Here is a 70,001-nt window from a genome sequence, read left to right on the forward strand (position 1 = left end):
ACACAAATAAAATAAAGCTAGCTAGTTTCACTTTATTTTCAGAGTTTAGATAATATCTCCCAGGAGGTTAGGCACGAGAGCCTTTTTGAGGGGGAGGAAGGAAAAGTCATCAGGGCCAGAGAGGAAAGACGGGATTACAGAGAGAAGCCTGGACCAGGCGGGTCTCACAGCCCCGCAGCACTTCCCGTGCCCCCCACCCCCCTTTTCCCTCCAGGGGGCTCCTGGGTTGTTACTTATTCGCCTTCTTTGGGAAGATAAAGAAATAAAGTCAGAAAATGGAGTCAAGTGGAATAATGAACAGTCTTTTTAAAAATGTGTAGCCTAGGGGCGCCTGGGTGGCGCAGTCGGTTAAGCGTCCGACTTCAGCCAGGTCACGATCTCGCGGTCCGTGAGTTCGAGCCCCGCGTCAGGCTCTGGGCTGATGGCTCGGAGCCTGGAGCCTGTTTCCGATTCTGTGTCTCCCTCTCTCTCTGCCCCTCCCCCATTCATGCTCTGTCTCTCTCTGTCCCAAAAAAAATAAATAAAAAAAAAAAAAAAAAAAAAAAAAAACGTTGAAAAATGTGTAGCCTAGAGAAGTTATGTCTCACCCCATATCCCCACGTAAACACACACACATGCACACACACACACAAACACACTCACATGTACACATGTGCACACACATTCACACTCGAACACAATCACATGCACATACAAGCACATGCACACACGTATACACACAAACGCACTCACATGCACACATGTGCACACACATGAACACACACGAACACACGAGCACACACACACACATCTCTCCCACGAATACACAATCACATGCACATACATGCACATGCACACATACACAGGAGCATACATGCACACAAACATTCCCACATGCACACACACGAATACACAATCACATGCACACATGCATATGCACACACACATGCACACACGAACACACTCACATGTGCACGCACACACACGTGAACACAACCACGTGCACACACATTCCCACGTGCACACACACGAATACACAATCACATGCACACACGAGTACACACACGCGTTTCCTTCTTTAAACGCGGACATCCAATTGCTCTCTGTCCTGGTCCCTTGGGAGAGCTCTGCGTCGCGGCTCCCCCTGCTCTGGTGACCTCCATAAAAGAGAAATTTGCCATGCACCCAGAGCCATCCCCCGGACAGACTCCTTCCATGTGTTTTTATGTTCAAGATATCATCAGAGTTTTAACAGACAAGTTTGATGGCAAGTTTAGTCCTTAAAACACTGAAGATCAAACCTATATGTTTATTTCGGTAGGTGTTCAGGACTTAAGTAAAAATTTCAACGAATGAATTGAAAGTTTTCTGAAGGACATTTTAAAATGTTTATATGGTCTTAATTTAAGATCTGCCAGAGCTCAAAAGTGTCGTGTGGCAGACAGACCATAATTTCTAATTATAAAGTATTCGGGACGATAAATTCACATGACCTTTTCAGGAAAGTTTATGGCCAGGCCACAATGGGGCAGGGACTTTATGAGGGGTCAGGGCATGTGCGGTCACCAAAAGCTCCCCTGCACATTATTTAGGCAGATTAAGGAAAATCACACTCCCCAAGGCTTGGAAGCGCCCCCCACCCTTTCTAAAACACCGCTAAATATCGGAGTGTGGCACGTAGCTTAAGTTCCCAAACAGATTTCAGTTTCTAGACGTCGTTATGTTAAGGAAACCTTGAGAATCATTCACCCAACCCATTTTTTTTTCACAAGAGGGGAAACTGAGTCCCATGGAGAGGAAAGGGTGCCATCCCCTGGTCGTGGACAGAAAGCAGAATCCTAACTCCTCTCCATCCCGCTCTGTTTCTGCCCTTCTGCCCAGCCTGGTTGTGGTTGAGTTTTTACTTTTTTTCCTTACATGATAAAGTAGTTTATCACGATAAACTTGGGCCAGAGAGGAAAGACGGGATTATAGAGAGTTCGTGTGTGTGTGCATGAGTGTGAATGTGTGTGCACATGTGTAGATGTGAGTGTGTTCGTGTGTGTGTATGTGTGTGTGTTTATCGTTCCTAACACGATAAAGTTTAGATTCCAGTTTTTAACGAGTGTATCTCAAAACAGAAGCATAATTATAGACAGCAAGAGGAGAAATGGGTGTATGGAACCTCCCTGCTTAATTCCAAACCTAATTTGGGGGGATTCAGAATCATGGTGACAGAAGTCAAATCCTGCAGCTTCTCCCTCTTAAACCCTCCTTTGCCCTGCCCCTGCCCCACCTCGGCCCTGACCTTCTTCACTTTCTCAGTTCCCTGGTTCTGTGGTTCCGTGGTTCCCTATTTCCCGGGTTTTATGGTTCTGTGGTTCCATGTTTCCATGGATCCCTAGTTCTGTGGTTCTGTGGCTCCCTTGTTCCCTGGTCCTACGGTCTATGGTTCCCTAGTTTCCCAGGTCTGTGGTTCTATGGTTCGCTGGTTCCTGTTTTCCCAGTTCCATGGTTCTGTGGTTCCCTGGTTCCTCTGTTCATTGGTAGGCTGGCTGGGCTTTTGCAACAGCCTCTTAGTCGGCTGTTATCTTTCAGCTGTTCCCATAATAAAAGCTGGTCATGACGTCTTTCCTTAGACCCCTCCTTTGGTTCGCATTGCCTCCACAAGGAAATCCAAACTCAGTAGCTGGTCCTATGAGACCCTTGAGAGCTTGGCCTCACTCAAGCTTCCTCTGTGGTGCCTCTGCACACCACAGCGGACTCCCCTTGTTTGTGGGTCCCTCGTCTCTCCCAGTGGGAACTCCCCCACCCACAGGGGCCCCCAACCTGCCCTTCTGGTCCCATCCCATCATGACAGCAAGCATACAACCCAGCTGGTTTATCAGGTCTCCCAGGCCCCAGGACACATGGGGAAAGCCCAGCCAGTCAGGGTCCCGTGCCCGACTTCTCTGCTGGAACAAGAGGGAAGATTATATTTAATAAGCATTGCTGTTCCTGGAGGATATGACCCTACGTGCCCCCGTCATCTTGGGGCACAAAGGACGACCCCTCTTGTACCAAGAGAGAGCGAGCTTCACACAGAGGGAAGCAGAGCTGAAGGACAGAAGGAGAAGAGACACAACAGCATTGAAACTCCTGGATCCAGCTAAGCCTGAAGCCAGCCTGAGCCTGAGCTTCCTCAGTAGTGAACCAACAGATTCCTTTTTTGTTAAGCAGGTTTGGGGTATATTTTTATCACCTGCGGCCAAGGAGTACTGGCCACTGAGCCCCTGAGCTCTCAGCCACAGGGACATCCCCACTGCAGGGACACCACCGCGCTTCACCCCTCTGGGTCTTGACACATTTTTATCTCTTTGTCTGAACGCACTTCTCTCTCCTCTCATGGCCAACTTACTCCACCTCTGCTGATGTCTTTCCCGGCTCCCCACGCCCACCTGTCCCACTCGCCCAGGCTTCTCCGCAGTCTGGTTCATTCTCTTCTACGCCCCTCACGGGGCTGCACTCTGCATGCACTCTCTGTTTACGTGGCTCCTACTGCACTTCTTAGCACCCTATTAAACACAGAGTGAGACTTAATTTAAAGGCACTGAATAAATAATCTCCTGTATTTTGTTAATTTCTTCCTCCAGTGCACCACGAGGTGTATGCTCTTACTAGGGAGTAACCAGAGTACAGGGGTGAGGGGAGCCGTCCCCCACGAGTCCTACTTTCTGTCCATCCATCAGTCAACAGCCTCTGCTGGTCTCCGTCTGAAAGTGCGAGGTTTGGGGAGGAGAGGCTGGGGCCAGGGTGGGCGAGGGAGAAGGGAAGGCAGAAGATGTGAACGACAAATTTGAAGGTTAAAAACAAACAGGGCGGGACGGTGAGAACTTAACTACTTGAGCAAACTTCTATTCACATGATATTAAACCACGGAGATGAGGTCTCCATTCGGATAATCAGGACTTGCATTTCTTAGTTGCATTTCTTGCAAGGGAGTTGGGGGGTGGACAGCATGCCTTCCTGATTCGTGAATTAAAGTTAAGTGAAATTAAATCCAGCCTCCGCTAGAACAACAGTGGGTGGTAACCTCAAAATCCATGCAGTTGCAAGGCTTCTGGCAGGACCTGGAGGCAGGCCTGGGTGGGGGCAGAGGGTACCCAGCACCACTGGGCACACGAGTGCCTGTCGGTGGAATAGAATGGGGGAGGGAGGGGCTGGCTTTCACAGCCTGGGTCGCTAGGTGGGGTTTCGCTTCTGGCCCCAGCCTGCTGCATGTCACCGGGTCTCCTATCCTGAAGGGATCGGCAGGGAATAGTTGCCGATCAGAGCTGTGGAGGCCGAGGGACCCAGGGCAACCTGGCTACCAAGGCCCCCTGGAACCCTGCAAGGTGTGCAGGAAGAGGGCCAAGCTTCCTGCCTCCTGCTCTCTGCACCTGCATTTTAGCTCCTAAACAATGATCTCAAGCAATTTCCAACTGAAAACAACAGCTTGCGCATATTATTTCTGGTTTCTCCTTAAATCCCTATAAATTGGGCTAAAGGAACAGAAAAGGCGAAAACCCAGATTGCAAAGAAAACAGGAGAGGAGTCCACAGCGGGCTTGTCTGGGCAGGTGGAAGGAGGAGTGTCGACTGACTCAGTGGACCACAGAGACCAGAGCCCAGGTGGAGGGCACAGCCCGGAGAGCGAGCTGGCTGAGCCCCCCTCAGAAGCATCCCCACCTCTCAGCCAATGTCAAGAGCAGATGTGTCTGCTGGATTCTCCCCCCCCCCCCCCACCGCCAGCCCTTCCTGAGAGGCCAGGGCAGGCCTTCTCCCCAACCCTGGAGGGAGCTGGATGTGACCCTGGAGAATCGAAGGCAGACAGGGCTCAGATGGGGGTGCCAGGCGGTGCTGAGAGGAGAGGAAGTGGGAGGGTCTGCACTGAAAACAGGCAAATGTGTGAAAATCCACATTCTGAATGGCCGGAGCTCAGCCTGGGCCTTTTCCCTTCCTGCACACCAGGGCCCTGGAGCCCAGGCCGAGGCTCTAGGGCAGGAGGTAGAAGAATGCTTCTCTGGAGAGAAAGGAAACAGTGACGAATACCGGGGCCCCCCAGATGTGACTGGGCCCCCAGCTGATTGTCCTAGAGTCAGTCTAGGAGCGAGAACAGGCTCCTTGACCAGCACGCACACACACGCACCTGCACAGGGCCTCACCTACACACACACACACGCACACACATACAGGCATGCATACAGGCACATACACACATACACACACAGGCATGCACACACACACACACACACACACACACACCTGCACAGGGCCCCACCTACACACAGACACACAGAGGCACACACACACGCACACACACACACAGAGCTGCCAATCAACTTTTCAGTCAAACTCTTGAATCTGGGCTTGGCCGTGTAATTGACATTAGCTCAGGGGCAGATCGGCAAATTCCATAGAGGCAAAGGCTGGAGAACGCTGTGGGTGAGTCCCGAGGACACAGTGAGAATGGGTGGGAGCCACCTGCTGTGGAAGCCACCTGGAGAGAGCAGAGTTGACGGCCTCTCAAGCGGATCTGTGACCAAAAGCGTCTCAGGCAAGGGGCACGAGGGGACCCCAGGCAGGGCTGACAAAACCCACCCAGCCGAACACAGTGCGCTCTGCCAGCCGGCTCAGGTGGGGCGAAGGCAAGGGGCGGCATGTTCAGTTGCTAAGTTCGTGCACGGTTCACCATGTGACAGTAGAAACGATGCCGCCTTGAAGGCTGTGAGGAAGCCAGCCAGGTGGCCGTCCCGGGGCGGACAGTTCCAGGTAGGCTCACGCAAGAGTCCAGGTGCTGTGTGGGGACAGGGGTGGAGTGAGCCCGAGCCCCAGGACAGGATATCAGGGCGGTGACAGGGCATTATCACTGTCACGCTGACCAGCCTTCCGGATCGCGGTAACCACAGGCTTTTACAAAAAGTGAGACAGGCCCTTTTGGGGTTCTGAGAACAGGAGCGTCAGACCGGACTGCATCTGTGTGACACCATTTAACCTGTCCCAGGAGCCTGCGCTGGATTCCTGGGCACTGGCCGCCGAGTCCGGAGGCTGGAGATTTGGTAGGAATCCCTCATGTTGGTTGGCATGGATGAGGTTTGCAAACTGATGATGTAATAATCCTACTGTTCCACCCTCATTTATTATCTGGGGGACATCTGAAGGACTTTGCTCATCAGCTTTTGTTACTCTGAAGTGTGATTTGGTAAGAAAGCCTGGCTAGGTGCTGCCTCTTTTCCTTCACTCCCCAGTTTCCAGAATCATGACTGCATTTCCCATCACCGGCCAAAGATGGCCAGTAAGTCTTTTATTTGACTAACATTATACACGCATGGATTTTTACCATTTGCTGTGTTTCTGCCCGTCACAGTTTTTGCTCTCACCGATGCCTACCCGGCACTATCTTTGGCCAATGGAGGCCTCTTTCGACGCATTCCCGAGTCCTGCCGTGACCGCTTCCGTGTTTTCTGGCACAGGAAGATACCCTCCGCTCATCTCGCACATGTTTCCCCCACACCTGAAGTCAGCCATTTCTTCCAGGAGAGAACACTATCTGAGCCCTCGTGGCTCTCGTTGCCACCAGATGGATCAACCTTTCTAGGTCTTTCCAGTGGTCAGGGTCAGGAAATGCACTGTTTCAGAGATAACACATCACGAGTTCATACTGATACTCCAACATGGGACACTCTTGCCTAATTTGTTTCATTTCATATTTGTATCTCTTTTCTTTTAGGCTGGAGATCTTGATTCCCACAGACGGAAACATACCAGGTGACGGGCGTTAGCTCACGGGTTCAGAATGACAACAGCAATATTGTCACCAGAAACATGAACGCTGAGGACACCTGAAGTCCTTTTTGCCTTTGCAGTGTATGCCGTTAGGGCTACAGAGTCAACTCCCGTGTTTACGGCCACCTTCAGTGATTCCTGTGCCCCGGGGGAGCCCCAGAGATGATACAAAATCGTCTACATTGTCTGATTCTGCTTTCGACTTTTAGGGTTTTTTAAAAAATATTTTTCATTCTGATTTAATTTTTTTATAACTATGTAAAACATCCGTATGATGCCAAAGTCAAATTTATAAACCAAAGTTTATGCGGAAGAACGTGGCTTGTGTCCCAGACCCCGACACCCTGTTCTCTCTCTCCCATTCTATTTATGCCATTTATTTCCACTGTGGCGTTTTATTGAAACGTGGTGTATATCCCAAGACAAAAAACTCATAAGGTGAGTTTGTTGCAAGAACAACTTTGATTTGATCTTAAAGGCACACAGGTGTGTCAAAGGACAACGTTGGCCCACATTACAAGTGAACGTTAACGCTGTCAAGAACCCGCACGTCCTGGGGAGGGCCCTAGTGCACCCCTTCCAGACCCCAGTCCAGAGGTGGGGGGGTGGGGGCTCGGGCAGGGCTCCTTTGTAGAGAATGGCCCCGCCTGCACTGGCTGGTCCACGCGGGAAGTGACTTATCAGAAGCCACGCTAAACCTGCCAGGGAGCTGAGTAAGCAGGCTCGGGGCAGAGCTCGAGCTCACTTCCAGATCGTGCCGCAGCACTGGGGCTCCTGCCTTACTGCACCCGGAAAACAGTGGCTCTAGAACCACCCTGGAATCCGGGGTCTGCTGCCCTGGCAGGGCCACGCCTGCTGTGCTCCCTCCTGAAAACTGATGCTCACACCCAAACTCTAGGCATCCAGGGGACCACACACTGTGCTGCCCAGCAAAGCCAAACACATCCAGCACCAGACTACAGGACTGGGCAGAGTGGACGGCCCTCCTCCCCCTACACATGCCACCAGAGTGCTCCTGCAGCCCAGGGCCTGCCAAGGTCGGAGGAAGGTCATCTTGGCCTGCCATGCCCCGCAGTTTGAGAAGCAACAGAAGAACGATGGAAGGAGAGTGGGCACCCAGCTGCCACATGCACGGGGAGGAAGTGTTGAAATGGTAGAAACAGAACGTTGAAATGGTAGAAACAGAATGACCACCAACACTGGTCAGAGGCGCTTCTGAGTGATGTCTCAGGGGGATGTTCTTAAGGCCATTTTTGAAACGAGACTCTTGCCTATACGGGATGTGTGGCGTGGACGTTAGGTTTCAGCCCTTTGTCAGTGTGCCTCTAGCCTGCCTGGGTTACCGCTGCGATGTAGGCAGATGACTGACTCTTAGACCTGACTTCTAGAAGGTGTCCTGCTGCGGATCACCAGGAGGAGACACAGAGATGGGGGCGGGGGGCGGGGCAGACTCCAAGGTCAGGATCTGCCGTCTCCAGCTTGGGAAGCCTCCAGCGTGGGGAGTCTGTCACGGGGCTGATTTAAGCTGGGCCAACACGGGGGCCTGGGTCTTTGGCCTCCCCAGACGTAGGGACACATGGAGTTGGAAAAGGGCAGCAGATCGCTGAGGTCCTGCGGTGAGCCAGGCAGAGGGTCCAAGGCGAGTCTGGGAAGGAGCAGCAAGCCCTGGAAAGCCTGTGCCTCGCGCCGGCAGGACGGGTGGGAAGCAGGCTTCCCTCTTGGCCTCTCTGGTTCCTCACATTTACTTTCTAAGTTTAGAGAACGATACAGAAAGCCAGATCAACTGCGGGCCTTCCCAGAGCAGGGGAAGGGGCGGTCTGGCGGGGTGGGGCTGCGCGAGCCGACTGGGCAGGACCCTTCAGTCACAGGATCATGAAGCCAGCGGGTGGGTCAGAAACTGCCAACGGCCACCTCTGTGCGAGGGCCTGAACTTCCCAGGCCTCTGCTCCGCTCACTGCTAGGGAAATGATCCCTTGAGCGGCCCGCGGGTTTCCTAACGCGGTGGTCGCGGCCCGCCCGGCGGCCCAGGAGCCGCGGAGGCCCAGCGCTCCGCCGCCCCGAGTTCAACTTCAATAAAAGGGCCCAGCCCGCCCTTGATCACGCGGCTTGCCTGACAGCCCGGCTCAGGCCCGGGCCTAATTGAGCCCGGGTCACCTGGGAATAGGTTCAAAGGCATCAAAGCCGTAAACCACCTCCAGGCCCCGAGCCAGAGCGGCCTGGCGAACAAAGAGCCCCCCGGACCACTTCAAACGCGCCCGCGCGCGGCGTCCAGATGGCGCGGGGCCGGGGTCCGCGGTGTCGCCCGCCGAGGCCGGGCCCCGCGCTCCCGCCGCCCCGCGCCCTCCTGGCCGCAGGCGCCCGGCGCAGGGAAGGCGGCGCAGCTCCCCACACTGCCCTCCGTCCCCACGCCGGCGCGCGAAGCAGAAGGGGAGCGCAGAGGCTGGGACCCCGCGCGAGGGGCCTGAAGATCGCCCCCGCCCCGCACCCGGCATCGCGGGCAGGGCCGAGCAGGTGGGCGCGGTGGGCACCGGGCGCTCCCGCAGAGGCTCGCGGCTGCGGCGCTCCAGTGAGAAAGCACTTAGAAGGAGGGTCTGCAAAGGGCGTCGGGGCCGGGGATCCCCAGAAAGTCAGGGTGGGAAACCACAGCGGACACAAAGCCTGGGCAGAGCCGGCGCGCGTGGCCTGATTCCCGCGGCGCGCGCGAGGCCAGCGGCATCTCCGCGGGCTCCCGGGTGTCCGCACGCCCGTAGTCCGGGCGCCGGGACCCTTGGCCGCGCACGTCCTCCACCCCGGGCTGAGGGTGAGGGTCGCCGCGCGGGCTCGCGGCGCGCCCGGGGGCGGGGGTTGGGCAGCCAAGGAGCGCACAGGCCGGGGCACCCCCGGGGGCTCCCCGCCTGGTCCTCACCTCCTGGGAGCGGCCTCTAGGGTAGGACTCGGCTCCCGCGCCCCTCGCGCCCTCGCGCCCCCGCGCCCTCGCGCCCCCGGGAGATCCCGCAGCCTCGGCGGAGCCGGATCTGCACGTTAAGCGGCAGACAAAGCGGGTCCGCGATGCCCAGGGCGCCGGGCGGCCGGAGGGTGGTCGGATCCCGGGGTGGGGGCGCGCGCGGCGCGCGAGAGGGCCCGGCCTCCGGGGTGCCCGCCGCGGCCGGGGCCGAAGGGGGAGGCAAAACTGAAAGTGCCGCGCCGGGGGGCGGGGGCGGCCGGCGAAGGCCCCAGAGCTCGTCCTGCCCCCGGCCGCCGCGGCCAATCAGCGCGCCGCCCTCGCTCCTGACAACTATTTAGCAACCCAGCCCGGCTAGAGTTTCCAAAAAAGTTAGAATAACTTCCTCTCCCGGAGACCTCGGTTTTGCACGAGCCGGCCTTGAAATCAGAGCCTTTCCAGCAGCTCCGGGAGCGTGTGCTCGGCGACCGCGGGCTTGGCCAGCGGCGCGCGCTCGGCGCCCGGCGCCCCCCCCCCCGCCCCCCGCCCCGCGCCCCCCGCCCCCAGCCCCAAGCGCGCCGGGCGGGCGCCATGGAGGAGGGCTCCAGCTCGCCCGTGTCCCCCGTGGACAGCCTGGGCACCAGCGAGGAGGAGCTCGAGAGGCAGCCCAAGCGCTTCGGCCGGAAGCGGCGCTACAGCAAGAAGTCGAGCGAAGATGGCAGTCCGACCCCGGGCAAGCGCGGCAGGAAGGGCAGCCCGAGCGCGCAGTCCTTCGAGGAGCTGCAGAGCCAGCGCATCCTGGCCAACGTGCGCGAGCGCCAGCGCACCCAGTCGCTGAACGAGGCCTTCGCGGCGCTGCGCAAGATCATCCCCACGCTGCCCTCGGACAAGCTCAGCAAGATCCAGACGCTCAAGCTGGCCGCCAGGTACATAGACTTCCTCTACCAGGTCCTGCAGAGCGACGAGATGGACAATAAGATGGCCAGCTGCAGCTACGTGGCCCACGAGCGCCTCAGCTACGCCTTCTCCGTGTGGCGCATGGAGGGCGCGTGGTCCATGTCGGCCTCCCACTAGCGCCGCGCCACCCACGTCCGGACCCGCGCGCCAGGGTAGGTGCTGCGCGCGACCGGCGCCCTCCGCGGCGGGGGGGGGGTGGGGTGGGGGGGTGGGGGTGGGGCGGGAAGGGGGTGTGGGGGGGCGGGCGGCCCGTGCCGCCCTCCTCGGGGAGGCCCCGCGGCCCGCGGCCGCGTGCTCGGGGTGCGTGTTGACTCGCGGCGGCAGATGGGGGTCGGCCGGGAAGCTCCCGGGTCCCAGGGGCACCCTTGCGGCCTCTTGCAGACTTCCCCGCCGGGTGTCAGTCGGCGGTGGGGTGGGGTGGCGGCCGGTGACAGGCGTCCTTCCCCATCCTTGGCGCCTGTGGGTGACTGTCGGGGGAGAGGGCATCGGAGGAGCCGCGGGCGGGCGGCCGGCAGGGGCGGAGGGACGGGAAGCCTCTGCCCGGTGCGCCCTGCGGGGCCGAGGCCGCGCGGGAGGCTGCCGGAGCCGGGCTGCGCCGGGCGGCGGCTTCGCCCTCTGCCCGCGGAGCCGCGGGGCGCGTTCGTGGTGCGGACGCGCGGCTCTCGCGGACTTCGGGAGCCCGGCCGGCCGGGAGGGGCGCAGAGCCGCGGGCCGGCGGCCAGGCTGTCCCGGGGAGGGCGGGAGGACGCTGTCCTGCGCCGGCGGCTCCGGGGCCGCTGCGGCGGGACAGCCCGGGGCGGCCCTGCCCGGGAGCGCGGGGGACAGGGCCGGGACCGGGGCGCCGAGACCGCAGCGCCTGGGCCGGGGGCGGCCCTGGACGAGGCGGTGGCGGGCGGGGGGCCGGGGGGGGGGTCGGAACCCCGTGGCCCGCAGGCAGGTGGAGCCGGGAGCCTCTGGTTCCAGCCTTGAACCTGGAGAGTCCGGGACGGGGCTCTGCCCGCGCTGCGTCCCGGCCTCGCAGCGTCGCGCGACGGGGCCGGGCTGGGAAGCGGGGTTGCGGGAAGGGACAGGCGGGGCGGGCCAGGCCCCGCGCGGGAGGAGGCGGAGGGGACGCAGCCGCCCAGAGCCTTGGAAATTCTGGTTTGCTCCGGAAGAGCGCTCAGGGCGCCCTGCACCGGCTCCCTTTCAGGAGACACCTTGGAAGTCCCTTTAGACCAGCTTAACTCCGGAGGCGCCGTCCTTTCCAGAAGGCTCGGTGAGGCCGGTGGGCATCTCCCTTCCAAAGGACCCTCTTGGGCAATGGGAGGGTGCAAGATATATTGGGGGAGGGGAGGGTAGAAATCCTCACTACCTCGTATGCTTCGGTTTCGTGTTCATTGTTCATCTCGCAGTGTTTTTCTAAGTCTCTGCTTCACACAGAAGGAATTTAGATTAATCCTGAGCGTGCCCCCGCCCGTGCTCCCAAACATATCTATTTCTTTTTTTATGTGGGTCTCTAATATCTCCAAATGTTTTTGCTGTGGCCACGCAAGGCCCATCCAGCACAGGTGGATTTTTAAAAAGTTCTTATTTCTGTGCCACTGAAAATTCTTTTGCTGAAACAGCCCCCTAAGATAACGATTGTTTTATAGGTTTTTTAAAAAAGGATTTTTAGTGGAGAATAACACGGGCATCGTCTCGTATCTTTGTCAAAAACAGATGGAAAGTTTCTCAATCACATATTTTTCTAGGGAAGAAAGTTTGGATTGGCTGAGCAGTAAAATGCTACAGGGGGTTAATACATTAATTCTGGGTTTTGCTGCCTAAATTATGAGCTTCCATTAGTTAATTCCATTTACCCTTTATACCATCCACGGTTTACATCACATCTGAAGAAAGGACAAACAGATGAGGAATGTCATCGTTGTTAAACATACATGCATAGCTTTGTTTAAGGGAAATGTCAACAGAATTATCATTAAGACTTCCCTCCAGAAAATTATTGAAAGCATATTCCAGGAGACATTACCTTAATGAAAAATTTAGTAAAATCATTTAAAATTCATTTAAAAATAATTACATTCCTCCAACTTAGAGAATCAGACATAGATCACAAGTAACGATTATATAAAAATCAAAGGCAGCACCTTATTCATTAAAAGTGTTGATTTTTTGGGGGAAAAATGCTTAAAATATAACAGATAACACATTCAGCTAGAGAGCAAATGATCACGTGGGGGCCCATGTATTTTTATTTTTATATACTTGGATGTAACAGGCTAATTCTAGTAAACCAGTTTCTGTAGGGAGATAACCACGCTCTACGAGAAGAGAAGGGACATGTGTAAATTTTTGATACACTAATAATTATAGATACACCTTGTTTTTACTTAATCAGACTCGTTAGGCAAGCGTTTTTGTATTTTTTGTTTGTTTTTATCACACTGTCTGTGAATAGAAATACAATCATGATTGGTTTGATTTCCTGGAAATGTTGCTAAATGACATTTGTTATTTATTTGTAACCTTTTTAACTGACAGGGTGTTAGTTATCTATATCAGCAAACAGTTTCTAGACTTTTCAGTAAATCGCGTGTGATTTTAATGTCTTAACATGAGATGCTTTCACATGTGTCCAGACGAACAGCAGCAACCATAAAAAGCCTAAATTGTCCTTTGATATAAAGAGAAGCACAGAAAATGGTGGAGGGTTCAGCTGGTGCTAATATTTACCCTCGCTTTCTTCTTTGGCCTGGTATTTAAACACACAAATACACAATAAATCAGGTGTCTTTGGACGGTCAGCTGGGTTCATCGAATCGGACAAAACTCCAAAGAAATTTTTGGTATTCTCATTAGAAGCAGGGTCAGAGGCACCTGGCTTGGAGGAAGGGGACGATTAGCAGACATTTTTCCTATTCTCTGCTTTGTCATTAAAGAAAACATCTTCCCTAACTCGTGCAATACGCAGATTTTCAGTAGGTTACTGTACTCAACAAACTACTTTTTATCCCTGCTCCCTGCCCCCCGAGAACTTGTACTCACTTTGCAGAACAGAGTATGACCCTCTCACCATCTGAAAAGTGTGCAAGCCTGTTCCTTCCTCTTGGGCACTTCCTTCTTGGAGGTGTTTGTTACCTGCTCTATTTGGCATGCTAACCGATCTCAAAATTAATTCCCCGTGGAGAATGTATGTGCAGAATCCCAGGAGAGCTTTTGATTGATCAGAAGAAGTGGACCGAAAGACTGAGCTCCCAGAAATAGAAGTGATGTTTTGTTATAAAATAGCCGTCAGTAAGATGCAGTATAGGGGGCTGACCTCCGAGATGTGGGTGTTGTCTAAGTATCTGAAGCTACGCTTTCAACCTTGCCTGATGCATCTGGCCGGAGCGGGGGCTGGTGGGATGGGGCTTTGAGAGCGGCTGCTTGAGGTCGTTTGAAATAGAGCATTTTATTGAAGTTTTCTGACAACCATACTGTTTTCAGACAAGTCTTGAGCCCGAAAGAACGGAGTTTCCATCTTCCCTGTTCCACTCTATTCCGGACGGACATTACAGATGCCAGATTCCTCTAGCCTGGCAAAAAGACCATAACGTAAACTCTCTCTGAGCAGAGCACTATAACTCATAAGTTTAGTTTAAATCTGGGCTTAAAAAAAAAACAAATATTTTAATAAGCCAATTTTAAAGGCTGAACTTTTATGACAGTTTTTAAGCTTAGTATTTATATTAATCTATTCTCACTGGTGTCTTTAAAAACTCCGTGAATGCATGCTGGAATGTCTGTTTATGTATGTGTCTCTTCCTGGGAAAGGATAAATGTGTTGCAGAAAGCAAACCAAATACAAAGTTCTCCACCAGCAAAGAGTTCACGAATGAGGCAATAAAACTCAAAGAAGAGGTGAGTGAGTTACTGTAGCCAAGAAGCAGCCATAAAGGAGAAGGAGAATCTAACCTAAGAGATACAGACAGGATGCATTCAAAAGTAAAGGCCAGATGGAATACTGCAAACAGAAACTCTTTAAAAAGATACTCCGCATGGTCACCTGAGTGTCCACGTGTGATAAAGTTGTATGGAATGAAACGCACGCCCGCACGCACGCACAAGTGCACGTAAAACTGGTGAAATGTGAGTTAAGTCGTGGAAATTGTATTAGCGTCAATTTCCCGGTTGTGATATTACATTATAGTTTTGCAAGATGTTACCGTTGGGGGAAACTTAAGTAAAGAGTATAAGAGAATTTCTCTGTATTATTTCTTACAACCTCATGTGAATCTACAGTTACCTCAGAATGAAAAGTTTCAAGGAAAGATATTCCACAAGAATTTAAAATTTTTCATATATCCAAAGAAGCACATTATAGAAGGAATTATTATGCCTCGTCTTGGGGTAAGAAACTAAAAATGTGGTTTGAGCCCATTTTTTTTCTTGATGTCATTTGTCTGTTGTACTTGTTTTCAGAATGTGTAGAATCCCTGTGTGTTTCCAGTGTAGAGTTGAAGGCGGTTCCTTGTAATTTTTAGAGTGGAATCCCGGAAAATCTGAGAGGAGAAATACCAATCAATCCCAGTATTTATTCCTATCCTCAGAAACAAAATATTTTTCAAATAAATTTTATGAAATATTTACCCCAAACAGACCCAGCTTGATACTAATATACTAAATACTAAGATACTAAGATACTAAATCTACACTGACATGCGTGAAACACACACATAATTCTAAAGCCCGCGATTTGTAAAAATTATTCACCAAGAGGTGTAGAGATTAAAGTTTTAGTATTTAGAGCCATACACAGAGGAAGAGGAAAAAGAGAGAGAGAGAGAGAGAGAGAGAGGGAAAAGGAGAGGGAGAGATCAAACCCTAAACTCAGTCATGGTTGTTTTAAAGTAATATTTGTTTGTTCTAGGAACATATTTTGTGTTTGGTTCAGTGGTAAACCTTTGAACGCAATTTAGTTATATTAAATGTGCCTTAATTTAATGTTTGTTTTGGAATGCGATACAGCGACATTAACGATGTGATTTTCATGCTGATGTAAACTAGGTCACAATGGGATTTTTCTTCAGTGACTACTAAGGGTGGTCTTGCTCTAGGAGACTTGAGTCAGAAACTGGGAAAGCCAGCAGGCAGCCTCATTCCGGCACGAGGAAACTTCTAATGGTTAATTGAAGATAGAGTCGTTTTGAACCAAAACAGTGTTTTGCCTGCTTCGAATATCGGTATTGCTTTTCGTACAGCTCGATGGTTCAGAGTAACAGACACCTGCGATTATGTGTACGAAGCCCGTGGTTGAGGGAGCTCAGCGCGTGGGGTCTGTGGACACTTGGTGCTTAGAACCCAGTTTCCCATCCCGATATGCTTTCTTCTGTTACTTGACCGGGGTGGGGGGTGGGGAATGGAGATGACCCGGCTTCTCGTGACCTCCTCTATAGAATCGTAACTTTACTTCTCAACTCCTAAGACCAATACCTTTAAAATTGGCACATCCCCCTCTCTTTCGATCACAATTTCCCCATCAGTGAAATGAAGGGTAACCCAAAGAGCTTTCAGTTACTGGAAAATACTTTTTCTTTTTAGCTCACATTCGGCCTTTAAAAAAATAGTCATCAGCATCATTGGGGGGGGGGGGAAATGGTAAATTTAGTTATGTTGTCTGGCATTAGATTTGTATGTCCCACTGTTTCGTTTTTGACAGAGAGAGTTCACATTTGTTTTTCTGAACGTGGAGATCTGGTGTGTGACTGACTCAGGAAAGATTTGGGCAGAAACCTTGGTTTCCATTAACCCTTTGGTGGTGACCAGACATCAAATCCCAACCCCGTAGCCGAGGTCTGTGGTCCCACCCTGAGACTTTCCCGAGCACCAGACAGGGCCACTCAGCACAGAACAACTTAGGGCAGGTTTTTAGCCTTTTGCTTCGAGGAGGGAGGAATCGGGAAGGGAAACTTTAGCTGGTTTCCTCCTGGAGGAAAAAAAAATGCCCACATTTTTGTTGTTAATGCTGTTTTACTACTGCTAAGCAAACAAAATGCCACGCTCTTTTCTCTTACTCTGAGCATGTCTCTTAAGAGATTCAAGAGATCTTTTTTTTTCTTTTCTTTCTTTTTTTTTTTTTTTCCCCCTGCTTCCGTGGCAAGTGGGGGCTCCAGAAGGGACAGCTTGTAAAATAAACAAACTCCCTAAAAGAAAACACAGGCCCATAGTTTACAGTCTCTGACTCTGTCTACTGCCACGGTGGATTTCTTTGTGTGTTCTACTTTGATTTAACGTTCTGGAAGTCAAAATGCAAGCAGGCAGCGTCTTCCTTCAAACGAGAGCTCTAGAAATAAAAGATCAAACTGCTATTTCCTTTCCTTGATCTCGGTTCTTAAAGTAGATTTGGCTCGTGAAGGGTGTGCAGGGGGATCAGAAACCAAAAGCCACTTGCGTTGTTTGACTTTTCCGACCCGGGGGTGCAGAGTGCCTGTCAGCCAGAGACGTCTGGCTCAGTGCAAGGACCGAAGGCAGGCTGGCCTGCGGGGTTAGGAGGTCCTGCGCTGACTTCCAGGAGGCTGCGTGGACCGAGAATCCCGTTCTTACGAGACCGCCTGTGAGGTGTCTGTCGTTTCTCTGGGATTTAAATGCCTGATTTGCTGCAAATTGGGAAGGAAAGGAGGGAGGCGAAGGCGTGATTTTCTGTCTCCAATTGAGACGTGTTGCCTTCACGTCATTGAGCCCCACAGACCGACAGCATCCTCACCAAAAACGGGTTTTCCCGAATTTAAACCGTTCGCAAACGCGAACCATATAGAAATGGGTCCCTAACTATAATCAAAACTGACCTTCCTCTCTTTCGTGATGTCTGCATGCGTGGGTGGGAAACCCAGAGAGAAGGATTTGATCCTTTGCACATTTTTTCCTGCCTGGTGAGCATTTCCTCCCCAGCCGTGCCCTTCACCACCCACCCCTACACCCAGCTTTCCTTCTTGTCTTCTTTAGCTGAGGGCTCCTCTGTGTTGTTATTACTGTTATCCGAAGCCCACGTACATTTTCATATTATGATAAGCGATAAAGGGTGAACAGAAAGCCCATCGTCAGGTTCCAGAGACAGCACAACCCCACATGGCGAGGAAACACGCCGGGATTGGGCGGCTGTGGGTCCGGGAAGTTTGGTGCAGCTCATGAGCGAGGTCCACCCAGCACCCCCCGCGCCCGCCTGGGCTCGGTGACTCCCTGTCCTCAATTGCCCATCGTCACTATTTCCTAAGAAAGCTGCTCCACTGATCCTAGAACAGAAGTGTGCCAGAGATCTGGACCCCAGGAAACCTGATGTATCCCGGTTTTATTATTTTTTTTCTCTCGTGCAACCTGAGTGGCTTCAGCCACCCCAAACCCCCCGGGGACCGTGTGGTGACCCCACGAGCGCACACTGGTGTTTTGTGGCATCGTCGGTAGGGCCGAGGCGGATCTCCGTGCGCACAGAGCTCATCTCCCGTGGAGTTGCTGAGGTGTGAGGAAGGGTCCGTACGGTGAAACACTCGGAGGGAAGAATTAACTTAAGGCGATTGTGCTGGATGTTAAATTACTGCCAATTCCAAAGCTCCCCTGTGGACTCCTTTTTGAGGATAGGGATCTTCTTCCACTTCAGTAGGCATAAAGTGAGGGCCGTGATGTATGTACCTGCTGGCTCATCTCAGGATAGCTCTTATGCTGCGCCCACTTTTGTGTAGTGACATTTCAGAAATGGGCGCTTTCCTACAATTTCATCGTTGAGCCATCTGCTCTCCTCGCGGGTCTCCGAAGGCTCCACACACGTGAATCCAGCGTCTCACGATTTATTAAAGGGGAAAGGTGACGGGGCGACCGAGCGGGTGGAGGCCCCTTGATGAGAAAACGCAAGGCCCGGGCTTGGGTGCCGCGATGCCTCCCCCTGTGCTGCTTGCTGGAGGCACACGGATCACTTCTTCCCTCCGGGCCCCTCGGGAGGGAGCGGAAAATGCTTTATCAGAATAAACACGCTGCCCGCCTTCCCGGAAAAAGGACGCTTCGTTCACACCCAGCAAGGCCACCTCAATTCTTCTGCCTCCACGCCCCAGGCAGGAGGCCACCCAGGCCACAGTGACTTTACAAGTGTTTTCGCCTCTTACTTTGTTCCAAGGGGCGTCAGGAAAGTGCCCGGCCACTGCCAGTGGCCGTGTGCAGATTCTCCAAACCCATCTCTTGTGGTGTACGTTTCTTTTTTGAAAGATGCAGCAAATCTCGGTTACTGCTAGTTACATAATGTTCCTTTTTCCAGGCAGCACGAGGGGAAGGGCAGTGTGCGCAGACAGAGGGCGAGGCTGGGGTGCCTTTCTGGGTCCCCTGCTTTCCCCTGCGTGATCCTGGGCGACGGGAACCAATAACCCGCGCACTGGGAGGGCTTTCCAGCGCCCGTGGCTCCGTGTAACCAGCGTGACTCTCCACGGTGGGTTTTGCGATTTATTGAAGTCACTGTTCCCAGAAGACACCGTATGGAGTACTTTCCCTTAGTAAACTCCTCCTGCGTGGCATTTTTCTGTTTGGGGAAATTTTAATTAGGCGGAAACCACAGTCTGTGGCCTCTGTAGGAGCCGGCTGGGTCCCCGAGTTAATCTGTTGGGCAAACCCAACAGGGTTTGGGTCTAGGGGATCAACGAGACTTTCCTGAAGCTGCACGTGGGGTGGACACTCCCGCTCTCAGCCCGCGGTTGTGCGTGGCCTGGGTAAGGCGTCGCCTCTCTGGGACTCAGTTTCCCTCTATGCGAATGAGGGAGTGAGTTTCTGATGCCCTGCAGCTGTCAGTATTCTGTGAGTCAGTGTGACCAGGCCACTCCCCGCTGGCTGTACGCCCCCCAAAAATCGAAAGCAGGGTCTCCACCGAAAAACGTGCGGCTGTGTGTTCATTGCAGTGCTGCTCGCGAGAGCCGCAAGGTGAAAACAGCACGGGCGTCTGCCGGCTGCGGGGTCAGCAAAATGCGGGCTAGCCCCACGGCGGGATGTTGTTCAGCCGTAAGAAGGAGCGAGACGCCGGCACCTGCTGTCACACGGACGGACCCCGGAAACGCGACGCTGAGTCTCAGAAGTCACGCGCAGGAGACCGAATGTGGTAGGGTTCCATCTGGACGAAAAATCCGGAATGGGCAAAAGTGCATCTGTGGCTTCCAGGGCCCGGAGGAGGGGGCCTGGGACAGAATTGCTTAACGGGTGTGGGATTTCTGTTCAGGGTGATGAAAAAGTTCTAGAAATAGATAGTGATGATGCTTGCACAACAGGGTGAGGGCTGTGCGCTCAATTCCACTGGACTTTATACTTTAAAATGGCCAAAACGATAAATGTCAATTATGTGTATTTTACAAACCCCAAAATATCCTGTGACACAGACCGTGGGTCTCTCTGGTAACAAGGAGGACTGCAGTGGGGCCGACGGGGGGGAGGTGTTAAACCTTCAGCTTCTCACCCCTTTCCAGAGGCGCTGTTCGGTTTATTCACGTGATTCTGTGCTTATCCCATTATCCTTCCCTTCAAGTTATCCCTGCCTGAAAATGTTTCTTTTTCTCTTTGGAAATCTATTTCCTAATGTGGTTCTAAAAAAAAAAAAAACAAAAATACGTCCAAGAACTCTGATAACATACTTGACATTTCGTTGCCCACCCTTTGGTTTTGGTGGCCCGTCAGTTATCTCTCTGGAAGCCCCTCCATGGACTGAGTCTTCTCACACTTTTGGGGGTGACGGATGGGGAAGGGGTGACCCCAGCTTGTGCGTTGTTTGCAGTGCACCCAGCCGAAAGCAGGGGGCATTTTCCCCATGTGTAGTGGGGCGGGAGGGGTGGTGCATGGACATTTTGACCCATCCAGCAGTGGTCTCCCCGGGCCTGTCGGTGGGTCAGACCATTTCAGGCTCAGAGAGACCCTGGAGAGGTCGATGCTGCCACCAGGGACATGATGATTCCTGAAAAGCGGGGCCTGCGGCTCAGGGCTGCTCCTCTGAGTGAATCCCTCTCCCCCCGGGACTGGGAATAGAACAAAGGGTGGTGTGTGTGCTCTTGTGCTGTCCCCAGACACGGTGCAGCCAGGACGGTGGCACGAGGTCATTCCGGCCAATGGGACGGTGTTTCCTCTCCTTCCTCCCCTGATCCGTCCACCTTGCTGTGTCTCCTGAGCCTCCTGTGCCCTCGGGACCCACGCCGGAGGGAGGGGGCGGCATAGTGGCTTTCCCGGGGCTTCCGTGGCCACGATCCAGCTCCGTTTCTTTTTTAAACACTCTCACCTTCATGGTGTTGCACAGTCAGCACTTTGAGACACTCACAGAAACCACAAAGATCGTGTTGGGCTCATGCATTGTTAGCGTCTGGGGAATCCAGGCAGAAGGGCTCAGAACTGGGAGCAGGTCCCAGAGAACCTTCCCAGGAGAGTGGGGTTGCCCAGAGCAAAGGACGGTGCTGTCTGTCCATTCCCGGTCCCCTGCCCCACTAGAGGGACGGCCACCAGGGAGGGAGGGAGAGAGACAGAGAGTCCCCACGTGCTGACAAGGAGGGCTCCAGGGAGAGACAGCAGGAGGGGACCTGGCTGTCCGCACCCCTGGTTGTGCACCTGTCCTGCCGGGAGCCTGGGTCACCTTGAGCGGCACATGTTATGTCGGGGCCCCCATCCGTCAGCCCCACGTGGGTTCCCGGCTGCAGAGGGGCCACACTCTGATCTGTCAGCGGGTTACGCACCCTCGCGGTGCACCCAGACCCTCTGCTCTCCTCTCTCCTGCTTCCGAGTACCTGAACAGGAGCCTCGGGCTTATCCACATGCACTGCGAGCCTCGGGACACTGGGGCCCGCGCTCCGGTCAGGATAGGGCACAAAGCGGAGGGTCTCTGGCCCTTGATTGTGCAGTTGGTTTTCAGACATACCATCCAGGTGACGTGAACCAAATTTGGTGCCCCTGGGTGAGCAGCACACAGAGTGCCCCCTCCTTCCCACTCACCTGCCCTTCTTACTGTCCCCAAAGCAGGTCAGGCCTCGGTGTCCCGATGTCCACCCACTCAGCTAACTCCCTGGCCGCATCTGCTGTCGAAGCTAGTAGAAAATCAGGCTTCCTGGTGAACCCAAGGGGATGCATTCACTTTACCCCATCGAAGCCCCATGCTTCGTGCGGCATCCATCACCTGCAGCGTGTGGCCACAGACGGAGTGCGGTGGGGACACCCAGGTCGCCGTCCCACAGAAGCCAACAGTGAACATTCAGGGGACCTAAGTGACACTTACTAATGGGGACCCCTCACGGCCTCTGCTTCCTGAAGCTGATCATTCCAAGCGTGGCAAAGCGCAAGATACGAAGGAAAAAATAACAGACTAAATTAAAATTTGAAATTTTATGTATCAAAAAATTACGACAATCAGAAACTTTTCATGAGCCAGGAAGGAAGTACTTACCAATGTATGGTACAGTGAATCTTACTAGACAAAGAGCCCTTAAAAATCCAAAAGAAAATGGGGCACCTGGGTGGCTCAGTCCATTAAGTGTCTGGCCCTTGATTCTGGCTCAGGTCATGATCTCACGATTCGTGGGATAGAGCCCCACGTTGGGCTCTGTGCTGACCCGCTTGGGATTCTCTCTCTCTGCCTCTCTCTCTGCCCCTGCCTCACTCGTGCTCGCTCACTCACTCTCTCTAAATAAATAAATAAGTAAATAAACTTAAAAAACCCCAGTGGAAAATAAGGGTCATAATACGAATTTACAAAAGAAGAAGTTCAGTTGTCCAGTCAACATATGACAAGTGTTGAACTTCAGCAATAATCCAAGAAATGGAAAATAAGCAGGAGGATACCATTTTTTAATTACATTGGAAAGATGAGAACCCTCAGTATTAAGGAAAGCGTGAGGAACCAGGCCATCTCGTCTCTGACAGTGAGAAGGTAAATTGTAAAATCTTTGCGAAGAGATTTTGACAATGGATAAGAGAAGATTTAAAATTTGGAAATTCCCTTTGAGACAAGCAAGGCCGGTTTTAGGCATTATCCTGAGCGAACGATGGTCGAATCTGACCAGCAACAAAGAGATTCCTATCAGCTTTGCTAATATTAGTGAGATCCTTCAAATGTCCTGGGAAAAGGGTGAATAAATTGTGGTTTATCCATCCACTGAAACACTACACAGCCAGAAAACTGTGTCTTGTAAGCAAATACTTGGTCATCGAGGGAAATGGCCCCCTAGTGGAGCAGATCCTCTGACCCCAGGTTGCAGAATCAGAGTGTGCGTTTGCATGGGTGCGTCTGTCACAAGAGCGGATGCCTCTCGGCCAAAGCGGGAGTCAGAGATCTTCCTTTCCTTCTTATTATTCTCATTGGCTTTCCTTCTTTCCCAAATTTTCTGCAAATGCCAGGGTCTTACTCCAAGAAAACGGTGCTTTTTAAAGGCAGGGTAGGGGCGCCTGGGTGGCTCAGTCGGTTAGGCGGCCGACTTCGGCTCAGGTCACGTCTCGCGGTCCGTGAGTTCGAGCCCCGCATCGGGCTCTGTGCTGACAGCTCGGAGCCTGGAGCCTGTTTCAGATTCTGTGTCTCCCTCTCTCTCTGCCCCTCCCCCGTTCATGCTCTGTCTCTCTCTGTCTCAAAAATAAATAAACGTTAAAAAAAAATAAAAAAAAATAAATAAAGGCAGGGTCGAGGGTGTGCACAAGCGAGTCGTTGGTCTGGACTCTGCTGACCCCTCCCCTGCGTGCCCATTGCAAAGCCCCGCTCCTGAGGGACCAGCCTGTTGTTACCCTCGCTGGACCCTCCTCTCAATATTACAGGTTTGGTGCCACCTGAAGTCACGTAAGAAAAAAATAATTATTTTTCTGTCTTCTGCAACCCTCGGCTCAAGACCCTGACCGTTCTTTTTATGCGGTGCCTTTAATGGTAGTTTAATTTGATACGCTTTTCCAGAACGTATGAATATGGCCCAGCCTGACTCCCTGGAGGAACTGAGAGTTTGTTTGGGGCAGCAGGGCTGTGTATGGGTTTCCTGCGATGACGGGAATTCAGGAATTCGCTTGTCCTTGTCCTTGCCCCCCAGTGGTACCCCCCCATTGGCTAACAACACCCTCACTTGTCTTTATTTTGTAAACTCGTCTCCATGTATTTGGGGATGTATGTTCTTAATCACAAACCACTTCAGATGTATAGAAGTAAGTGGAAGAAATACAACGAACTCACGGACTGTTCTCCTAACCCAAACTGGGAGGAGAAATACGACAGAAGCCCCCTTACCTTGTGGAGCCGTTTGTACTCACTGATGATCGGAATGAGAAGTTAAAACCACTCCCCCCTAGCCCCTGGCCTTCTGTGGTGGCCCGTGAGCACTCGGGACTGGAGGGGACACCGGTGGGCCAGGGCGTTCGTCCCCCCACCAGCAGGCCCTGTTGTGCAGAGCCCTCCCCGCCCCTAGTGCCTGAATCACACCTCCACCTCCCTGGGGACCTGACACCAGCCTCGAGTCCCCAGGCACAGCCCCCGGCTCCTAGTTTCACGTTCCCCTTCGGATCCTCAGCCATAATCTAATTTGCACTAGGCCTGCCTTCTCTCACCCCTGGGCTGCGCTTGAGGCATACTTCTGGCAAGTTCTGGGACCACACTTGCCAGATGACCAAACCCTCTTCAGAAACATGACTGAAATATTTGTAAGTTTCCATCGCGGCCGGTGAAGCGGCCCGAGGCTCGGGGAGGGAGAGCCCCGCGCGTGTGCGTGCGTGCTCCAGGTTGCCTCCCGTCCACACACCCGTCCACACGCCGTGGCTGCCAAGCCAGCCGTGCGTTAATCCTCAACCCGAAACCACAGATACCTTCTGCTGTCGCGACACAGAGAAACCAGGAGGTTAACGGCCGGGTTGGTCCCCGCCGTGGGCCTCCTGCCTGAATCAGAGCCGACCGTGGAGCAAAGCGGGTGACTCAGAGCCATGGCTTTCTGTCTTCTGGCTGTTCAAGTAAACAGCAGGGAGGCTTGAATGGGAGGCCAGGAGCGCAGGGCAGAGGCGGCTCCCGGCTCCTGAGGGCGGGCGTGGGCAGAGGGAGCGTGGGCACACGCTCGTGGGACTGGAGTGGAGGCTGGTGCCCATGGGGCCACGGCAGGGCCCAGAGGGGTCGGGGGGGGGTGGGTATGTGGTGAGTGCAGGCCTTGGGGGCTCAGAGATGCCAGGCCAGGGTCCACCCTGGCCCGGGGTCTGTGTTGCGCTCCACCCCCCCCCAAAAATGCCTGTTGGGGACATTCCTGCACAAAGTTGCCCTTCAGTAAGCTCCTGTGCACTGAGGAAGGCGGTCCTTGGGATTTCCCAACTCCTTTGGGACCCTCTGTAAGGTGGAGAGTGTCAGGCACGCATCGGGGCCTGGCCTCAGGATCTGGGAGGGGGAAAGGCTGGGGGCTCTGGAAAACTCACAGGGTGTAGCTGGGGTGACCTAGATTCAGGGGGGACCGGGTGGTCTCGCCCAACCCAGACCTGGCTGCAGAGGGGTCTTAGGAGCTCCCGTGTCCCGCTCCAGACTGGCAGCGGGGGTAAGCGACTATGGCAGAAGCACTCTGCCCTGCAGGGGTGCGCAGAGCAGAGCAGACGGGCAGAGACGCTGAGTGCCCGCAGCTGAGGCTCTGGCCCACCCCGCCCCCTGACCACAGCACTTGGCCCGTAGTGTTATTTTAATCCTGAAAACAACCCAGTCCGGTTGGGTCTCTAACTGCCACTCCCCAGGTGGGAAAACTGAGGGGCTTTGGTGGCTCAGCTAAGGGCACCCAGCCAGCAGTGGGCAGAGGCAGGAATTGAACCGAGGCCGTCTGCGCCTTCAGCAGACTGTCTAGGAGCGAAGATTTCCCTTCTATGTCAAATATGGCCCAGCTCCTGCTCTGGGGCCGTGCTGTTCCTTTGGGCGTCTCTGGCTCAGCCAAGGTGGTGGTCCCCAAATGTAGCAGGGCAGTTCCTCGGAGAGAGAGGGGAGAGGCCCGGCCCAGCATATGTGGCATTTCCTAGGCCCTTGACCTCTGCTCGTGGGCGGCCCAGCCAGCTCACGCTGCCGGGTGAGGGCTGACCTCGCCCCCCGTGCTGCCCCTGCACCTGTGCAGCTTGCTGTTGGCAGGACTCGGTGAGGCAGGCTGGGTGCTGTTCAGCCTGGACACCGGGGTCCCCGGGACCAGAAATGGGCAGGTTGCCCCTCTCCTCTCCTGGGCATCTCTTGGCTCTTCATGCCCAGCGATTAAACCTTTGAACTTGCAGGGCCAGGGAAGAAGGGGAATCTCGGGGTCTGTACTATCAAGACTTTGCTGGTTTGGAGCTTCTTTTCCTGTAGGAGGCCGGGAACCTTCTTCCAGCCTAAAGAAACCACACCCCCTTTACAAATACGTGGCGTAAGTAAGGACGCAGATTCAGTGTTCTTGGTCACCCCCCCCCACCCCCCGTCTGTATTACACCGGCGTGTGATTGCCTATGATTCCCGATAGTGGAACATCTCCCGTCCCTCCGTGCTGTGAATTGCCATTTATTAATATTTTATTATGACTTGACTCTTTCAGAGCAGTGTAATTTTGTTCACAGCAGAATGGCGGGAAAGTAGGGAGATTTCCTGCGCCCCACCCCCCACCTGCACACAGGCACGCCCTGTCCTGTTAGCAGCACCCCACCAGAGGTGGGGGGTACACGTGTTACGGTGGATGAGCCCACACAGACGCATCTCGGTCACCCAAAGTCCACAGTGTACACGAGGGCTCACTCCTCTGTGGTCGTGGACAAGCGTGTAGTGACACGGAGCCATCACTGTGCTGTCGTCGAGTCCCTTCGCTGCCCCAAGAATCCTCTGCGCCTCCCCTGCTCCTCCCCTTCTCCCCCTGGCCCCCGACCCCTGGCCACCACTGATCTTTTTACTGTCTCTGTAGTTTTGCCTTTTCCAGAAGATCCCATAGTTGGAACCATACAGCCTGCAGGCTTTCCAGACTGGCTTCTTTCACTTGATAACACGTGTTTCCGGTTCCTTCGTGGCCTCTCGTGGCTCGATGGCGCATTTCTTTCTAGCATCGTCCGGGTGCACCACCGTCCATGCGTCCAGCTACCGAAGGGTACCCTGGGTGCTTCCAAGTTTTGGCGGTTATGAATAAAGCTGCCAGAAGCATCCGCGTGCAGGTTTTTGTGTGGATGTAAGCATGCAACTTCTGTGGGTGCCTGCTAAAGAGTACACATGCCAGAGTGCATGGCGAGAGTGTTTCCTTCGGTGAGAAACGTCGGGCTGCCTTCCACGTGCGGTCCCCGGTGCGTCCCTCCTGGCCCCCTCGCCCCACACCCTCGCCGGCAGCCGGTCCTGTCGGCGTTCCGGGTATGGGCTCTTCCGACAGGTGTGCGGTGGCCTTCTTTACACCAGCGGCCAGTGGCCCCTTCCCAGGCCACGTCTGATTTAACCACGTAAGCGGTTGGTGGAACACGTGCGTCACGTGCCCCTCATGGTGTGTGGCACCCTGGGGCGTGTCGAATGCCGGCTCCTTTATGCCAGCCCCACCGTGGGGCTGCCCTGGTCCCTTCGTGGCTGCGGGCCCTGCTCTTCTGATTCCCAGGCATCCTCCAGAAGAGCTCCCCAGGGCGGGGAAGGGGTCTCGCCCTTTCGCTGCACACCCAGCACTGCAGCAGGGACCGGCAGGGGGCAGGGGTCCAAAGGAGGGGCAGAGTGGATGAGCGATCCAGGCACCTGCCTCTCTGCGCGTCACCTCTTGGCTCTCGGTGCCTCTGTGCGGCCTTCCCTTCACCAGCATGCCCCTATCTCCACACCTCCCTCCAGTACCCAGCCCGGCATCCCCTTCTTGGGGGCCCCGGCAGTCCTCCTGCAGTGTTTCAGGTGAACCCCGAGCTCCCCATGTCTGGTGCGCCCCTAGTAATGACCTCCAGGCACCTGCTTGCCCGTTTCCCTGGGAGCAGCTTCGGGACCACGGCTTGGTTGTGTGTTACGACTGCCCGGTCCGATCCACAGCCAGGCCCCTGGTTTGTACGTGGGACGTGTTTGCATGTTGCAGAAATGCAATAGTGGGGATTCGTGCAGGGTCCGTGATCCAAAACCACATTTTCTCGGGGGCAGGAAAGAGCGTTTGTGATTTATCCTTCCCCGGCTGCTTCTGAGAACACTCCTGGCAGCCTGCGGGCCTTGAGTTTGCTGCTGAGAGTGGAGTCAGCCTCGTCTTGGGAGGGCCTTGTCCGCTCTACAAGCCAGTGGCAGTTTGCAGGCCGGGGGCTCCTGGGGCCGTGTCCCCTAAATCGCTCTCTGCAGAAGAAGAGGGTGGAGAGAGAGAGAGAGGGCACCTGGCACAATGCGTCCTAACAGGGGTGATCTTCGGGGGTAGAGGCACACGTTGGTCTGCGGGGGGATTTGTGGAGTGAAATGCTGTGCTCTGTGCGATGTCATCTCCTCTGGCCTCAACACACACACACACACACACACACACACACACACTCAGTGAAGTGCCCGTGTCTCACCAGGCTTTATTTAGTGGCTTTGGGGTGTGGGGGTCAGTAAGAACCCAGCCTGGTTCCTGGGGTGCTTGGGCCCCAATGGGAGAGTCGTGGCTGGGTACCTTTCAATAAAACAGGAAAGAGTGCTGTCTCCCAGCCTGCCCACCGCGTGCCAACAAGCACATCCAAGGACTGAGTGCAGCATGGGGTCCGCTGTTGCAGATGAAGTGACTGAAAGCCAAACACGGACATGCAGTAGTGTCCTCATCAGAAGGGAGCTGCTGGGTGGGCTGGGAGGCCGGGGGCAAAGGGTCTCTCAAGGCCTCCTCCGCACCCCCAAGGGCCGGGTGACGCGGGGAGGTGGACCATGGGGACCAGTGCGCGCACCGCCGGGTGGGAGGGGGCTGAGGGGGGCTGTCCCATCACGTGGGGCGTGAGCAGGTGGCTGAGTGGAAGGCTGAAGGTAATGGAAACCCCTGGAGCTGCAGTCAGGGGAGGGTGGAGGTCATCATGGGCTCCGTCCCCCCGACCCGAGCCTGAGCCACCGCGCCCCCGGGTGCACCAGCCTGGGGCTCCCAGAGGACTAGAGGCTCTCGGCCGACCCTGGAATAGCTACCTTGGAGGGAGCTCTGGGGGGCCCCGGGGCCTTCCTGGGTCAGGGCTGAGGCTGGGGGGGCCCCCGGGTTGCAAGCTCACCATCTGCCCGGATCTGACCCCTCACTCTGGTGCACATTGTGTTTCGGTGATTCTGCAGCCGAGCGAGACTTAACGCACACACGACCCATAGCTTTGGCTCCGAGGAGAGGTGAGGAGGCCGTCTAAGGCACACGGCACTTGGGGGCGTGGCCAGCACAGACCCAGCCACCCCCACCCCCATCACTTGGTCACGCCATCACTGGGCTGGACCACAGGGCCCCTAGCTGCCCCTCACGAGATAAAAGATGCTGTTTCCAGGGTGGGCAGCTGAGCATCCCTGGCTGAGACTGTCCAGATCACTGCGTTCCGAGCTGGTGATTCTCCAGTACCAGGTTCCCCACACCGTCCTGGGTGCCCACTGGCGCAGACATGGCCAACTGGGCTCGGTGTGGCGATTGGCACAGTGTGGAGGGGACGTATTCTAATGGCTCAGCAAGTACTGAGGAACTCCCTGCATGTCAGGCACAGTACAGGGGCCTGAAGCAGCCATGAAGTCCCCACGACAGTCCAGCGACTGGGGTGGGGGCTACTCCTCGCATTTTCTAGATCCGAGTATGGGTCTCAGAGGGGTCATTACCCATCAGGCCCAGTCCGTGTGCTGGCTGGGGGCTGGTTGGGATTGAATTTATGCGCTCTGACCCCATGGTGGTGCCTCTCCCCCAGTCTTCAGGGGCCTGTGATCTTGAAGAGAGAATCGTTCCCTGACCTGTGTTCTCAGGGGTATCTGACATCTGCAAGATTCCGGCTGGTTTGGAGATGGGGGGGGGCGGACGTAGAGAAGGAACAAATGTGACAGCTCAGCACGGCCACAGCTGGATGCTGTGCACAGGGGTCCTGCCTTGCTGGGAGCAGCGGGCGCGGGGACTGACATGTGACTGAGGGAATGCCGCGTGACGAGGCGGTGTTGGAGGTGCTGTCCGATCATGTTAGGGGGGAGAGCGGGGTGCAGATGTCTGATGCTTCACGTGGTTTTCCTTCAAGGATGTGGCCGGGGAGGACTCCACAGAGAGATACCAATGCGTGCCAGACTCACTCGAAAAGTGAGTGATGAGGATTTGTCCACCCAGGGCGGGAAGGCACGTCGACGGCAGTGAGGAGCTCTTTCAGAGAGGTGATGGCCACAGGCTACTGCCATAACTTGTTCACCACCATGGGGTTGGAACTTTATTGCAGAAAGAACAGTCTGGGCCCTCTCGGGAAAATTTTCAGAAGACAGGCAACAAAAGCAAAAATAGACCAAAGGGACTTATCAACCCTAATGGACAGGGTGACAACGGCTGGCTGCAGAGTGGGAGAAGATCTTGGCAAATTTGTTAACATCCAGAACGCGTAAAGAAAGTCTACAGCTTAACAATTTGTGATCTGATTTGTAATCGGATAATCTGATTTTTAAAAAGGGCAAAGGACTTGAATCGACATTTCTCCGAAGATCATCTACAAATGGCCAACGCGTACAAGAAAAGGTGCTTCACGTCCCTAAACGCAAGAGAAGTGCAAATCAAACCACAGCTATCCCCTCGCACCCATCAGGACAGAAAGGTGAGGTGTTGGCGAGGACGTGGAGAAAGGGGAACCCTCGTGTGGTGTGCGTGGGAACGCGGACTGGTGCAGCCACTGCGGAAAACAGCGTGGAGGTTCCGTAAAAAGTTAAACATGGAACTATCCTGGTTCTGGGCATACACCCAAAAGGATGGAAAGCTGGGTCTCTCAAGAGAGATGTGTGTGCCCGCGTTCATGACAGGCGTCAAGAGGAGGAAGCAGCCGAAATGTTCTTGGAGGGCTGGGCGGATCAACCCCTCGTGGTCTACCCCTGCAGTAGAACAACTTAAAAGGAAGGATGTTCGGACACCCGCCACAACGTGGAGGGACCTGGGACATCGACACTCAGTGAAACAAGCCAGTCACAAAAAAGACAAATGATGCATGGTTCCACTTACATGAGGAGTCGGATGCATGGAGACAGAAGCCTCGCAAGAGGAAAATGGGGAATGTTTCATGGAAACAGAGTTTTAGTTTTGCAAGATGAAAAAGTTCTGGGGATCGGTTGCACAATAACGTGGACATTCCATTCACCGTTGAGATGTACACTTGAAGATAATAAAGATGTGGGGTGCCTGGGGGGCTCAGAGGGGTAAGCGTCCGACTTCGGCTCAGGTCATGATCTCGTGGTCCGTGGGTTCGAGCCCCACATCAGGCTCTGTGCTGACCGCTCAGAGCCTGGAGCCCGCTTCGGATTCTGTGTCTCCCTCTCTCTCTGCCCCTCCCCTGCTCACACGCTGTCTCTCTCTCAAAAATAAATAAAGATTAAAAAAAATTTTTTTTAAATGACAAAGATGGTAAAATTTGTGCCATGTGTGTGTTTTTAAGGTAGGAATATACATTTATTTTCAGTCCAGGTACCCTACATACATCATCTCATTTGACTTTTACAACTTTCAGATGTAGGCCTTTTTTCTTTTTGTTGAGACGTCATCGACATATAACATTGTATCAGTTGTAGGTGTAGGACACAGCGATTTGATACTTGTGGATATTGTGAAATGGTCTCCCCGAAACGTCTGGTTAACATCAGCCACGGTAATAGTTACAACACTGTTTCTTCTAGCGCGATGAACACTTTTAAGATCTTATCTCTTAGCCACGGTCAAATATTCAAGACAGTGTTATTAGCTGTAGTCACCATGCTGTGCGTGGCATCCCCGGGGATTTGTGTGCTTTGTACCTTTTGACTTCCTGCACCCATTTTACTCACCCCTGACCCCTGATCTCTGGCGGCCACCAATCCGTTCTATGTATCTGTGAGGTGTTTTTTGTTCTAGATCCCGCAAATAAGTGAGATCATACTGTATGTGTCTTTCTCTTTCTGACTTATTTCACTGAGGATAATGCCTTCAAGACTCATCCACACCATCAAAAATGGCAGGATTTCATTGTTCTTATGGCTGAATAATATTCCATTGTGTGTATATTCCACGTTTCTTTCATTCACTCATTCATTCATCGTTGGATGCTTAGGTTGCTTCCGTTTCTTGCTGATGGTAAATAATGCTGCACCTGTGTTTTTTCTTACAGTAAAAACTTTCAGGGGGTGCCTGGGTGGCTCAGTCGGTTAGGCATCCAACTTTGGCTCGGATCTCATGGTTTGTGAGTTCGAGCCCCGCGTCGGGCTCTGTACTGAACCTGCTTTGGATTCTTTGTCTCCCTCTCTTCTCCTCTCCTGCTCTCTCTCTCTCTCTCTATCTCTCTCAAAAATAAATAAACATTAAAAAAAACCCAACAGAACTTTCAGGAGGTGTTCCTGCCATAGTAACTGGAAGAGGGGAACAATTCTTGGGCACCCCCCACTCCAGGCCCTCTCTGCCCCCACTCCCTGAGCAAGCTGGCCGCCCAGCGGGGCTCAGCAGGTCTGAGAAGGGGTCTCAGGAGCATGGCCCTGGGTATGTCAGGGCTTCCAGCACCCTCCAGGTACAAGTGATTCTTACGGATTTCAGAGACAGGCTTGAGTCCAAAGCCTTACAGAAATTAGAGCCCCTTTTTTGTTTGCCTGTGTTTAGACTTAGTAACTTAATTTGGCCAGTCTGTGGAGGAAAAGGTGATGGTCTTTCTTTTCTAGGAGTTGGATTACACATCTGCCGATTTGATAACTGCATCTTCAAGGTCACGCACCCAAAGCTCCCAGAGGCTCTAGGAACCGTGAATTATGAAATAGCACATACATGCCTGGGGGGAGGTGGGCCTCACCGGGGACGTGGGCACGTCACACCCAACAGATGCCCTTTTGGCCGTAGGCACCTGAGTAGGTTGGTGGACAGATGACCAGTGTTTCCTCCTTTTGAAGAAGGAAAATCTGAAGGTCATGGACGTATCTCCAGCAGGACCCACTCAGTGGGTGGTTCCAAATAGCTGGTCTGATGCAACAGTTATTCTTTCTGAGCTTTTCCGTTATGTGGTGCTCACATTTATTGAGCACTGACTGTTTGCAGTCTTATGCTTGGTGCTGGACACATAAAGGTGAGGGTGATTTGGTCTGTCCTGTGGAAGGTTTGCCGTCCAGCCACAGAGACAAGTAGGTTAAGCTACCGGTTACGATACCACGTGTCAGTGTTGGGTCATGGTGGTTTGCAAACCAGGAAGGCGTGGATTCATCCGTCTCCGGGGCACCTGCTCGTGGCTTCTCTTGAGCGGATCTGAATGCAGTGAGGGCTCTGCCCTGCGAGGCTGTGCATGGGGCCGAGGAGGGTGAGGTGGCTGGAGGGAGCAGGGGGAGACCGAGAGCTAAAGACAGCTGGACGTCCATACGTACACATTCTCAAACACAATGTAGTGTCCTGCAAAGCTACCCTGTCAGGGCAGGACAGAAGCAAAACTTGACCCAAAGTCACATTGTCTGGAAAGACTTGATAAGTGAGCCTGTAAGGAATGTTCTGGAACATCTCAGCTCCAAAAAACAAAATAATAAAATGTGTTTGTTCAGGTCTTGCTCAAGAGAAGCTGGAAGCCTGTGATTCATCTCCTGGTCTGCTGTCCCTGTCCCCCAACCTAGCCTGGGAACGGGGACTGTGTTGTGCACGGGCTCAAAGCCGTGTTGGTGACTCTGTCTCAGCTCACTGATACATATTTGCTGAAGAAAACCAGGATGGTTCACTTGCAGTTCTGCATCTTGCAGAGACACGGCCCATGTCTTGGGGAAGTTAACAACCTGTCTGGGAGACAACAGGCACAAAGCAGTCAGAGCGCAGGCCCAGGGTGGGACGGTGGGGGTGGGGACCATCTTCCCCAGTTACGAGACCCCAAAGAGGAATCACAGACCAAGGTGGGCACCTTGGGGGGGTGGCGGCCGTCATCTGTCAAGGGGAACAGCCACTTGGGGAACACGATGGCCCAGACACTTGGTCTGTGACCAAGTCCAAAAAATGGAAACCAGAGTTGCCTAAAAGTCCCACCTTGCCTGCTGCTGTGGTTATCTTAATTGCACACGCAGTGTCTCTCTTCAGTCCCACGTTCTCGGAGCTGAAGATGTGCGATACAGTTACCAAGTGTCTTTGTTTTGCAAAAGAATGGGGAAAATGTGAGGGTGCCGGCAGAGGAGCTGGCCCCGGACCCCCGTGCTGCTACAAGACGCTGACATTTCGCGATGATTTGTGTCGCGGTTGGACAGCAGCCCGCTGACTTTCTCCCTGTTGGACGCTGGTCCGCACCCGCCCTGGCCCGGTCCTTCTCCGGCTGCCAGCAGGTATTTTTGTTTTTAGGACATAAATCCCGGCCCTTTCCTCGTCTTCTGGAACAGAGACATCTCTCCCCTGGAGATCGAGGTGAACATCCCCTGGGTGCCAGCTGTGAGTCAGGCAGGAGACGTGCCTGCGCTGGGCCCCACGGGCCCCCGAGCCCCCCCGGGAGCAAGCGAGGCTGCATGAGTTGGGTTCTGTGTCCTCGTCTGTCTGTCTCTACCACACTGGAGATACCCTCCCCATGCCCCCCGCTGTGGAGCCCCTGCAGTCAGCTAGGCTCTATCAGCGACTTCGGGTAGAATGCACGAAGGAAGAAAAATAAATAAAGTCAGACGGGGGAGAGGCGGAGCTCACGCAGCCTGGGTGGATTCACTTTCTCTTACTACCAGAAGACTCAGGAAACAATGCAGAAAATATGAAATACATTCATTGGCTCTCCCGCCTCTTAAATGGTTTGACCTAAGCGGGCAAATCCTGGCTGGGGACAGGGGACATCTGGAGGACATCACTGTCTCAGGCCACAGTGGACCCAGCTCTTTGCTCTGGAGTGGGCATGGCGGACGCTTGGCCGTTCAAGGAGCCCAGATGACAGATAAGAGGGACGAACCCAGCTGCGGGTCCTCCCGAGAAGGCCACTTCAGTGTGACCCCCTGGGAGAGGCTCCTTGCCATTCTTCCGGCAGCTTCCTCCGTGGGGGGAAATGGATTTGGCCAAAAGAACAGAGAAGAGAAAATGAAGTCTATGTGATGGCGACCAAGCACTCTGAGAAGGGGCTCGTCCCCAACGCTTTATTTTTCCTACGGCCGGCATCTGTCATTTGCTAGAAATCGCAGAATTGCACGTCACCTTGAAACAGGGATTGGCTTCCCCCGAGCTGGACGTCCAGCAGCAGATGGGAGCCAAGAAACTGCTGTGAACTTTAGCTGCCTGACCAGGGTCACAGGAATGCCGTAGATCGAGCCAGACAAATCCCCATGCCGGGGGCCACGGGCCTCTGTGCATGTCTCCCCTGTCCCCATGCATCGAAACCACAGGTGAACAGATGGAAAGACCACCTCACAGATCCTTGGCCGAGACCTCTGGACCAGCGCCACTCAGGCCCCGACGAAGGCTGACTGCGGGAGACTCGGGTGCCACAGAGAAAACGTAAGTAAAAGTCACAGAAACTGGCCCCTTGCGGGGCTCCCCCGTCGGGCAGGGCTGGGGGGCAGGGGCCCCGAGGCCCGCAGGGTAAGGTTCAGATCCTCACCCTCTCGCCGCCTGTGGGCGTGGGGCCTTGGCAGAGTGGGGCCCCGGTGCCGAGCTGCGTGTGAGGGCGCCCGGCAGCCGCTAGGCCCTCACCAAAGGGAAACCGAGGCGGGGGCTCTCAGTGGCTCGTAACTTTTTGTACTCCTAAGAATTTCGAAACTGGGAAGAACAAAGCCCTGGGGAAATGACTGTAAAATGTTTCATGAACTACTTCTCAAGTGGTATCAGCCTCAAAGTATGTTTTCTCTGGATGACTCCCTTCTTCTTTCAAGGATCACTCAGGCAATAAATAAGCACCCCTGGTGGGTCTGTTCCTCCTGGGGACTGTGGAAAGCCCCGCCCCCTTTGGGGACAGCCCCCAACACACAGGGTATCTGTCATACTGTGATACCAAAACCCGTGAAACATGAAAAACAAAACAAAGCAAGCAGGCCCATCTCATTAGGAACTTAACCCAAATTCCAGGTAAAGTATAAGAAAAATTAATTCTCTGGGGCTCCTGGGTGGTTCAGTTGGTAGGCCTCTGACTCGTCAGTTGACTTCGGCTCGGGTCATGATCTCACAGTTCATGAGTTCGAGCCCCGCGTCGGGCTCTGTGCAGGCAGCTAGGAGCCTGCTTGGAATTCTCTCTCTCGCTCTCTCTCTCTCTCACTCAAAATAAATAAACTTAAAAAAATAAATTCTGTGATGTTTCAAAAGTGTAAGACCCACGACATGGAGGTTTTACTGATGGACGATGAGGGTGATTTCTTTCACCTTCGGGTCCTTTCCTGGGCGTTGACACACGGGCAGTATTTGTCAACAGCACTGAAATTGTTCGTGACCCTCACTGCTCTGTATGCAGTTCGTCACATCCACGGTCAGAAGAGAAAGGATCATCTCGGTGGATGCTGAAAAGGCATTTGAGAAAATTCAACGTATTTCTGACATTAAACTCTCGTACTTAGGATCTTCAGAAGCTACAATAAAAAGATTCTTCCTCCCCTTCCTAGAGTATGCGTCTCGGAAGCCGAAGTGACAGTCAAGTCATTTGTGTCAAAGTCAAGACTGTTCTCCCCGACGTACTGTTCTATAACATTGCTTTGAACGTTTTAAGTGATTCTGTAAAACAAGAAAAAGAAATAATGATGAGGTCTACCAGAAAACAGAACAATAAGAGATATTGTCTGCCAGGAACCTTGCCCCCCACCCCATCACCAAAAACGTCCCTCCAAAACCTTTACGACTGATGAAACCATATAGAATGGAGGCCAGTTACTCAGAGAAGGTGCTTTTTGAAAACACTCTCATGCATGCTAACAATAGCCAATTAGACCATGTAATGAAATCCAAGGGGCCAGAAAACAAAAATATATAATACCTCATGAAAACTATGGGATAGGGGAGTCCAGCAGAATGTTGTTTTGAATGAGGAGCCCTCTGTGACTGTGATGCTGTTTGGAAATGCTTATTACCATGGCCGTGACATTTCCTTCCCCAATTAACTCAAGTATTTAGTATGATTTTTAACTGGACACAATTATCCTGGAGTATATATGGAAGAGTAAGACTGCAGACATATCGGAGAATGTCTGACAAAGCAGGGGGGCGGACAGAAGGGCCGTCCCTGGCAGAGGTGCTATCTGTCTCCGGGCCCTGGCGTGGAAATCACTGGAAGGTGGGGGGCAGGGTGAGGACTAGAAGGAAACCGAATGAAATAGTGCCAGAGAGACTTCTGGAAGAACCTGCACGTGTGTCTTATTCAGGTGCAGGTGAAGGGGACGGTTCTCGCGAGCGGTATTCCCAGGGTAACCCCAAAAAAGGCTGGGGTCTGGCAGGTCTATGCAAGAACAGCCTTAGAGGTCGTAAAGACCAAAGTTCTCTGTGCACAGCTGTGACCCCTAACTCTTGGGGTGCCCTCCTCCCTGACCGCACCCCTCCCTTCTCCGTGAGCCAGCCAGTGAGTTGTTAATGCGCGGGTCTCTGCCATCAGAGGGGCGCAGGCCTGGCCGTGGCCGTGTCCCCTTATCAGAGTCCACGTGGACACCTGTAGACAGAGCTACAATTTTCTGCAGTGAATCTGGAGTTAAATGCAACGGCAGAGCAGCTCACAGGGACCCTGACACAGTGCAGGTGACAGCACCCGCCTGATGGGTTTTCCAGGTGAGGCCAGGACCCCCAGCTTCATGTGGCGTCTCTTCCTCCAGGAGATAACACAGAATGAAGACATGTGCCCCCAGACAGGAGTGACAGTGCAGACTGAATCCTAGACCCGGGCCCAGGAGCCGAGTCGAGTGGCGGCCGGGCCGCCAGCTGGACATGCGACCTGCTCTCGTTACTGCCGGCCACCTCCAAGAGCTGACTTTTCTCTTTAACGTTTTGTTAAATGTTAATGTTGGAGGCCGTGGCAAGAATTTGCCCATTAAACATACCAACGGAGGGCATGTAATCGTATAGAAAGGCTGACGCCCAAGTAATGAAAAGTGAGACCGTAATTTAACGAGAATTCTGATCATACGACATCCAGTCCAATGAGCGCTTCATGCAGAGACGAACTCCGGCAGGCACAGGGAGGCAGGGAGCCTGGACACACGGCTTCCAGGCTCTCTCCCCGCTGAGCCTGTGCCCCCCTCGGGGTGGGGGGGGTCTCTGCCCTTGTCTTACCCCAGCCCGGGCATCTTGGAGAGATGGGGGCTCAGTGATGAAGAGATCATCATGGGGGCTCCACTGGACTGAGTGGGGGTGAAGAGCGCCCCATCAATGTGACCGTCCCTGTCCATCTTCCTAGGACTGTCCTGGTTAATTCCCGTGTCTGAGTCTGCTTGTTAACTGCCCCCTCCACTCTCAAAACTGGCTCACTTTAGGGGATGCATCATAGGGTCCACACACACACACATGCACACACTCATGACCTCTGCTGCTTTCTAGGGAAGGCTGTGCCTTAGAACTGCTCATGGGGTTTTCTGCTCTCTTCCCTGCTGCCTCTTCCCCATTGGGAGGCATGTGCTGAAAATCCCTCCCCCGTGATTCTCACCCCCAGAACCAGGGACCGGGTGGCAAGCTATGGTGTGTTAAGGAAGGAATGGGGGCATTATTTATTTTTTTAAATTTTTTTAATGTTTATTTTTGAGAAAGAGAGACAGCGTGCGAGCAGGGGAGGGGCAGAGAGAGAGGGAGACACAGAATCCAAAGCAGGCTCCAAGCTCCGAGCCATCAGCACAGAGCCCGATGCGGGGCTCCAACTCCTGAACCACGAGATCATGACCTGAGCTGAAGTCGGACGCTTAACTGACTGAGCCACCCGGGAGCCCCAAGGAGATTTTATTACTAAATGTCGGGGGCACTTGTGTCCAGAGCAGTGATCTCTGGCGTTGCCTCTTTCAGCGAGCCCTGGCTAACGGGGGGTCACAGAGAGCAGAGTGAGGGTCCCCTTCTCGGCCCCCCTGCTCACTCACCTCCCTCCTAGAGGGCCCCCTCCCGGGCCTGCTTCACCCGTGCCGGGGCTTCCCTGGACTGGCCAGCCTACCTTCCTGGCTGTGAGCTCACTTCCCTGTCGTGGCTCAGTTCCATTCAGCAGCCCAGGCTTGTGCGTCGCCCCAGTCCGTGGTCTGCATCTGTGAACATCTGTGTCAGGAGGTGCCAGAGAGCGCTGCACCCCAGGAGCGCCACCCCCCCCCCCGCCTCCCGCCTGGGCTCTCCCAACCGTGGGAGCCATTGGGCCACACGGCATCTCTTTCTGTCGTTGGGTCCATCTGTGTCTCACACATGCACACACCACGCACGCCCTTGCCCTCACACGCTCTTGCACGCGCACCCCTCGCACACCGTTGCACGCGCACACACAGTGCCGTGCTCGGGGGTCAGGACCGCACAGGGAGTCGACAACCTGGCGGCTGGGAAATACACCAGCGCTGCTCTCCCCGCTGCGCCGCGGCCCCGACAGATGCAGGAGCCGTGCGTCCTTGGCCGTGCGTCCTTGGCCGTGCGTCCTTGGCCGTGCCGGTGTGCCCTGCCTTGCAAAACAGACGGCGCTCGCGAAGCATGTGTGAATTTAATTTGGGTTCGCGTTGACTCATGTTATTATGATCTCAGAGCCTCTTCGCCTCTGCGGTGATTGGCCGTCCGAGGCAGCGGCCACCACGGAGCTTCCGCGCTGCCCTGGCCTCGCCACCAGGGTTAATGGGCTGTGAAAACACTTGGGTTTGGGAGGAAAGCCTCTTGCGGGGCAGAGCTGTGTGCGACTCAGATTGCCCTGGCGAGGGGGCCCTCCGGCAGCCGAACTGCCGTGATAACCCACTTCTGAGTGTTGGCCGAACAAAAAGCTGCTTTTTACAGAGGAGAAGGGTGTTCTCTGAGCCTGCAGAGACCCGGGCAGTCCCGGCCGCCCAGGGCAGCTGAGGGCCGGGCAGACCCAGTTCCCGATGGGCAGGGCTCAGGGGAGAGGGGGCTCTGGGATGACCAGTGTCTGGGCCCCACGGCTTTCCCGGTGCCTGACCTCTTGCCCTGCTGTGCGGCTGGCCGGGTGCTGGGGGCGGCCTGTCCACCGTGGCCCCGGGGGCAGAGAGCCGGGGAAGGCTTGAGCCGATGTCTGCCGGACAGAGCTGCCCCGAGCGCAAACGTCTCCCCATCCTGAGACAGTGAGCCCGAGGGTATTCAGACAGGGCCGGGCAGCCTGTGGTCAGCGTGGCCCTGGAGGGACTTGGGACCTCCACTTTCTGCCTGTCGCGCTTCAAGGACCTCGGAGGGGCACCGTGGCGGTCACTGGACCCTGCCTGCTTGTGAGGATGGGGCAGAGGACGTTTCCTGCCCACGGGAGCCGCCTCTCCTGGCCTGCTCTTCTCACTGTCCCGAGAGCACAGGCCGGGCCAGCAGGACCCATGCGAGTGTAGACAATGGCTTCACCACATTACTCACTGGGAAAACTCTGCTGATGTGAAATCCACTCGTGCTCGCTTCTGCAGCTGCTGTTCCTGAGGAGCTGGGCGGGCTCTCTTGACATTAAACAGGGCAGACGAGGGGGGAGAGCACGGTGGAGGGGGAGGGGCAGGAGACACCAGGGAAGTGACGGAGGTGGGATGGCCCAGCCCTCCTCGACCACATGGCCCTTTCGTTCCAATAGGAGGGAGGGAATGGGAATTTGAAAACAGAGCAGGGAAGACAGTGTGTGAGCAGCAGAGTTTTCTAGAAGCCTGGCCAGGGAGGCACCCCGAGTGCGTGGAGGCGTTGAGGAAGGTGGACCCCAGCCTCCAGGGCATTCAGAAAGGACAGCGGAGGGCGTGCTGGCTCTGCCTTGTGGAGAGGGAGGTGGCCCTGGGGAACGAAAACCTGACGGGGCTGTGTTTTTGCTGGTTCCCAGCTGCATGACGTACATGACTGTGGCTTTCTCTCCTGGAACACCTGCCTCACTTTTGTATTACGTGGCCGGGGAAGGTCAGTCCACGAAGCCGGGGGCAAGAGCGGTGGGTCTGGTCGCAGCCCCTCTGTCCCCCAGCCCTGGGCGGGGCGGGGGGACACCTGGGACTGGCCTGAATTCCCTCTGAATTCTCTGAATTCCCTCCCAGCCTCCTCTTCTGTTCAGAAATCCTTCTGCTAACACCAGGCCCCTCCCCAAGAAGGACCGTGAGGACCTTCCGAGCTAAGCATGTGGGCCAACAACGCACGGTACGCCTTCACCCCGTTTTCTGGAACACGTATATCGGATGCCATCTGTGCCCCTGGACAGAACGTGTGAGGGAGCCCTCCAGTCTCCTTGAGTTTCTAGAAAGTCATGAGGCCCCCAGGGACCATGAAGACCCCTGAGCCAGTCACCCCCCCCCCCCATTTCTACCTGGGAGAAGTGAGGACCAGCTTGGAGAGATGTGCCCAAGGTCACTCAGATGGCAGGTGGCAGAGGGGAGGCAGGTGGGCTCAGCCTGGCCTGATGGAAGCTTCCTTCTGAAGCAGCCTCATGCCCCATGGCAAGTTCTACAGCTGGAGGTCTGGCAAGCCCCAGCTGGTGCACGGTGGACCCCGCTCCCTGCTGGCCACGCCACGGGTGCCCAGGTGTGAGTGCCAGGAGCATCCTCAGCCTCAGGCTGGTTACTTACCAGGCTGGAGGGGTGTGGTTCCCTCGCACGTGCCCCCCAGCAAGGCAGGGGTGGGATGAGCAGTGCCCTTCCCCCGACCCGGGCATGGAGACCGGAGACAGACAAGGCCGGTGCAGTATCACCTTTCTCACAGACGCAGGCCGACTCCCCCACGGTGCCGGCGGAACTGGACCAAGGTGGGCCCCCTCGTGGTCCACCGGGTGGGGAACCTGCTGGAAGGGTGCACGGGGAACGCCTGGTCCCTGCAGCCAGCTCCAGCTCCTGGCAGAGGGTTCCAGACCCTGCGCTGAATACACTCCGTTTTCTCTTCCCAAATCAGTCATTGGCCACTTCTCCAGCTTCCCTGGGGCGGGGGAGGAGACAGGGGGAGGCCAGGGTTTCATCGTTTCATCGACTGAGCTTTCTCTCTGTGGGAGGAGACGTGGCAGTGAAGGACACACATGAAGACATGTTTCCCGGAGAAGCTGGGAGCAGGTTGGGGCCAGTCCAGCCCGCGGGAGCCTCCCCAGCCTCCTGGCCCGTCAGTTCTCAGGTCTGTCCCAAACAGTGCAGATGGCACGGGGGCCGGGACACCGTGGGGCCGCCGCCTCCCTCTCGGGGTCCCCTGTAGCGCTCGGGCCATCTCAGGGCGTGCTGCGGGGCTGGAGGGTCCCCCACTCCTCCCGACCTTCTCCCTCCCAGGGCCCACGCGGCACCCCGCCGAGGCCCTGGTTCGCCCAGTTTTATTGGGTCCCGGCGAAGAGGTGGACAATGAAAAACTGGCCTCTCGGGGGTTTGCTGTGCACAGTTGACGAGGGGAGAGTGTTCTGTTTGTGACTCTGCCCGTCACGGCTGTCTGGTGTTCTGTCTGCCGCACCAGCCCACGGCCCCGCGGAGCGTGCGGAGGTCTGGGCACCCTCCCTGCCCGGGGCCTGGGGGTTGGTATCTGTCAAGCAGGTGAGGTTCTGTCTGAGAACTGGGAGTAAGGGCGAGAATTCCCCCTCGAGATCTCCAGGAATCCTGCAAAACCTCCTCGTCACGGCTCTGCACCACCCTGGGGGGATGAAGGGGCTTTTGGAATATGTTAGGATCATTTTGGAAAGGCAGCCAAGGTGGTTTTTACATTCTTAGAGTATGCTGGTAATCTTAGCTCGCAATCATATCGCTAATGAGTTTCCCACTAAGACATGAAATGTGTTCTAAAGAGAAACAGAAAGGCGCCCATGTTTTACGCCTGCCAAGACCCTCCTCTGGGGTCTGAGTCCCCAGCCGCTAGTGAAACGTCAGCCCCTGCGCCCCTGTAAATATCCAAGGTCACAGCTTTGCTTAGTGTCAATTATGTCTTTGACTCCACAATTAATGCCTAAGCCTCAAGCTAGACTATACCGGAGGGAAAATGGTTTCTGTCCACATCCTTTTGGTTCACTGAAACATTTCCATTTCTGCTTCTTTGGTCCACAGCACAAGGTGCGCGGAAGAACTCAGATTTCTCCCCAGACGGTGCCGTAGGGTCACCGGTGCAGCAAAGATGAGCCCAGTGTACATGGCAACCCCATCATCCAGCCCCGAGTTCACCTTGCTCAACATTTGGGAAAGCAATCCTCTAGAGTGCTTCCTGGAGCCGCTAGGTTGTTGCATGTGTGCGGTGCTCTTGGCCGCCATCTTGGTGTGTGACTGTATGACGCTTAGGAGCTGAACGGGGCAAGCGGGTCCAGAGGGAAGGCAGGGAGGCGTGCGGCAGTGGAGGGGTTGTGTGTTGGGTCAGCGGGAGCTCTGTCTTCAGCACGGATTCCCAGCAGCAAGAGAAGCTGCTCCACGAGGGAGGCTCCGAGTGACCTCCCGTTGCCAAACCTTCCTATCGTGGTGGAAGTGTAGTTTCCGAAAGAGAGCCGGGAAGGAGAGGGAGAAATGTCGTGTCCAGGCAGCCCCGGAAGACGGAACTTGGAGTAGATGGATTCACCACACCCAAGAAGGTGCTTGAACAATGCCCAGCGATCCTGGGGACAGATGCCAAGAAGACTCCGTGAAAGGCCAGTCCACTGAGGCACCTTGGAGCTTTCTTCCAAGGGCAGCACAGGAGCCTCCCCGGAAGTCTGGTGCCATTAGACGCAACATGGCAGCTCACTGCACCATGGCGGGCCTCCCGGAGCCACGGGTCCCAGTGGAACTTTCACGCCAAGGCCACCGTGCCGCGGTCCTGGGGACCAGGTGGCCCATCACTCAGAGGAGGGGGAGGAGAGTGAGGAGGCACTTTCCAGTAATAACCTGCCTTCCCTCAGTGCCCCACCTCTCCCCAACCAAACAAGGACGGAGGCTAGCGACTAGGACCCCACCGGCACCAACTTCAGGTCGAATTCGTATCACCGTATTCATCTCGGTGTTGTGCCCTTCTGTTGATCTTAATGAGTACTTTTTTTAAAAGTTAAGTCCTTTCACTGGTTGATTTAGCATCTTGCTCTCTGCACCCTCTCCCTACCCTACGTCCCCAGCCATTATTTCTGCTACCTGTGAATTTTCAGAAGTCTGATCCCAACATTTGGTAGAGATTAGTGAAATTTAATTATCAGACAGCTTCTCGAGGGAAATTATTTTGTGTTTTGGACAAGCCTTTATTAAAAAACCTTGCTTTGGCCTTTGAGGCGGACTCAGTGGCTGTCTCCCTCATGCTCCTCAGGACCCCTGCAGCTGGGCAAGGCCATGTGACTAGTTCCAGCCAATGAGCTTTGGGAGCAAGGGACAATAGCATTTCCAGGCTGAAGTGTGGAAGAACCAGTGTGCGACTCCAGTCTCCCCGCCGCTGCCCCAAGGGGCCAGAAGGCGTGTGTCCCAAACGACGCATCTACAAGATGGCAAGGACCCCGCCAACTTGGGTCCTGGGAGGCTGTGTGGAGAGGAGCCCCCGCTGACCCGAACAAGCAAGAACGGACAAGACGCAAATGACCACCGTGTTACCCCAGTGAGTTGTGGGGGTCTGTTTGTCGTCGCAGCAAAGCCTCGCTTGCCCTGACGGAAACACCCTGAGAAAAGAGGGCAGATGATCTGGCGTCGCTCATGGGTCTCCCTTGTGTTGCCGCAGGGCCCTGGACGGGTACGCCCTGCTCTGTAAAATGGACGTGTGCTTAGAAAACTTATCTAAAGTGAGTCGCTCCACGTTCATTTTTAGAGAAGCCCGGTTTCTAAAGGCACTTTTCCCTGGAGCTTTTGATAAATCATAAAACTTTGCAAAGGGTGTAACCATGGCGTCATTTATGTGTTTACTAAACGTGGGTCTCAGTATACCAGATTTCCTTGAAATAACTCATAGTCGATGTTGAAAATGTTTCATCGTTTTGCACTGCCCCTAAGCGTTATCTGACTTCTGATCTTTGGCTCAGGGTGTATTGGCTTGTCTTCGAGGCCCTTGCCTCCGTTTTGGGTTTTGTTGGGACTTCCTTGTGTCTACTGACTTTTCTTCCCGTGCACTTTATTTTAAAGTGGATTCACCCTGAATTCTTCAAGACTCGGCAGAACATCTGCATCACATCTATTTATTGACAAAACTCCATTAAAGAGGGTCTAGAAGGGAAAGCGGGTTTCTGGATTTAGGATTGAAAGTGGAAGTCCCAATCCCCTTGTAAACACTGCCATCGACACTGGGGGTCTTTCTTGGCAAAAGACGTTATTATGGGATGTTAAGCTGGAATTCAAATGGTAGTTAAATGCATGAACAACGTGGAAGGGGGGGTCTGCACTTAAGCAGCAGGCCTGGATTTAGCCGAAAAATACCCCAGCAAGTATCTGGACACGTAGCTACTCAGCTCTGAGAATAATTGCCAGAGGGCTGCTCTGTTGTCTTTCAAATATAAGAGGTCGCTTCTGGCTTCCAAACTCGGGAATATTGTTGCAATCCATGAAAAAAGACACAGGGAAATTTGGGAACATACACAGCTATACAGGCACCCGTGCACCTGTGAGTCCCCCCCAGTGACTGCTCAGGCTGATGATGCTTCCAGAAAGGAAGACACCAGAAGTGTTCTTTGACACGTGGGTGATGAAAAATGTTCTTTTAATTGGGGCACTGGTTGGCTCAGTCGGTTGAGAGGCTGACTTCCCGCCAGGTCATGATCTCACGGTTTGTGGGTTCGAGCCCCACGTCGGGCTCTGTGCTGACAGCTCAGGGCCTGGAGCCTGCTTCAGATTCTGTGTCTCCCTCTCTCTCTGCCTCTTCCCCAACTCACACTCTGTCTGTCTCTCCCTGTCTCTCTCTCTCTCTCTCTCAAAAATAAATAAACATTAACAAAATTAAAAAAAAAAGAAAAATGTTCTTTTAAGAAGAGGGACTCCAGTGCCTTCCTTGGGTACCTCCTGGCTACCTGCTCCCTGGCGCTATGGCAGGTCCAGGGTGCAGAGAGGCTCCTTATCCGTCGGCTCCCAAATCCTGGCCATCCTGAAGGTGCCGTATTCAGCAGAGGGTCGCGGGGGCAAACAGAAGCCAGGCGGCAGGACTGGCCAGGTGTGGCGGAAGCGTCATTCCACACCCTCAGCACATGCCGGCTCCTGTGCGACGGACCAGTTTGAAACAGCATGGGTGTGTGACCTCCGCCCCCCCACGGGGACACCGGTAAGGACTGGAGCAAACTTGGGACGAAGGTGACCCTTAGGGAAGAATGGCGGGGGGGGGTGCATGTGTTTATATGCGACGTGTGCACATGTGACGTGTGTCTGGAGCGTGTATGTGCGTACGTACGGTACGTGATAGTGTGACAGACACGCGCGCGCACACACACGCACACACACCTACTCTAGAAGTGCACCAATTGCACAAATAGCGAATATATCTAAACATCAAAGGCCCTAAAGTCACTGCCAGCCAGCTGTGCTCTGTCCATCCCTGTGTTTCCCGAGTCTAAGCAGAGCCAGCCACACTGCGCACGATAGTTATTTTTTCTATCGTTTCAAAGAAAATTCTGTCTATATTTGTGCCATAAATCAGGCTGCCCGATTTATTTGCCTGCAGTGTCCAGACACCCCAAACCCAGACGAAGTCAGTGCGTGTGACACGGAGTAGGATCTTGTCCCTCACACCCCTCCACCCTCATTTGTAACCGCCCCGCACCTGAGTGCCCTCCGTGCGGATCTCTTAACGCTCCGCGAGCACCTGCCACGCGCCCGCTGGCCACTCACCTGGGGCACAGGCGGACCCAGCCCGCTTTATAGGTGAGACACCAATTGGAAGGGAGACACGGCCAGGCTGTGCACTCACAGACGCTGGTCACGGGTCTTTGCGGGACGTGACAACATCTGGTCTGGGTCACAGCCGCTGCAGCGGGACGGGAGCCCTCGAGAGCCAGGCAAAAGTCAGGGCTCCCTCATCATGACATCCCGGGAATGCTTTTGTTTATTTTCAAACGCTTTGCTCCCACAGTCCCCGTGGGGGAGGGGTCAGGAGCCAGCCAGGGATCTCACGAAACCTGTCAAATTGAAGGAACCCGTTCTGTGTACCGCACAATCAAGGAAATGGTGTCTCCCTTAGGATTTTTTTTTTCACTATTTTAAAAAATGTTTTTATTTCTTTTGAGAGAGAGAGACAGAGAGACAGAGCGCGAGTGGGTGAGGAGCAGAGAGAGAGCAAGACAGAATTGGAAGCAGGCTCCAGGCTCCGAGCTGTCAGCACAGAGCCCGATGCGGGGCTCGAACTCATGAACCACGAGGTCATGACCTGAGCCAAAGTCAGACGATCAACCGACTGAGCCCCCCCAGGCACCCCGATTTTTTTTCAGAAATGTGCATGCATAGTCATCTCTCATTTTTTTCTTATTGAAAAGTATTTTGAAAAAAAAAGTCCATAGATTTGAGTATGGGAAATTTCAACCCAGGGATAGTGAATGTTGAAAAACTTGAGCGATAAAGACCATGTTCCTGTATCTCTGGCCCTGGCCCCGTCCGTGTCGGATCAGCACCAGGACATGTGACTCCTTTTCAGACACTACGACACCCACCCACCACAGAAGGGGACAGTGCTGCTTCCCTGTGGGCCAATACGGGTCTGTGCACATCCACCCAGACTCCCAGATCCTTCAGGATCCCACGCAGACAAGGGAAGCCCGTGGACTGGCGGACCGTGAAATTAGAAGCCTTAAGTCTCAGAAATAAAACGTTGGGAATCACAGCTCTTTGTCTGAGTCTGACGGACGTCGTTTTCAGGAGAGAATACCAAACACAGCTTCCAGGGGCGATGCCAAGGTCAAATGCTTCAAGATGGGCAGGGCGACCCTGACTGTGTCCGCAGGGCTGGGGCCCCTTCTTAGCCAACAGTGGAGCATCTCTGTGTCCCCCCACGGGCCCTGGAGGTCCTGGATGGTGCTGAGCCGGGGCACTGATGCGGGCATCTTCACAGACCTAACTCGGGGTTTGCAGGGTTCACGTCGGGGCCGTACCCTCTTCTCTGCGCCACCTGGATCTCAGCCTGGACTCTCTCTCCCTGTCTGCTGTCCCTGTGGCATGCGGGCTCCCAGGTGTGAGGTCCGCTGCAGGGTGAGAGAGAGGTGGATACTGGAGAGTGACCCCTTCACTCCGCAAGAAGGAGGTGAGGTCGTGAAAAGGGCGCGGAGGCCCCGAGATAAGAAAAAGTGGAAGTTCAGAGGCCAGGGGTCACGCTCCGCTGGCTGATGGTACCGTCACTCTGGGAGCCAGGAGGGTCAAGGGTGTGCACGTTTTCCAGGCAGAATGGCCAGTCCAGCAAACCCTGCTGTTCTTGGGTCCCCGCTGCCTCTCTCCCTCTCCAGTCTGTCCCTAGAGAGACCTGAGCGCTTGCAAGATGTCCGTCTGAATTCGCAGCCACTGAGCATGGGAAACGTATGGGACGCGTGTGAGAGAGGTCGTGCAGCTGCGATGGGACACTGAGGTCTGTTTGTGGACCGTTTATCCTTTCTTCTTCCATGTGTCCGTGAAGTTGGACGGTTTATCCAGTCTCAGCTCTCGTTGGCTGCTAACCCGGGCGCGTTCTGTCTCACTCGTGGAACCGTCCCGCGGCAGCCACGCGCCCCCTCCCTCGAGACCCCAGAGCCTTGGCTCCAGCGAGCTGCCGCGAGGCCACCTCCAGGATGGCCGGTCCTCCTGCGGCCTCAGCACGCACCGCCCGCAGCCCCGTGGCCCGTGCCACCCCGCCTGCGTCTGTAGACGCGCCAACTTCAGCCGAACTGGACAGAGTCTTCGACGCTTGAGTGTGTGCTCGTTGGTTTCTAAATATGATGCGTTTCCACGCAGAGGCCAGTTTTATTCGCGTGGTGCTGGAGGTTGAGGATGTGACATAGGCTGAAAGTAACTGAGTCCAGAGCTTGGGGAGCAACAGGTTCTGTGCCTGTTGCTCAGGGGGGGTGTGAGCCGAGGCCACGTCCGTGCTCCTGGAAACTGGGACGTCCGCGGCGCCTGGAAACGCACACTTCGCACCAGACCCTGTGTGCTCTTGGCATTTCAAGACGCATCCCACACCTCCAGCGTCTGCTGAAACCAGGGAGCCCAGAGCTGTGAGGGCTGATGACTGGAGCATAGTAGGCCTCTTCCCATTACCAAGTAGGGACTTAGCATTCTTCCGAACATGCACGAGCGTGTGCATGATATTTCTAAAGTAGCATGTTTTCTCTGGGTCATCAATAAAAAAAGAGGAGTGTTCAGGGGCGCCTGGGTGGCTCGGTCGGTTAAGCGGCCGACTTCGGCTCAGGTCATGATCTCCTGGGTCGTGAGTTCGAGCCCCGCGTCGGGCTCTGTGCGGACAGCTCGGAGCCTGGAGCCTGCTTCGGATTCTGTGTCTCCCTCTCTCTCAGCCCCTCCCCAGCTCATGCTCTGTCTCTGCCTCTCTCTCAAAAATAAATACAAAGTATTTTTAAAAAGAGCGTCCAAGAAAATAGGTCGAGAAAATAGATTTATTTCTGTCAGCAGTTTTGCATTTTGAAAATTGCGTCTTTTTCTGAGATTGATCTTGGGAAGTGAATGCTGGTGGCCCTTGCCAGGGGGTGCGCGTGGGCAGAGCCGACTCACTGCCGGGAGTGGCTGCACACCCACCTTGCCCACTGCTCGAGGAAATAGCCTGAGAGACATTCTCTCGCACTGAGGTGAGGTGGCACCCAGAGCCCGGGGCTCTGGGTTCAATTCCCAGGTCTTGGTTCCTTCGCTGTGCGGCCAGCGTGGCTTGGTGCGGGCTGCCTCTGTTCGCAGAGGTCCTCAAGACCGTCCCTCGGAGCCCTCCCTGCCCCCTGACCCGCAGCACCGGTGGGCGCTCTGCTGGGCCTGGTGATCCCTGCCTGCCCGATGCGGGGACCGCCCACCCCCCCCCCCGCCCCGTTCTCCTCCCTCCAGCAGGGGGCGCCACACGTGGCCTCTTGCGGCCTCACCTCCCCGCCCCCTCTCCGGCATCCAGGTCTGTCGAGGACAGGAAGCACAGAGCCCCGGGTTTGGGTTCGAATCCAGAGGAAGGCAAGCAGCCGTTCCCTTTCCCTTCAAAGGGCAGGGGGACGATGGCCTCGCTCAGAGTGCGTGTGAAGTCCCTTCTAGGGTCCGAGCTGGGCATCCTGCCGAGTGAGCCCCCCCTCCAGCTCATTGCCACCTGCTCTGCTCTTGCTGGCTCCCCCCAAGGCTCCTTCCCTCCTCTTCCCTCTTCGGTTCCGGGTCACCACCCCTCCTGTCGCTTCGCACACGTGCCCCACCCGAAGCCCGCTGTCGGTGGGTGGGTGGGGGGGGTCTCACCTCCTCGAGCCTCGGTCCTCGAGGCCCACCCCACAGTTACCCCTGCAAAGCCGGCCCGGTCATGCCAGTGCTCCCTGCGCTTCTCACGGACCCCCGTTGCCCACCCTGGGCCCCTCCCCAGAGTCACGGCTCACCGTTGCCCCCCAAGCCCCCTTAGCTAGCCCACCCACCAGACCAGAGGTTTAACTGTTGCTTCTCTGTGCCTTTATTATGCGCCTTTTCATACCTTTACTCTAACTCTTACTATATTTTGCTCTAACCATTTACGTTTGTAGCAAAATAGTTGAAGAGCCCATGTGCTTTTATTGTGCCTTTGTTAGAACGTTTAGCACATACTTGTTATAAGAACGTGTTCTGCCGTCTGTCCCCAAGTGAACTGGCTTAGGACAGGGACCGAGCTGTCCTCAGCCTTAGCCGGTCGGCCAGCAGAGGGCCTGACATCGGCGGACCTTCGGTGAATTTCCTCTTGAGCCACCGCTGCTGTCACGGGGAGGGGTGTGTCCTCACATACTCCTTTGTCAAGTGTGCAAAGACATTTACTAAGTCAGCGTTCGCGGGTCTGGACCCACGTGACCGGTGTTGTGGGACGGAGGACCGTGGGATGGGGATTCCTGCCTCGGGCCTCGGGCCTTCGCTGACCTGAGTTCTGGTGACGACGCTGCACCTGCCCGGTGGCTTGGTGCAAGTCCCCTCCCCCGCCACGGGCCCCATCTCGTCTCTGGGGTGACGTCCCTGGATGGGTCATCGCGACAGGCACTTCCTGCGCCTGAAATGGGGCCCCGCAGGGTGATTTTTTTTACACCGCCTTCTTCGGCTGATGGGTTTTATTTGTCGGCAAGGTTGGTGCCATCTGGAGAAATCACGGTTCGCCGCTCCAGGTAGTTCCTGGGTTTGGGGGCCCCGTGTCCCGGAAGGAGGCCGCACCCTCCTGTCACCTAGTGACTCAGGCCTGCTGTCCCTCACCACCTCTGAGCTTGGGGCTTCGCTCTGCAGTGTCCCGTGACTCATGGAGGACGAGTGGGGAGGCCTCCCTCGGAGGAAGGCGGATGGGGTAAATCCTGAGAGTGAACACTGGGCCTCCTGCGCCAGCCCCCTCGGATCCGAGAGCGCTGGCCAGGAGAGCCGGGGGCCGCGTCCCTCCGGGGCCCAGAGCCTGGGAGGCACCTCGCAGAGGAGACATCTGCGAGCGGAGGCAAACTTGCTTTTTCCCCCAGGTCGCTCTCAGGACAGCCCCTTGGCAGGCGGGCCACTCCAGACACAGTCGGCCTGAATCCCCGAAGCCAAGCCCCAAGGAGAGAGACACAGGGACCGAGAGACAGCCCTGCTTCCAAGTTGGCTGGAGCTTCTCGCTCCCCTGAAGGAGCAAGACCAACAGTTCGGCCACCAGCCACCAGGGAGCTGTGGACGGTGGGAATCATGGACGGTGGGGAGCCGTGGAAGATGAGCCCCCGCATCATAAATACAGTCACCGCAGACGGGGTTCCTCTTTCTCAGGCACAAGGCAGGCCGGGGGTCAGACTCCCGAGTCCCAGAGCTGAGGAGAGAGGGGCACAGTGTCTTCTCACCCGCCTTCCCCCTGCCCCCAGGCCCCAGGCCCCAGGCCCTGAGCGTAGGCCCTGGCATCTGGAAGCATGGGGCTTGCCGCGGAAGCAGAGAGGCAGGGGACACAGGGACACCAGCCCGCGCCGGCCTCCTGGCAGCCTTCCCAGCGGTCTTACTGCCACCTGGACGCACAGGGCCACCGGTCCCGGGAATCCGGGAGGTCCCGCCAGGGCCATGCCGAGCACAGCGCCTCGGCCACTTCTCCGCCCCGGCAGAAGAAGCCTAGCAGCCCGCCGGTGTCCTGGGAGCCTTGTGGGTGCCAGGGGGCACCCCACCTGCCCACCCACCCATTCCTGGGAAAGCAGACCGTCCAGAGGGGAATGGAGGCCCTGCCCAGCACAGAAGCTCCAGGGTTTGGACTCTGGCCTGCGTTGGAGAGCGCCATGGCCTAGGAGAACCCCGTGGCCGTGGCCTCTGTTTAACTCCTAGAAAAAGGGCCCCAGGAACAGCAGAGAGGGACCAGAGCGTCCTGCCTGTCAGAGCCACTGCTGGACCCAGGGATGGGACACAGGCCCCCCTGTACGGGGCAGGGACGCTGGGGGTGGGGGGACGCAGCTCGGGGAGTGGGGTAGCCGGGGCACGGGCAGCCAGAGGAGCCTGGTAAAAATCCTACAAGTCCGATGGCTTCTTGACTTGCGTTTGTCTCAGTGACGACAGTTAGCCTTTGTCTGTCTTCTCCTGCCTCCACCAGCATCCCACAGAGTGTTCCCTGTGTCCCGAGACACCCCTTAGGAAACCCAGTCTTAGGCGATAGAGTCCGAGCCCCCCGGAGGACCAGCGGTAATTCCTGCCCTGTCACTTAGACGTGGGTCCTTCCGCACTCGCTGGCGGGGGGCGGGGGCGTGTTCTGTCATTCGCCTCTAACCTTCTGCCCCTCCAGGACAGGTGCACAGGGGTTGGCAGGCAGGGGAGGGGGCCTGAGCCCCCCTTTGCCCCCCTGGGGGCCCCCGCGTGCTGCCCTCACCCCACCCAGCACCCAGCAAGGGCAGCTGGGTCTCCGCCCTTCTGGTCAGCCAGGTGAGGCTGGCAGGGGTTGGCCGCTTGCCTGCCGGGGATCGTCCTGCCTGCGGCCTGACTGGGGCTGCCCGCACATCTGACCTGGAAGGAGGTTGCACACCGTCTCCTCTGAAGGCAAATTGTTTTATTCCTCTGCCTCTGGACAAGTCGCAGAGATAGCCCCTGGGGCAAGGCGGCTCCGGGAGAGCGAGCGTTGTGGCGGCCGCACACTGGCAACGGCCCAGGCTGGCCGGGCTGGCGGGCCGGGGGGCGGGGCAGAGCCAGCCTACACCCAGAGCCAAGGCTGTCTTCAGAGCCCTCACCAGGAAGGAAGGAGCTCCCCGTGAGCTGGGCAGTGTGACCTTCTCAGAGCCTCCAGGGCCTGTCACTGGCACCCCTAGGGTGACCGATGGCGGGAGGCCTAGGCCGGCTGCCCTGCCGTGTCCGCTTTGTGTCACACCCGCCCGCCTGTGCGTGGGGCAGAACTGCAGCCGGCGGGCACAGCCTCGGGGCCTGGCTGCCTGCGGGGGGGACGGCCCCCCCCAGGGGCATCAGGATGCCCAGCCTCGTCTCTAACCTGCCGTGTCTCTGGCAAGTCACGGCGTGTCCAGGCTGCGGCTGACCTTGCTGACCGGGGACTGAACGACGCGGACTGAGCATGCTCTCCTGTTCCCGATTCTCAAGAAGCGTCTCAGACGAGCTGGGGACTGGGGACGTGCCAGGGTGCAGAGGTGGACTCCCGGGTTCAGGGCCAGGCCTGCCCCTGAATTCCTCACGAGCTCTGGTTTGATGCAGGTGCCGCTGGCCAGCAGCCACCGTCGGAGAGGCAGGAACTTAGAAGGCGTGAGAGTGATTCTAGTGGACCCGGCACTTTGCGCCTGCACAAGCCTTGCACGGGGGGCTGTTCGGTCTCTTCACCGTGGCCTCTTTGGACAGGGGTTTACTGAGCATTTACTTTGTGCCAGGTGTTGGTCTAGACTGTGGAGACCCAGCTGGGGAAGGAGCAGCATCCTGACCTCTCAAGGTGACAAGAGAGTCGGGCACGAGCCAGGCGAGGCCCCAGGCCTTTTGTCTGCTGTGGCTCCTTGGACCCCCGTAGCACCGAGGTGGCAGGCCTGGCGTGACCCTCGGCAGGAGGGGTTGAAGCCCAGAGAGGCGAGGCCGCTTTCCTAAGGCTGGACTGCCCATGGATGGCAGCACTGGGATTTGGCACAAGGCTGTGTTCTTGGTTCCTGTCTTACCGGGAGCTTCCAGAATGCTCATGACATTTTGACTACAGGTCTGGTGTCTACCGAGCTACTCATTCACGGCCCCGTCTTGTGCCGGGCTTCAGTGTTAACCGGCCAGCATTCCTGGAGTAAACCCTGCTTGGTTATGTGGAAGGGGTTCTTCACCTACATAACGGGACCTGGCTTGCTGATGTCTTATTCAGAGGCACGGGTGGCATGACCTGGCCTTTGGCTCTGATGCCGTTTGGACGGGGGCCCGAGTTGTGTCGCTTTGGCATTTTATGGGGGAGGCCGTGCATGGGGCAGGGGAAGGGGGGAAGGGGGCACATGGAATCCCTCTCTACCTGCGCCATGATTCTGCCATGCACCTAAAACTGCTCTAAAAAATAACCTTCAGAAAAGTAAATAATAAAAATAAACAAAATGGGAAGTGTTTCCTCGTCTTTAAATTCTGGAACAGCTCAAGTAATACAGATGGGAATGACCTGGTCACAGAAGGTTCTATTTAATGCTCTTGTAAAAGAATCTGGCCCCGGGTTCTTTGTAGGGCAGATACGGATCTTGGGTAGCCTGGTCACCTTATCTTACAAATGTTGATACATTGAGATTTCCTGCCTTTTCTTGAGTGAGGTTGGTAAGCAGAGTGGCAAATCGGAGGGTGTGGTGGTTATGAATGAATGGGGCTGTCTGGTGTGCGGTCCTGTGGCCTTGGCCGGGCGGGAGCTCGGGCTGGCTGGGGACCCACAGATGTGGCCTCTGCTTTACCTTTGACCTCTGAGGCTTTCCTCCCCCAGTTCCTATTTGCCTGCTCATTTTGCGGTGGGACGATTGTCGCATTATTTGCTGCTGTACTTGCGGAGACAGAAGCCCTAATGACTCTTCATCTGGGTGGAAAGACCTTTTCAAGTAGTATTTGCCCAGAAGTGGCTCCTGGAGGGGGGGGGTGCATTTTCTGAGCCGTATATGCCTCAACATGTTCCTTCTGCTCCCCGATGTGGTCCATGGACCCCTTTCTGCAGGAACACGGGACATCCTGGGATTGGCTGTCAGCGGGTGGCCTTCGTTGGGTGCTTTTTTGTTTCTTTTTCTGTCTGGAAGCCTGTAGGAGGCTTTCTGTACTCAGAATCCAGAACTTTCCTTGTGATGTGGCATGCTTACCCGTGTTGTCAGCTCTTCTTTCCAGAACTCTGTGTCTCTTTAATCTGGGACTGTCAGTCTTCCTTGAGCCTGGGGACGTCTTCCCCCATATCTCTTTTGTGGCCGCCTCTCCTCCCTCCTTCCACATTCCTTGTCTTTTGCTCAGATGCTGGAGACCTCCATGAGTCAGTCTCTGATTTGTTGATCGTTTTTTATCAGGTCTGTTTTGCTAGTTTGCTTCCATTACTTGAGAAATACTCCACTTCCAGACGTTTTGCGATTTCCAAGAGCCCTTTTCTTACTTCCTGGTTGCTCCTTCTCTCTGAAAGCAGAGCAGCCTTACTTTCTCCATGCAGACTCCCCGTGGCTTCTCTCCAAATGGTAAATTCCACTGTCCGGAAAGTTTGATCTGCATGCTCTGGGCCACTTGTGAGGCGCTTGGCTTGCTAATCTTCCCACCGTGGTCCCCAGTTGCCCGATGTGAGGCATCACATGGTTTCCACTCGTATTTATGGCATGTCTGATTGGTGTTAGTAAGTGGGTTCTATGCCCCCAGCCAACCCCGGGGAGCCATGTTCAAATGGTCAGGAGGCTGTGTCCAGGCTTGGCGAGGGCACGGGGGGGCCCCAGCTGAACAACGGTGCTCGATGAGTGCCCAAGCAGGGGGACTGGCCCATGTGGGATGGGCAAGACCCTCCAGGGAGGTGGCAGCCGTCAGCTCCACCGCTGGGTTCATTACTGTCCATCTGCATAGGGCACGTCCCCCCAATCCCGGTGTTCTGGAGCCCAGGAGCTGGGGGTCTTTGTTTTTGGCATAGTGACTGGGAGGGGACAAACAACAAGGGGCAGCAAGTGCGGACTGGCCGGTGGTGGCTCCTTCGAGTGAGCTGGGCAACGTCAGGGTCTGAGGGAGGCAGACTCCTCCCCTTTTCAGGCCGAAGGGGGCGACGAGGGCCTGGGTGAGGCTCGGGGCATCTGCTCCACGCTCTGCAAGGTGGCCATGCTCCGGGGTTTCTGTGCGCAGTTCCTGCCTTCCTGAGACTCACATTCAACCTCCCCCCCGCCCCATCTCCACTGGCAAAATCTCAGGGGCGTGTGTGTGTGTGTGTGTGTGTTTGCGTGTGCTGTACTGATTAGAGATCACACATCTGTGCCCATTTCCCCTCCACCCTTACTCCCTACCCTGCCTTTTGTTGGCAGTGTCCCACAAAGTTCAAGGCACTTTGTCCCTTCCCTTTCTGGCTGCACAGTCTGCCTTGTACTTTCTTTAAAAAGTTGCCACTGTCTACCGTGTGTTCTAGTTGCTTACAAACAGGTTTCTTCTCCCCTGTTATATTTCTCTGTTTCATTTCTGGGCTTTTTAAATAACTACTAGCATTTCTGGCGCATGATAGAAGCTCCATACAGGTTAAGAAGATGGATGATGGATGGATGGATGGATGGATGGATAAATGAGTGGGTGGGTGGAGGGAAGGAAGGGTGGGAGGGTAGACATGTGGATGGTAAGTGGATGGACAGATGGATGGATGGATGGTAAGTGGGTGGATAGATGGATGGGTGGGTGGGTGGGTGGATAGATGAGTGGGTGGATGGAAGGAAGGAAGGGTGGGGGGGTAGATATGTGGATGGTAGGTGGGTGGATGGATAGGTGGGTGGATGGACGGATGGATGGATGGGTGGATGGTAGGTGGATGGACAGATGGATGGATGGATGGTAAGTGGGTGGATAGACGGATGGATAGATGGTGGGTGGGTGGATAGATGAGTGGGTTGATGGAAGGAAGGAAGGGTGGGAGTGTAGATATGTGGATGGTAGGTGGATGGACAGACGGATGGATGGATGGTAAGTGGGTGGATAGATGGATGGATGGGTGGGTGGGTGGAGGGAAGGAAGGGTGGGGGGTAGATATGTGGATGGTAGGTGGATGGACAGATGGATGGATGGATGGTAAGTGGGTGGATAGACGGATGGATGGATGGTGGGTGGGTGGATAGATGAGTGGGTTGATGGAAGGAAGGAAGGGTGGGAGGGTAGATATGTGGATGGTAGGTGGATGGACAGATGGATGGATGGGTGGTAAGTGGGTGGATAGATGGATGGATGGATGGGTGGGTGGGTGGATAGATGAGTGGGTGGGTGGAGGGAAGGAAGGGTGGGGGGTAGATATGTGGTTGGTAGGTGGATGGACAGATGGATGGATGGATGGTAAGTGGGTGGATAGACGGATGGATGGATGGGTGGGTGGGTGGAGGGAAGGAAGGGTGAGGGGTAGATATGTGGATGGTAGGTGGATGGACAGATGGATGGATGGGTGGTAAGTGGGTGGATAGATGGATGGATGGATGGGTGGGTGGGTGGATAGATGAGTGGGTGGGTGGAGGGAAGGAAGGGTGGGGGGTAGATATGTGGTTGGTAGGTGGGTAGATGGATGGATGCCTGGCTGGGTGGGTGGGCAGATAAGCGGATGGATGGAAGGAAGGAAGGGTGGGGAGGGGGGTAGATATGTGAAAGGTGGGTGGATGGACGGATGGATGGTGGGTACATGGCTGGCTGGATGGCCTTTTAATAAAATCTTCCCCCTGAAGCCCCTGCCTCACCTTTTGGAGGATTTTTATTGGTGTTTCCCTCCCTGGGTTAGGTCCTGGAATTAATAGTCAACTAAGACCCTTTACTGCGTATTCGTGCCCAAGGGTCTGGTGTGGCAGAGAGGAGCAAAGTCACCCTCTCAGTGTAGTCGCTGCCCCGCCGCTCTGCCCGTCACCACCCCCCCACCCCTCTCTGCAAGACAGACAGATGTGGGGAGTGAACTACGGACAGGGCACACGCATATGGTTTCAGGTGGCTGTTACACGCGGGAGGCAGTCCTGGTCCCCACATGTTTTACATTTGTTGCTGAGAACGCTGCCCATGTCAGCAGACATGGCTGGGGTCAGGGTGACATCAGGGGGGCCAGGCCCACAGGGTCTCGGTCAAGAAGACGAATGAACCTGCTCATTTCTGCCTGAGCCCTGGGCCCCGCGGGTACACGAAGCAGCCCTGAAACTCACCACTACTGGGGGACGGCCTCTGTCATTTTTGGCTTTTCACGGATGATACTGTATTTCCCCTTGGAGGGTTGGTGCGGCTCATATATCAAAAACTGTTGTAATTATTTCCTCCCTCTGAGGAAGGCTTCCATTTACCTTTCTCTAGCTGCCCCCCTTATTAATTATCTAATTACAACCACATTCTCCAAGAGAGAGCAGCCTTTGACTTTCTGCCCAGGACCACTTAGAAAGGCGTACATATTTGGAGTGCTCTGGGCTCGAAAGAAAAGACGTGTGTGTGTGTGTGTGTGTGTGTGTGTGTGTGCATGTTTTCACACACATGAGTTTCTTTCAGGGAAAATGTGTCTTAAACTTCTTAGCCCTTTGTCTTGGCCCAGCGGGGCTTTCTAGAATTCTCCAGGGATCTGGGGGAAGGGAGTTGGGGGTGCAGGGAGAGGGGGAAGCTTCCTGCTTACAACTGCTCAGTAGTATGAGGGACACACACTCACACTCACGTGCACACCCACAACACACTGCGGAAGTTGTCACCCATCACCGGATCAAAGATCCTGCTGTGTTTTTGTACCCTTACACATCACGGTCCCAGGACCTGGGGTGCCTGATCTTGACTTCTTATCCTGGAGGGAAGTTCCTACAGGGACCCTCCTCTCAGCCTTCTCCTTGGTAAAGCCATTCCTGACTCCTCCCCACCCCCAGCCCCGGCCACAGCGCATCGGGGGCAGGGGAAAGGCCTGCCTCAAGCATCGTTTTGCCCCCAGGACCAGGTGGCCCCAGCACATAGACGACTCTGATGAATGGACTTGCCTCCTTTGGTTATGAAGTTGATCTGGTTATTTCTTTGTTCTCCAGATGAGGAGGTGTGCGCTGTGCGCACCGGGCCCTGGGGTAGGCGGTAAAGATCACGGGGAGCCGGAGTGCCCACCAGCCAGTCTAAAGAATCCCTAACAAAGTTCAGGGGCTCCTGGGAAGGATGACATAGGTCGGGATTGGTTGCAAGCTGCCAAGCGTTCTGTGGGACGGGGGTCCTGCGGGACGAGGCCATCAGCAGCCCTCGGCCCCAGAACAGCCGGCGCCGGGCTGGAAGCGGCCCTGGCCGCGAGCTGCCCCCTGGAGCGAGGTGTGGGGCCCAGCCGTCCTCGCCCTTGGCACCTGAAGCACCTTTGCAGCAGGCCGACAGGCCCTGAGCAGACGCCCGTGCCCAGCAGCAGGACCCCCGTCTTCCTGGGCTTCCCACTACCGTGACTGGTGACCGTGGCTCACAGCGGCCACGTCTGTCTACGGTCTGGAGATCACACCCCGCCCGAGCTTCTTTCCGGGAAGCACGTCCTCTCGAGCGGGACTCGTGGGCGCGGTCCGGGGACCCCATCGCTGGGTCCCTTGCGCGCGCTCCCTCTCACTGCCTCTCCATCGGGTCTCTGTCCTAACCCCGCCACGTTCCAGGCGACGAGGCCCCCTGGGTGAGCCCACCTTCCTCACAGGAAGGCCGTGGCGGTTCTGGGAGAGCGTGGCCCCTCGTCCGTGGGCTGGGCTCCTGACCTGGCGCCTCGCCGGCCGGTCCCACGGTCAGGCAGGGGGGCTGGGAGGGGGCGCTCTGGGTGGCCCCTGGACACACTCTTTCAACAGGACGCTGTGCACGTCACACGCACGCTCCGGCAGACCCTTACACGCGCTTGCGGGCCCTCAGAGACGGGACGGTTGTGTGCCCTGATCACGGTGGGGGGCGCCGGGATCCACGCGTGATGAGAGGGCCTAGGACCGCACACACACATCACAGACACACACACACACACACGCACACCTGCATGCAGTGAGGGCTCACGCTCCCTCTCCCTTGTCTTCCAGGCTGTCCTGCGGGGCCGAGGCCCAAGTGGAATCGGGGCACCTCCACGTCTGTCACTTCTGACACCTGTGCAACCTCAAGGGGCCCAGCTCTGCCCCCGGCACAGCGTCCAGACACGGGGACAGCAGCGGCTTGGATAGAGGACCCCGGGCCGCACACCTCCTCCCCCGAGACGGTCCCTGCTGGTGACATGGTCATTATCGTCCTTGCCACTGTTTGGATTTTCCTTCTGGGTTTTTTTTTTGTTTTTTTTTGTTTTTGGCGGGGAGGGGGGATTTGTTCTTTCTGAAAATCTCTACATTCAGGAACATATTTACGAGGATTTAAATTTTGGATTTGTATTTCCCTTTAAGTGCCTTTTTAATGTATATTTTTTTAATAAAACAGAAATGCATTCCTGTACAACTCTGTTTAAACTGGACCAAGGCTCTCAGACAAAGAACCTCGCATGCCCCCCCCGCCCCCCCACCCCAGCCTCTGCATGATCGTTCCAAGCAAGCCTGGACTCCTTCTCACCCCTCGCCTCTCTCTCTCTCTCTCTCTCTCTTGTGATTTGCTCAGCTAACCATTTTTTAAAATATTTTCTGTTTCAGTGTATATGTTGCTTATTTGTTTTATTTATTGAGATGTTTTTAACAAGCTCGGTGACTGCAACGTGGCTGTGTACCCTGCCCCCTCCCAGGAATAATAAAGATGTCCCTGCAGCCCGGCCTTCCCTCTCCTCTTCTGTACTTTGCAGCAAGGAATCGGCCCGAGAAACGTGGACCAGGTCCCAGAGTTGACCGCTGCTTTGCTTTAGAAGGGACAAGAGAGGCTGTGAGGCAGTGTGCCACGGGTAGTCGTACAACTTTCTAGAAGCTGCCATCCCTGACGCGGTGCAGAGGGCAATGGATGCAGGCCTGGGAAAGTGGGTGAGGCTGGCCTGGGCCCCTCCGTGCGTCTGGCCGCCCCCGAAGCCCCCCGGGGCTAGACAGCACCGCTGTCCAGACCTCCTCCTGCCTGTGACGTGGAGACTGTGCATCCTGCGTCCATTCCCGTTCCGAGGCCGAGGCCGGCACTCCCCCTCACCCCCCGCCACCCCTGGCTCTGCAGAGCCTTCCCCACAGCCTCACCCCCACACCCATGCCCCTCCCTCACGTTCCCAGAAGGGGCCAGACTGCTCTGAATACGTCTGACCCTGGGCCCCGCGTGCAGTTGTCCGGCCCCCCAGAGCCTTGTGCACCCAGCAGGGGGAGGTTAAGGAAGGAGCACCTGTATCTCCAGGGGAGCTCGGAGCCCTTGCCCAGAAACCCCAGAAGGGCCACAGTCTGCAGCTAAGAAGGCGAGTCTGGCTGGGGTCCGGTCCAGGTGGGCGGGGTAACAGGGCAGACACATTGCCGGGAGGGGTGGGGAGCCCCGCACCCCACGTGCTGGCCTTTTGAGCCTTTCGCCACATCTGGGGGCACCAGGGCGGGTGTGGGTAGCCCCAGGTTAAGGGCTTCCAGCTGGGCAGCCGCACGTCACCAGGTCACCTCCCTGAACCACCAGTGGCATGTGTCTGGGGGACACTGATACGAGGTCTGCTGGACAGAGCTGTCTGAGGACCCGGCGCCACCCGGAGGCCACCCAGCGCCCGGACAGGATTCTCGGGAGCAGGGCTGTGGCGGCCTGTGAATCTTCTTCCTCCCTTTCTGCCACTGCCCGGGGCCACTAGAAGGGCAGACCCTCAGAACACCAGCCAGACCTCAATGTCCATCATCTGGCTGGCTCCTTGCAGTGACCTTGAGGCAGCACCAGCTTCCGCCAGGACTGGCACCAACTAGAGGGGTCCTGTGCACCTGTCTGGGGGCCTGGTCCCTGCAGCACGAGCCCCAGCACTGACCACAGACAAGAGTAGACACGTGTACGTACACGTGCACACACACACACACACACACGCACACCTATATCCCTTGTAGAGGTTTCGGGAAGACAGAGCTGGGCAGCTGGGGCCCTGGCAGTGAGAGTCCAGAACTGCCCCTCGCTGTCCTGCTGGGTCCAGCAGAGGCCATTAGATACTCCGGCACCTTGCCTTGAAGGGATTCAAAAGGAGAACAATAGCAAATGCTATCACATCAAATGTGCAGATGGGGTGACCACAAAGAGTTTCTTTCTTGACTTCCAAATTGCAAAATTCATGCTGCCTCCGCTGAGGGGCAGAGGGCTTGGCCGGGTGTGACCACAGCGGGGTGCTGGGGCCGAAGGAAGACCAGAGAAGACACCTTGCCTGTCGTGGGAGAGTTGGGGACGGAGCTCGGGGTCTCAGCAGGGCACCCCAGGAAAGGACCGAAGTCATATCCTGGGACCTGGGACACCCCGCTGTGTCCCCGGACCCCATAAGGCCCTGAATAAAGCATTTATGTTCCCAGATCTCATTTATTTAAAAAAAGTTTTTTTTAATGTTTTTATGTATTTTTGAGACAGAGAGAGAGCACAAACAGGGGAGGGGCAAAGAGGGGGAGACACAGAATGTGAAACAGACTCCAGGCTCCGCCAAGCTGTCGGCAGAGAGCCCAATGTGGGGCTCGAACTCACGAACTGTGAGATCATGACCTGTGCCGAAGTTGGACACCCAACCGACTGAGCCACCCAGGCGCCCCCCAGGTCTCATTTAAAAATAAGCAGAGAACTCCTCCAACTGCTCTGGCCTCGCGCAAGGAATAGAGCCCATTGGATTAACTCCTCCCCTACTGACCAGAAACAATCATTAATACTGAGGAGCAGTGGGGCCACGGACTTCTTTCCAGCCAACATACTCACCTTTACACTTTGTGCGTTTAGCTTGGGGTCAGCACGTTGACTCCATTCGTGTTTTATTCACTGACCGTGTGCTCTCGGTCCATCCGCTTGAACACTCCTTTTGTCGACATGCGGTCTGCCTTGGACTGTGGCCCAGGAGAATCAGAAACCCTGCCCGATCCCCTCCTTCCCAGCCTGAGGATGGTGGGAGGGCCCGACTTGGGAGTCCTGAGAACCTCAGGCCGTCCTGACTCCGTGACCCACCCAAGCCGAGTAGAGCAACAGAGCCTCTGTTTCCTTGTCTGGGACGTAGAAATGTCTGGAGTGAAAGTCCTGGGTGTTGTCAGTGCCTACACTTCATGGCAGAGCGTCAGGGATGGGGCAGTGGGGAGACACGGCCTGGGATGGAGGGCTGAGGAAGGGGCACCGAGTTCGGGGCAGCAGTGGCAGTCATTGCCAAGGATACCGAAAGCGGCCGTGGACAGGGAAGCGTCAAGATTCTTGCCACGCGTTGGGGAGACAGCTCCCTGACACGAGCTTCCTGGAACTCTACTGGCCACCTAGATTATTTTGGCATGAGGTGGTTTCTTTGTTAAGACATGACTCTCACATCACAGGTAAGTCCCGGAGACAGCGGGCAGGTGCTAGGCCAGGGGCATGCGCAGGGGCCGTGACAGACATCTGCTTGCAACTCTGGGAGTGCACGTGAAAAACACAAGCCAGGCTGGGACCCAGGGAAGGCCTCAGGGAGCTGTCACCCCACAGAAGACTTTACCAAATGAGGAGACAAGCAAGTGATAAGTGATGTTCAGGAACAAAGAGGGGCGCCTGGGTGGCTCAGTCGGTTAAGCATCTGACTCTTGATCTCGGCTCAGGTTGTGATCTCATGGTTCGTGAGTTCAAACTCTGTGCCAGGCTCTGTGCTGACGTCTCAGAGCCTGCTTGGGCTCGCCTCTCTCTCTCTCTCTCTCTCTCTCCGCCCATCCATGTTTGCTCTCTTCTTTCCCATTCTTTCAAAATAAGGACATAAACGTTTTTTAAAAAGGAACAAAGAGATGAAGATTCCCATAACAATAGAAATGAGAACTCACGATAGGAGACATAGATGCATTTCTGCTCCCCACTCTTGCAGATGCCGGTGCCCCAGATATCTGCATCCGGGAGCCAACACACCTGCCTCCAGGGTGGGCTTGGGTGGGGCCACACGTGAACGACACCCAACACGCTTCCTGGCACCCAGCGAGCATCCGGAAGGAGAGCTGTTGGTGGTGGTCACTTTCTCTCTCTCTGCCTCAGTTTCTCCTTCTATAAACCACAGAGGTGGACGGGGTGCCCTGTAAAAGCCATTCCGGTTTGTTACGGGTTGAATTATGTCTCCTACAATCATACGTTGGAGTCCTGGCCCCCAGGATTTCAGAAGGTGACTCTCTACTTGGAGCTGGGGTCTTTGCAGAGGTAATCAAGTAAAAGGTCATTAGGGTGAGCTCAGTCCCATATGACAGGTGTCCTTGTAAGAAGAGGAAGTTAGGAAGGGAGAAGATGGCCATCAATAAACCAAGGACAGGGGCCTGGAACAGGTTCTCCCTCGTGGCCTGAGAACGAACGACCCCACACACACCTTGGTCTGGGACCTCCCCGCCCCAGAACAGAGAGACAGGGCGCGTCTCCACTGTTTAAGCCGCCCCGTGTGTTAGGGCAGCCCTAGACGAAGCTGGAAACCTCCCTGCCCGCGTGTTTGCTTTGTTGAGAATAAAATGGGAAAGTGAAGTGAGACCAGAAACGCCAGAAGCCAGGGGGGCTGGCCTTACTTCCCAAGCTTAAAAACGCAGGGTGGGCAGAACTCTCGGGTTCTACCAGTCACTGCCCATGGCCGGCTTCCCCACAGGAGCGAAGGAGGGAAGGTGCAGACGGGGACAGGACGGCACAATGACGTCGGTGATGAGAACGGATGATGGGGAGGCGGTTTCTCGGTCTCCCCGGTGGTCCCAACCCTGGGGACACAATTACCCGGGGACACAAGGGACGGTGGCGCTGTGGCCCCTCCTCTTGCCCCTCCCCCTCTCCGCCTGTGGGAAGGAAGGGGCAGGCCCCTCATGGGAGCCCTCCCATGCAGACCGCCACCCTCCACAGAGACCAGATGGAAGGAGTACGGGGCTCTCGGCTAATTGCCGATTTACGGCCCAAAGGACAGGGCCTCTGTCTGGGTGTCCGCTCTACCTGGGATGCCGCGCCCAGCCGGGCGAGCCGCCACCTGACTGCTCCCCGCTCCTGTAGAAGCGAGCCGCCCAGCTCAGAGCAAACACAAGCCGGGCTTCTACTTAACGATGCGCCACTGGGGGCAAAAGGCACAGTCCTACCCCCGCCCGCTAGGGCTCCTGCTTCTCAAGTCTTCTGGAAAGGTCACTGCGGCTCGGAGTTCCTTTCTGGGGGTGGCAGATGGCGTGAGCCATCTGAGCCTTGACCGCTGTGTGTTCAGAGCCGCGGTGGAGGACTGCTGGCCTTTCTGACTGGTTTCTTGGCCCCTTCGGGTCGATTAAATCTACTCATCTCGGGCTTCAGAATCAAGGTTTGTGGTTACAGGGGCCGCAGAAACTCAGGGCTTCCCAAAGTACGGGGCTTAACGCAGGCTGACCGGTGGGAGGGAGCCGGTCAGCTTTAGCTGTGGGTCTGGTAGCATCAGACCCCACGCTGCCTTCAGGTATTTTTACACTCATGATGTTTCTAGTTGGAATGCGGCAGATTGGGTCCCTCTCCAAAACCGAAAGGCACTCGGAGAGCAGCCTGCCGGAGTCCCGAGGCCCCACGTCAGAGGAGGAGGAAGGAGGCTGCGGTCCCCACCCGCCTGCCTGTGTGGTGTCCCCTGTGACCCGTGAGCTCTTGGACGCTAATCCTCCCCCTTCCTTGTGTGCGAACTTTCCCCGCCGCAGCCCCAGGAACGCTCGGGGCTGGGGGGGGGGGGGGGAAGCGCCAGCGACCCGAACTTCTCTCTGGACTGGATGTCGGGTGCAGCTTCCCATTTGGGGCTCAGTCCTGAGAGGTCTCAGACACCACTCGCAGAGAAGAGGCTCAGGGTGGTGTGCCAGACGGGCCTGGGCTGGGAAACCCTCTGAGGGCCTGGCTGGGCGGCCCCTCAGTGTGAGAACGAAAAGCGTCAGCAGGTGTTCCTGAAGACGGGGGTGGGTCCGCCCCACCGGCCGTTCCAAACCCATCTCCCGGCCCCTCCACCAGCCACGGCCTGGCTTCGGCGCTCAGGAGGGTCAACCCAGAGAGGTACTGACGTGGCCTTGAGGACAGCATCCACTGCGGTGGACAGGGACCAGATCGCCACTCCTTGCTGGGCTGCGGGCACTTGGACCTTGCACGACAGAGGCAAACTCTACACCAGGCCACGCTCCTCACTTGCTTGGCGCGGGCAGGACTCCATGTGCTTTGGCCAGGGGCTTGGGGCTGTTCCCTGGCATTGGCGTGCCGCCCACGTGGGCGGTGGGGAAGCCCTGCAAGGTGAACCAGGCCAGTGACGGGCACTGGGGCAACGGCAGGGAACCCCTCCAGATATCCCGGGCTCCCCAGCGGGGAGGGCACTGCCGGCCAGGGCCAGGGGAGTGGCCTGTCTGCGTCCCAGAACATCTTAGCCCTCCCACTCTGGGCCGGATGCACACTCGGCAGGGTGGTCAGAGAGGCCACAGAGGAGGCAGGACCCTCGTCCCTGAAGGACCCAGCCGGCCTCACCCCCCCTACGACCTTCCCTTCAAGCATCAGAAACGTTCTCCCGCCGCATCCCAAGCTGCCAGCAGTTTGGGCCTTGAAGAGATGTGGCTTGGTTTCCGTTCTGTTTTTACCAGCGGTTTCTTTCTGCCCTCTTGGTGCAACTGTCGTCTGTGGTTTGTGTCACATCGTGTTCCTGGAACGAGCCGGGGCAGGGTCCCGTCAGAAGCTGGGTTTGTGGTCTGGATTTCTTCTGCCGTAAAATGGGATGAAACCCCCGTTGGGCCTTTCTCCCGGGGTTTCATGACAGGAAGGTAATCTGCGTATTCGCGTTTTCTCATAGTGTCATCATGGCTTGACTCCTGATAGGGTCATCGCACAGTAGGGCCACCCGCACAGGCTGCACGCAGAAGGGGAGACCCGCCTGCTTGTCCCAGTGCACCACACAGCCTGCGGTGGCCTGGGGTCAAGGGACGGTGGATGACACATGCCGAGGGCCCCCTGTGGCTGGTTTTGGGGCTACACCAGGGCCGCCAGCCTCACGGCCCCCCTTCACGAGGCTACCCACCCATGCAGCGCGGAGATCCAGGGGCGATGTTTTCTCTGCGCACACCCCAACTCCCAAACTGGTTTCTGTTTTAAAAGAGTGAGCGTGGGGGCGCCTGGGTGGCTCAGTCGGTTGAGCAGCCGACTTTGGCTCGCGTCATGATCTCATGGTCCATGAGTTCGAGCCCCGCGTTGGGCTCTGTGCTGACAGCTCAGAGCCTGGAGCCTGTTTCAGATTCTGTGACTCCCTCTCTCTGACCCTCCCCCGTTCATGCTCTGTCTCTCTCTGTCTCAAAAATAAATAAACGTTAAAAAAAAAAAATTAAAAAAAAAAAAAAGAGTGAGCGTGCTGTTAGCAGAAGCTTAGCTAAGCCAAGCGTCCTCGGTCCTCAAAGTGATGAAGACAGGAAAGGCCAGCAGAGACCCCTCTTCTTCCCATGCCTCTCAGCTGCCTCCACTGCCCTCCCCTCCTCCCCCCCCCCACCTTCCTGGCATCCCCATATTCAGGGGAACAGCCCACAAGCCTCCCCAAGGGTGGTTTCACTGCTGGGAGTGGGCAGGGCTGAGGCTCCAGGGGCACAAAGCCCGCAGCTCAGATGAATATCTACACAAGCAAGCAACCTGGGGCTGTGCTCAAAAGAGGCCGCCGAGGCAGTGACAGCACAAGACAGACACGGAGGAGTGGCCACCGTGCCACAGGGCAGGGTGCGTGGCCGAAGAGGAGTGGGGGCTTTGTGACCCCCGGAGAACCCACCTGCCGCTGGGATGTGGAGGGCAGAGGGCAGGCGGCCTGACCCCAGGAGGGGTGGGTGGGGGCTGCAGGGAAGTCTGCGTGAGCCCAGTGGCGGGAGGACTGGGAGCCCCCGGCTGTGCTGTGTGGTGCACGAGAGCGGGCAGGAGAGGCATGGGAGGAGGACAGACAGGTAAGGGCAGGGGAAGGCACAGAGCTCCGCCAAGAGGAGAGTGGACAGTTCTCCGTCGTCCATTGGGCCTGAAGAGCTCAGAGGGCGCCGTAGAAAGACTGATGAGAGCGGTGGGCTTGAGCACGGGGGGCTGTGGGTGGCTGAGCTGGCCAGGGTGGAGACCTGGTGACTTGAGGATGGGGTCAGCGGGCCCATGGGGTTGGAAACAGCAGCTGGCCTGGAGGTGTCCCTGCTCGGGATTCTCTGGGAATTTTCCAGGCCCAGAGGGGAACAGCTTGCGGGGCGCATGCCTCTTCAGAGCCATCCACCCCGGGGTCTTCCCAGGGAGCCCTTCAGCAAGTGGCTTTCCAGACAGGTGCCTTCTGATGCGAGGCCCCACCAGAGCCCATCACCTGGGGGCCCCAGGACACTTGAAAATAGCACAGGGTCAAGAAAGACACAGAGGTGGCTCAGTGAGCCTCCGGAATCCAGCTGGGGACGACTCCCTTCCTTCAGAGCAGGGCGTGGTCAGCCTGTGGTTCCACCTGCTGTGCAGGGGGAGCTGGGGGCCTGAGGGACCTCTGTCCCTCTGCATCACAGAGCTGCTGGACCAAACTTCTCCTGAAGGTTCCCGAACCTTCCCCAAAGTACACTGTCCTAGTTGTTTACATCCATTTAAACTGGATTGCCTGTCCATTCATGATGTAAAAAGCTCTAAGAGATAATGCGCTCAAAACTTCCACCAAAACAGGAATTAGATCATTGTTTGCTAACAATTGTCACGCGTGCAGAACTTTATTAGAGGAGAGGGAAACCTTTTCTGATATGTTGACATCGTAACAACCCACGTTCAAACAGTAACCTTTACAATGACATTGAGGAAAACGGAAACCGCCAGGCATAACATTCTAGGAATCCAGGTGACCACGAGGGCCACCTTCACAGCCACCGGGGCTGAAAAGGCCTCCCTGTCTTCCTGTTCCACTGCTGGAAGAAGAACAGAGAGACAGTTTTCTGACTTGACACAACCCAGTACAAGAAATAACGACAACAAATGACCCGTTTTCCCTCTGTTTCCCCCTCTGCGAGGAAGGAATCAAAGAAGAAAAACACGTGCAGGGCTCTTGAGAAACGTATATGTGATGACACAGGAGCAAGTCAGACGTTGACTGTCATTCCTGGGGCTGTGTTGATGTGCCCCCTTTTCAATCCCCAGAGATGGGAAGAAATGTCAGATGGGTGTCAAAAGCTAAGTGCAATCTCCATGCTCCTGGATTCAAATGTCCCACCTTAGGTCATTTGGCTCGGGGGTGTCCACTGACAGGTGGGCAGGTCTTCCGTTTCTGATGGACACACTCAAACATTCTTCGGGGTCAAGGTCCTCGAAGGCTGTTCCCACACTTCTCTTGATCTGTGGGCGGGCAACACTACCCTACAGCAGCCCTCTGTTGGGAGGGTGGGAACCGCATCCCAGACAAGGAGAGCGCGGCCGGGCCAGAACCTTGGCTGATGCATCCGTCTTAAAACCCACATCTTCCCATGCTCAGCTCGGACGAAAGCCTTCAAGCTTCCCACAGTGTGGGGCTAGACATTTACTCAGCCCGCAGCAGACTGCTTTTTCCCCCGATTATGGTTGTGGTTTGTTTGTTTTCTTTTGCAGACTCCCCACAAAACAGTATGCTGCTTCTTCAGGCTTACTTCTCTAACTTGTTACTTCTTTGGTTTGGTTCAGATTTTGAAAACACATCATTTTGATGCCAAGATTAACAAAAGCTGCCTCTTTATGATGTTGCTATTGACCCAAAAATTCACAGATTGGAAAGAAAGAAAGAGAAAGAAAGAAAGAAAGAAAGAAAGAAAGAAAGAAAGAAAGAAAAAAGAAGGAAGGAAGGAAGGAAGGAAGGAAGGAAGGAAGAAAGAAGGGAAGGAAGGAGGGAATGAAGGAAGAAAGAGAGAGAAAGAAAGAGAAAGAGAGAAAGAAAGAAAGAAAGAAAGAAAGAGAAAGAAAGAAAGGAAGGAAGAAAGAAAAAGAAAGAAAGAAAGAAGAAAGGAAGGAAGAAAGAGAAAGAAAGAAAGAAAGAAAGAAGAAAGGAAGGAAGAAAGAGAAAGAAAGAAAGAAAAGAAAAAGAATGAAAAGAAGGAAGGAAGGAAGATAAAGAAAGAAAGAAATAAAAGAAGGAAGGAAGGAAGAAAAAAGGGAAAGAAAGAAAGGAAAGAAGGAAGAAAGAAAGAAAGAAAGAAAGAGAAAGAAA

General features: G+C 55.5%; 1 protein-coding gene and 1 long non-coding RNA gene across 4 annotated transcripts; both read left to right on the forward strand.

Moving 5' to 3' along the window:
• The first annotated feature begins 6,065 nt into the window (after positions 1–6,065).
• LOC122241502 lies at positions 6,066–7,074 on the forward strand. Its single transcript, XR_006221672.1, has 2 exons — positions 6,066–6,177; positions 6,706–7,074. It is a non-coding gene; the product is annotated as an uncharacterized LOC122241502 (long non-coding RNA).
• A 3,198-nt stretch (positions 7,075–10,272) lies between these two features.
• TWIST2 (twist family bHLH transcription factor 2) lies at positions 10,273–60,292 on the forward strand. 3 transcript variants are annotated; one of them, XM_042997791.1, is made up of 2 exons: positions 10,273–10,790; positions 59,842–60,292. In XM_042997791.1, exon 1 carries the CDS (start codon positions 10,273–10,275, stop codon positions 10,753–10,755), a length of 483 nt encoding a protein of 160 aa, XP_042853725.1. In that variant the 3' UTR covers positions 10,756–10,790; positions 59,842–60,292. The 3 variants fall into 3 exon arrangements, with proteins under 3 accessions (XP_042853725.1, XP_042853726.1, XP_042853727.1); XM_042997792.1 differs by lacking the exon at positions 59,842–60,292 and adding an exon at positions 30,144–30,244; XM_042997793.1 differs by lacking the exon at positions 59,842–60,292 and adding an exon at positions 29,728–29,749.
• The last annotated feature ends 9,709 nt before the right edge of the window (positions 60,293–70,001 follow it).

Source organism: Panthera tigris, chromosome C1 (assembly GCF_018350195.1).
Source record: "Panthera tigris isolate Pti1 chromosome C1, P.tigris_Pti1_mat1.1, whole genome shotgun sequence".
NCBI classification, from domain to species: domain Eukaryota; kingdom Metazoa; phylum Chordata; class Mammalia; order Carnivora; family Felidae; genus Panthera; species Panthera tigris.

What these genes read in the sequence shown, in the direction of transcription:
- TWIST2 (XM_042997791.1), top strand. Translation starts at nt 10,273, where the DNA reads ATGGAGGAGGGCTCCAGCTCGCCCGTGTCCCCCGTGGACAGCCTGGGC.